This window comes from Vicia villosa, linkage group LG5, assembly GCF_029867415.1.
Source record: "Vicia villosa cultivar HV-30 ecotype Madison, WI linkage group LG5, Vvil1.0, whole genome shotgun sequence".
NCBI classification, from domain to species: Eukaryota; Viridiplantae; Streptophyta; class Magnoliopsida; order Fabales; family Fabaceae; genus Vicia; species Vicia villosa.
Window position 1 is genome coordinate 24,851,023 of NC_081184.1, and position 65,540 is coordinate 24,916,562.

General features: G+C 36.1%; 2 protein-coding genes across 2 annotated transcripts; both read left to right on the top strand.

Moving 5' to 3' along the window:
- Positions 1–29,497: 29,497 nt before the first annotated feature.
- On the top strand, positions 29,498–34,700 carry LOC131606404 (cytochrome P450 83B1-like). The gene is made up of 2 exons (XM_058878634.1): positions 29,498–30,456; positions 33,932–34,700. The coding sequence occupies exons 1-2, from the start codon at positions 29,572–29,574 to the stop codon at positions 34,538–34,540; spliced, it is 1,494 nt and encodes a 497-aa protein (XP_058734617.1). The 5' UTR covers positions 29,498–29,571; the 3' UTR covers positions 34,541–34,700.
- A 507-nt stretch (positions 34,701–35,207) lies between these two features.
- On the top strand, positions 35,208–38,502 carry LOC131604388 (uncharacterized). Its single transcript, XM_058876832.1, has 5 exons — positions 35,208–35,339; positions 35,443–36,527; positions 36,588–36,885; positions 36,976–37,920; positions 38,005–38,502. Exons 1-5 carry the CDS (start codon positions 35,208–35,210, stop codon positions 38,500–38,502), a joined length of 2,958 nt encoding a protein of 985 aa, XP_058732815.1.
- The last annotated feature ends 27,038 nt before the right edge of the window (positions 38,503–65,540 follow it).

Below are 65,540 nucleotides of genomic sequence, written 5' to 3' on the forward strand. Positions count from 1 at the left end.
ATCCACTAATCGCACGGATTACAATGGTTCTCCACTTAGTCAGCAACTAAGTCTTCCAGAGTCTTCTGATCACACACTGATCACTCCAGGAACAACTGCTTAGATACCCTCTAAGACTTTCTAGAGTATTCTGATCCACACGATCACTCTAGTTACAACCTGCTTAGATAACCTCTAAGACTTCCTAGAGTATTCTGATCCACACGATCACTCTAGTTCCTTACAACTTAATGTAATCAATTCTAAGAGTATTACAATTTGCTTCTTAAAAGCTATAATCACAAACTGTGATATTTCTCTTAACGTTTAAGCTTAATCTCACTAATATATTACAACAGCAATGTAGTGAGCTTTGATGAAGATGAAGATTCTGAGCTTTGAATAGAACAGAGTTTCAGCAAGTTAATATGAGTTGTTTTGTTCAGAATCGTTAACCTTGCTTCTCATCAGAACTTCATATTTATAGGCGTTGGAGAAGATGACCGTTGAGTGCATTTAATGCTTTGCGTGTTCCGTACATCATCGCATTTAATGTTATACGCTTTTGTCAACTACCTCGAGCCTTGTTCACGCTGTGTCTACTGACGTTGCCTTTAATAGCTTCTAACGTTCCTTTTGTCAGTCAGCGTAGCCTGCCACATGTACTTCCTTCTGATCTGATGTTTGTGAATACAACGTTTGAATATCATCAGAGTCAAACAGCTTGGTGCAAAGCATCTTCTGATCTTCTGACCTTGAAGTGCTTCTGTGCGTGATACCATCAGAACTTCATTGCTTCTGATCTCATGTTCTTCTGATGCTTCCATAGACCCATGTTCTGATTCTGCTTCGACCATCTTCTGATGTCTTGCCAGACCATGTTCTGATGTTGCATGCTGAACCCTTTGAGACAAAGCTTCTGAGCGCTGAATTATGCATACTCTTTATATATTTCCTGAAAAGGAAATTGCATTGGATTAGAGTACCATATTATCTTAAGCAAAATTCATATTATTGTTATCATCAAAACTAAGATAATTGATCAGAACAAATCTTGTTCTAACATAAGGAACCCCCAATCCACCCTGTCATATGCTTTACTGATATCAATTTTAAGTGCCAAATGAGCTCTCCTGCCTTTCATCTTTCTCTTAAGGGTGTGAATGATTTCGGTTGCAATCATAGCATTGTGCAAGATAGAACGACCCTCCACAAAAGCTGATTGTTCCTCAGAGACACACTTATCCAACAAAGGCTTCAGCCTATTTGCCAAAGCTTTTGAAACCACCTTATAAATAACGTTACATAGCGATATGGGCCGAAAATCTTGCATCCTACTGGGCTTCACACATTTAGGAATCAAACATATATTCGTATCGTTGAGGGATTTAGGAAAATAGCCTCTTTCTAACCACACAGAAGCTGCCTCAAAGATATCCTCACCACAAACCTCCCAAAAATGCTGATAGAAACCAGGATTGAAACCGTCAGGCCCCGGGGATTTATCTGGGTGCATATCCATCAGGGCTGCATATAGTTCAGCTCTTGACATGGGAGAGCTCAACCTATTATTGTCTTCCTCCGAAATCCTTTGAGGAATAAAATTCAGAACAGGTTCATAGTCAACACTGTTACTACTCGTAAAGATATCTTCAAAGTATTTCTTAGCAACATCACATAAGCCTTGCTGTTCCTTCACTACTCTATCACCTTCATCGGATAAACTCAGAATTTGCTTAACTTTCTTCCTAGCTGTCGCCGATTGGTGAAAGAATCTCGTATTCATATCTCCGTCTTTTAACCAATGCATCTTTGCTCTTTGTCTCCAGTAAACATCCTCACATAACAGAGCTTTATTAAACTCCTGGGACGCTTCGAGATACCGCTCCGCCGAAAGCGAATCTTGGCCCCCTCTGTACATATCCATTGCAAGCTTATGTCTCTCAATGTCACCCTTTTTGCTCCGCCTAATATCTTTACTCCACCTCTCAAGATTTTCTGCACATGAGGAGATTTTCTTCACCACCTCCGCATGCTCCTCAACGTTCCAGCCAATACACACAGCTTCTTTTATGCCCTCTTCATTTAACCAATTGTTTTCAAAGCGAAAATGGTGTCTTCTAACATTATTCTGAACAGTGTTACAATCTAACAGTATGGGGCTATAATCGGAGTGCGATGCTATGAGATTCGTAAGTCTAGCATTAGGAAATGTCGACATCCAATCGGAGTTAGCAAGAGCACGATCCAATCTCTCCTCTATCATGTGATCCGTTCCCCTACTCTTCACCCACGTAAACTGATAGCCTTCAATAGGAATATCCGATAGGTCGCAATCACTCACCGCTTGACGAAAACCAGAGCATAACTAATTAGGGTGAGGGTGTCTGCCGTTTTTATCCTGTTGAGATAGGAGATCGTTAAAATCTCCAATAATACACCACGGTAAAGTCGACATATCCCGAATCTCCCGAAGCATGTCCCAAGCAAGTCTCCTTCTACTTCTTTCAAGGAATCCATAGTAACAAGTGAGCCTCCAAACCCCTTTCTCTTCATCAGTAACCAAAATATTCACAAAGTTTCTAGTGTAGTTTGTAACGCCCCGAATTTAATTAATTATTTAATTAAATTGATCGAGGATTTATTCGTTGGAATTAATTGAAGTTGGGATTTATCGGTATTATTCTAAAGGCGTAATTTGGATTAATATGTTGATTTGAGCAGTTAAGTTGTGGTCGAATTTATTAGTCGGATTAGTCGGAGGATTATGAATTTGCGAGTCGGTAAATGTAAGTTATGGATCGATGGTAGATGCGTAATATTATTGGAAATAATATTTGGGTATGTTGTGTGGTTAATTATTTATGTGTGTTATTTGGCTTAGTTGAGTAATTAAAGAGATGTTATGAATTGGGCCTAAGTTGAAAGAATATAACACAATGGATGGGTTATGGGTTAAGCCCATAAGTGAGAAAAGATAGTAAGAGTTAGGGTTTTAGATATTAAACCTCATAACTCATTTTGTGGAGAAAGAAGAGAAAGAAGAAGGGAGGAAGAGAAGAAAGCTATGGCATGAAGAGAGGGATGACTCCATTGAAGATGAGGATTTTGCTAAGGTAAGGGTGGGGTTCTTACTCTCTAAGGGTTCGCATGATGGTGTTTATGGTGGGTTAGATTGTATGTTATTCTCAATGGATGTGTGAGTTTGAAATTGTTAGGGTTTATGATTGAATCTATGGAATTGTGCCATTAATCATGTTGTTGATGTTTGTGTATGAACCCATGATTAGAAACATGTTTAGGAACCTTATATGTGTGCTAAATTTGCTTTTAAATGATGTATGGATTTGGTTTGGGTTAATGGGTGTTGTATGAGGGGAATGGGGAAGAAAATGGTGATTTTCTGAGTTTTACGCAGCATAGGTCGACCTACACAGAGGTTTGCGTCGACCTGTGCAGCCTAAAAAGGCAAAAATCTGGGTTTCTGATGAATGCGTCGACCTATTGAGTCAACGTGCGCATACCCGAGGGGGACAGAAACATTTTTGCGTCGACCTATGCATTCCTTTGCGTCGACCTGCTGATGTCCATTTTTGACAGATTTTGTAAGGACCATAACTTTTGATCCGTAACTCCGTTTTAGGCGCCGTTTGAAGCTTTGGAAAGCTAACGCAATGAACTATACCATTATGCAATAAAATGATTCATAGGATATATTCTCCTATTATGTTTATTGGGATTAAGTGATGAACTGTGTTGTGTTAACATGTGAAGTATGTTCCTTGCTATGAATCAATGTAACCATGATGCGGTATAACTTGACGTATGTTTTCCTTATAACGATACAATTTTATTAAAATGATAATATGTGCCTTCCTTATAATGAGATAATGAGATATGTGATGATATGCATAATTGATAAAGATGTTGTATGCTATATGTGCTTAATTGTGCGTATTTGATATGTATGAGTTGACGATGATGCCATGTGATGAATTAAGAATATATATGTCTTTATTAGGAAGTTGAATATAACGTGTTATGATGATTACTTGAATTAAGGAATATGAAGAATTTGTTGATGTTTGTTGTTGTTGTGTAATATAATAAATTGTTGTTGTTGTAACATGATGAATCGTTGTTATTGTTGTATTATGTTGATAAGAATGAAGTTGAATAGAGGTTGTATGTCAATATGATGTGATGATATGATTGAGATGTGGTAAATTACTATGATGCGGTTATTGCAATAGAACCTTGGCATTGAGTTGATGTTGTTCAAGTTGATTATGTCGTTTAAGTTGATTAAGTGGTTTAAGTTGTGTTTGCGGATGTGCATCATTTGAGTCGCATCCATTGCATTGTTTGAGACGGCCCTTGTGGAAAATGTTTGAGACGGCCCTTGTGGCAAATGTTTGAGACGGCCCAATGACAAACTGTTTGAGACGGGAGTTTTACTCCACTGGTACCACATGCATATGCATAAGTTTGAGTCACATTTGAGTCGCATTTGAATTGCATTTGAATTGTGTTTGGATTGTTGAGATGACAAGGTGTTTGTTGTGACGTGATAATGATATGTTTGTGGTGACGTATTTGATATCATACTTTTATATTTGAATATGTGATTAATGACCTCGTTGCCGTTTTGAGAGTTGTATTATATTGATAAGTTGTTTTGCGGTGAAACTTGTTGTAATATGTTATGTGATGCGAAGTGGTGAAATTATGTATGATCTATATCTCCTATATTATTTATCATGCATTCCTTTATATTGTAAGATATCTCACCCCTTTGCTGATATTTCCCCTACCATGGGAAATGGGCAGGTACTCAAGATTAGCCGTGGTTGTTCGAGTTCGTTTATGTGAAGTCTTGATGTTGCTTTATGGCAAGTCGAGTCGGTGTCCATTGCTCTGATACGTAGCACTCGGGGGGATTAGTCGTTATTATATGATTATTGTATTCCATGATGACATTTGTGTTAAGTTGAATATAAAGATGTTTATAAGTTGTAAGTGGTGAATGAAGTTTTGTTCCGAATGCTATGTATCTTTATTAAATGAAATATAAGTATGTTTGTTTGGTTAAGTCGAATTGTGACATCCCATCGTTTGATGAATAATTTTAAATGCACTCTGATTTTCGCTTATAATTGCGGGGTAGATTTGGGGTGTTACTATAGTGGTATCAGAGCAGGTCGGTCCGTCTGGCCAATGTTGTCTAATGTTGTTTATTCCCGTGTACGCGACGAGTGTGTGAAACATTGTCGGTACTTGTTGTTCTTCTGATCGTTTGTCTGCAGGAGTTGGTTTGAAGCTAAGTGGGGGAGAAGCTATGCTTCTCGGTTCTGTTTCAGTCGTAGGATGTAGTATGCTGCTGATGGACTGTGAAGTTGTTGGTTGAGCAAACTTGCGTAAGATGTCGATGTTGGATCAGTGATTAAAAGGAGTATTGTTGTAAGATTGATGCAAGTGATTGAGGTAGTAGTAGAAGCCGTTGAAGTTGTTGAAACTTTCTGAAGGGCGAGTAAGAGCTAGAAGTGCGCAGAGATGAGTATGATTTCAATAATAAAAAGTGTTAATAATGGCGTACAGGAATTTTGTTCTGATGTATCGTCAGAGGTGTTTTAGTAGGAAGCTGCAAGACGTCGGTGTTAGCTTATTCAGATGATATTGGAAGATTAGTGAATTATGGAATTGTACTGCTTTTGGTGATATGAGTACAAGCTAGAAAAGAACATTATTAATGTTGGTGATGATGGCTTATGCTCCATTATGGTTGTCGGCTATCTATTGACAAATTGAGGACTTGATCACCCTTAATCTCTTGTTGATAGTAGACAAAATCGTGATTGGATGGCATGGACGTATCTTGCTAGCTTGATAGTGCGTAAAGAGATGAATGTTATGTCGTGAAGATAGTTGTTCTCTGGTTGGTGTGAATTAATGGAAAAGTATCCATGAATGGTGGAGAAGTAATGAACAAGTCGGAGAAGCTAATTTATAGGCGAGATAACATCGTAAAGTGAAGGATTGAGAACGTCGAGCGAGCCACGATTTTGTGATGGATGTTTAAGGAAGTCCGAACTAGATTAAGACTTGTGAACCGTGTAATTGACGGAAAGATTTTACGTGGACGGTGACTTAAGAAGGATTATCAGAGTTGCGCAGCGGATGTGTAAGGTGGCACAATTGCTATGTGCGTGTGTTTGTTAGAGGTGAAGAACTAGGTATCGGAAGCTTAGAAGAATGATATGTTTTGATCTGCATGTTTGATTTGGTGAGTGTTGAGATAAGAACGATGTATCGGAGATATGGTATTCTCTTGTGAATACTTGCCGAGTTTATAAGGATGATATAAGGGATGTTGGTTGATGGTCGAGTTGAGTGTATTCGTCGAGTAATCTTGGTAAGTTGACGTTATAGTGATTTGGTTTCTGTTGTCATTATATTGTTGTTGGACTTTGTAAGTAAGAAGTGATATTTCGCACTATGACTGAGTTGAGTATGCTGGCTATGTTGATGTCACTATAAGAGTGATACAACGAGGCGAAGAGAAAGTTGTTGGCGTTTGTTGAAGATTGGCATGTATAATTATGGGAATGAAAGTTAGAATGTGTTCTGGTGTTGAGAATGTTGTTAATACAATAATGGTATGGCGTTGAAAACCTAAGTATATGAAGGTTATGATTGTTACTACCTTAAGGATCGATAGTCAAGGTATTGTTGAGCAGTGATGACTCTGTTGCTAAGTTAATGAAGTAAGATTGTATCTCCACATTTGAGCGTGTTATTGTCATTTCTACCTTAAGCATTGATAAGCTGAGAGATTCCTGAGGTGGTTAGTAAGTTGTTAACAAGTGTGTCGTAGAGATGTCGGATAATTGACGTTGGATTTAAATCGGATTGAGTTGTTCGGGTAGTCGAAGTGTATTCAAGCGCAATTGAGAATTGGAGAGTTGGAAGCGAAGATGAGGATGGTTATGTCAGATGGATTTTCGAGGACGAAAATATTCTAAGTGGGGGAGAGTTGTAACGCCCCGAATTTAATTAATTATTTAATTAAATTGATCGAGGATTTATTCGTTGGAATTAGTTGAAGTTGGGATTTATCGGTATTATTCTAAAGGCGTAATTTGGATTAATATGTTGATTTGAGCAGTTAAGTTATGGTCGGATTTATTAGTCGGATTAGTCAAAGGATTATGAATTTGCGAGTCGGTATATGTAAGTTATGGATCGATGGTAGATGCGTAATATTATTGGAAATAATATTTGGGTATGTTGTGTGGTTAATTATTTATGTGTGTTATTTGGCTTAGTTGAGTAATTTAAGAGATGTTATGAATTGGGCCTAAGTTGAAAGAATATAACACAATAGATGGGTTATGGGTTAAGCCCATTAGTGAGAAAAGATAGTAATAGTTAGGGTTTTAGAGATTAAACCTCATAACTCATTTTGTGGAGAAAGAAGAGAAAGAAGAGAAAGAATAAGAGAGGAAGAGAAGAAAGCTATGGCATGAAGAGAGGGATGACTCCATTGAAGATGAGGATTTTGCTAAGGTAAGGGTGGGGTTCTTACTCTCTAAGGGTTGGCATGATGATGTTTATGGTGGGTTAGATTGTATGTTATTCTCAATGGATGTGTGAGTTTGAAATTGTTAGGGTTTATGATTAAATCTATGGAATTGTGCCATTAATCATGTTGTTGATGTTTGTGTATGAACCCATGATTAGAAACATGTTTAGGAACCTTATACGTGTGCTAAATTTGCTTATAAATGATGTATGGATTTGGTTTGGGTTAATGGGTGTTGTATGAGGGGAATGGGGAAGAAAATGGTGATTTTCTGAGTTTTACGCAGCATAGGTCGACCTACACAGAGGTTTGCGTCGACCTGTGCAGCCTAAAAATGCAAAAATCTGGGTTTCTGATGAATGCGTCGACCTATTGGGTCAGCGTGCGCATACCCGAGGGGGACAGAAACATTTTTGCGTCGACCTATGCATTCCTTTGCGTCGACCTGCTGATGTCCATTTTTGACAGATTTTGTAAGGACCATAACTTTTGATCCGTAACTCCGTTTTAGGCGCCGTTTGAAGCGTTGGAAAGCTAACACAATGAACTATACCATTATGCAATAAAATGATTCATAGGATCTATTCTCCTATTATGTTTATTGGGATTAATTGATGAGCTGTGTTGTGTTAACATGTGAAGTATGTTCCTTGCTATGAATCAATGTAACCATGTTGCGGTATAACTTGATGTATGTTTTCCTTATGACGATACAATGTTATTGAAATGATAATATGTGCCTTCCTTATAATGAGATAATGAGATATGTGATGATATGCATAATTGATAAAGATGGTGTATGCTATATGTGCTTAATTGTGCGTATTTGATATGTATGAGTTGACGAGGATGCCATGTGATGAATTAAGAATATATATGTCTTTATTAGGAAGTTGAATATATCGTGTTATGATGATTACTTGAGTTAAGGAATATGAAGAATTTGTTGATGTTTGTTGTTGTTGTGTAATATAATAAATTGTTGTTGTTGTAACATGATGAATCCTTGTTATTGTTGTATTATGTTGATAAGAATGAAGTTGAATAGAGGTTGTATGTCAATATGATGTGATGATATGATTGAGATGTGGTAAATTACTATGATACGGTTATTGCCATAGAACCTTGGCATTGAGTTAATGTTGTTCAAGTTGATTATGTCGTTTAAGTTGATTAAGTGGTTTAAGTTGTGTTTGCGGATGTGCATCATTTGAGTCGCATCCATTGCATTGTTTGAGACGGCCCTTGTGGAAAATGTTTGAGACGGCCCTTGTGGCAAATGTTTGAGACGGCCCAATGGCAAACTGTTTGAGACGGGAGTTTTACTCCACTGGTACCACATGCATATGCATAAGTTTGAGTCACATTTGAGTCGCATTTGAATTGCATTTGAATTGTGTTTGGATTGTTGAGATGACAAGGTGTTTGTTGTGACGTGATAATGATATGTTTGTGGTGACGTATTTGATATCATACTTGTATATTTGAATATGTGATTAATGACCTCGTTGCCGTTTTGAGAGTTGTATTATATTGATAATTTGTTTTGCGGTGAAACTTGTTGTAATATGTTATGTGATGCGAAGTGGTGAAATTATGTATGATCTATATCTCCTATATTATTTATCATGCATTCCTTTATATTGTAAGATATCTCACCCCTTTGCTGATATTTCCCCTACCATGGGAAATGGGCAGGTACTCAAGATTAGCCGTGGTTGTTCGAGTTCGTTTATGTGAAATCTTGATGTTGCTTTATGGCAAGTCGAGTCGGTGTCCATTGCTCTGATACGTAGCACTCGGGGGGATTAGTCGTTATTATATGATTATTGTATTCCATGATGACATTTGTGTTAAGTTGAATATAAAGATGTTTATAAGTTGTAAGTGGTGAATGAAGTTTTGTTCCGAATGCTATGTATCTTTATTAAATGAAATATAAGTATGTTTGTTTGGTTAAGTCGAATTGTGACATCCCATCGTTTGATGAATAATTTTAAATGCACTCTGATTTTCGCTTATAATTGCGGGGTAGATTTGGGGTGTTACTATAGTGGTATCAGAGCAGGTCGGTCCGTCTGGCCAATGTTGTCTAATGTTGTTTATTCCCTTGTACGCGACGAGTGTGTGAAACACTGTCGATACTTGTTGTTCTTCTGATTGTTTGTCTGCAGGAGTTGGTTTGAAGCTAAGTGGGGGAGAAGCTATGCTTCTCGGTTCTTTTTCAGTTGTAGGATTTAGTATGCTGCTGATGGACTGTGAAGTTGTTGGTTGAGCAAACTTGCGTAAGATGTCGATGTTGGATCAGTGATTAAAAGGAGTATTGTTGTAAGATTGATGCAAGTGATTGAGGTAGTAGTAGAAGCCGTTGAAGTTGTTGAAACTTTCTGAAGGGCGAGTAAGAGCTGGAAGTGCGCAGAGATGAGTATGATTTCAATAATAAGAAGTGTTAATAATGGCGTACAGGAATTTTGTTCTGATGTATCGTCAGAGGTGTTTTAGTAGGAAGCTGCAAGACGTCGGTGTTAGCTTATTCAGATGATATTGGAAGATTAGTGAATTATGGAATTGTACTGCTTTTGGTGATATGAGTACAAGCTAGAAAAGAACATTATTAATGTTGGTGATGATGGCTTATGCTCCATTATGGTTGTCGGCTATCTATTGACAAATTGAGGACTTGATCACCCTTAATCTCTTGTTGATAGTAGACAAAATCGTGATTGGATGGCATGGACGTATCTTGCTAGCTTGATAGTGCGTAAAGAGATGAATGTTATGTCGTGAAGATAGTTGTTCTCTGGTTGGTGTGAATTAATGGAAAAGTATCCATGAATGGCGGAGAAGTAATGAACAAGTCGGAGAAGCTGATTTATAGGCGAGATAACATCGTAAAGTGAAGGATTGAGAACGTCGAGTGAGCCACGATTTTGTGATGGATGTTTAAGGAAGTCCGAACTAGATTAAGACTTGTGAACCGTGTAATTGACGGAAAGATTTTACGTGGACGGTGACTTAAGATGGATTATCAGAGTTGCGCAGCGGATGTGTAAGGTGGCACAATTGCTATGTGCGTGTGTTTGTTAGAGGTGAAGAACTAGGTATCAGAAGCTTAGAAGAATGATATGTTTTGATCTGCATGTTTGATTTGGTGAGTGTTGAGATAAGAACGATGTATCGGAGATATGGTATTCTCTTGTGAATACTTGCCGAGTTTATAAGGATGATATAAGGGATGTTGGTTGATAGTCGAGTTGAGTGTATTCGTCGAGTAATCTTGGTAAGTTGACGTTATAGTGATTTGGTTTCTGTTGTCATTATATTGTTGTTGGACTTTGTAAGTAAGAAGTGATAATTCGCACTATGACTGAGTTGAGTATGCTGGCTATGTTGATGTCACTATAAGAGTGATACAACGAGGCGAAGAGAAAGTTGTTGGCGTTTGTTGAAGATTGGCATGTATAATTATGGGAATGAAAGTTAGTATGTGTTCTGGTGTTGAGAATGTTGTTAATACAATAATGGTATGGCGTTGAAAACCTAAGTATATGAAGGTTATGATTGTTACTACCTTAAGGATCGATAGTCAAGGTATTGTTGAGCAGTGATGACTCTGTTGCTAAGTTAATGAAGTAAGATTGTATCTCCACATTTGAGCGTGTTATTGTCATTTCTACCTTAAGCATTGATAAGCTGAGAGATTCCTGAGGTGGTTAGTAAGTTGTTAACAAGTGTGTCGTAGAGATGTCGGATAATTGACGTTGGATTTAAATCGGATTGAGTTGTTCGGGTAGTCGAAGTGTATTCAAGCGCAATTGAGAATTGGAGAGTTGGAAGCGAAGATGAGGATGGTTATGTCAGATGGATTTTCGAGGACGAAAATATTCTAAGTGGGGGAGAGTTGTAACGCCCCGAATTTAATTAATTATTTAATTAAATTGATCGAGGATTTATTCGTTGGAATTAGTTGAAGTTGGGATTTATCGGTATTATTCTAAAGGCGTAATTTGGATTAATATGTTGATTTGAGCAGTTAAGTTATGGTCGGATTTATTAGTCGGATTAGTCAAAGGATTATGAATTTGCGAGTCGGTATATGTAAGTTATGGATCGATGGTAGATGCGTAATATTATTGGAAATAATATTTGGGTATGTTGTGTGGTTAATTATTTATGTGTGTTATTTGGCTTAGTTGAGTAATTTAAGAGATGTTATGAATTGGGCCTAAGTTGAAAGAATATAACACAATAGATGGGTTATGGGTTAAGCCCATTAGTGAGAAAAGATAGTAATAGTTAGGGTTTTAGAGATTAAACCTCATAACTCATTTTGTGGAGAAAGAAGAGAAAGAAGAGAAAGAATAAGAGAGGAAGAGAAGAAAGCTATGGCATGAAGAGAGGGATGACTCCATTGAAGATGAGGATTTTGCTAAGGTAAGGGTGGGGTTCTTACTCTCTAAGGGTTGGCATGATGATGTTTATGGTGGGTTAGATTGTATGTTATTCTCAATGGATGTGTGAGTTTGAAATTGTTAGGGTTTATGATTAAATCTATGGAATTGTGCCATTAATCATGTTGTTGATGTTTGTGTATGAACCCATGATTAGAAACATGTTTAGGAACCTTATACGTGTGCTAAATTTGCTTATAAATGATGTATGGATTTGGTTTGGGTTAATGGGTGTTGTATGAGGGGAATGGGGAAGAAAATGGTGATTTTCTGAGTTTTACGCAGCATAGGTCGACCTACACAGAGGTTTGCGTCGACCTGTGCAGCCTAAAAATGCAAAAATCTGGGTTTCTGATGAATGCGTCGACCTATTGGGTCAGCGTGCGCATACCCGAGGGGGACAGAAACATTTTTGCGTCGACCTATGCATTCCTTTGCGTCGACCTGCTGATGTCCATTTTTGACAGATTTTGTAAGGACCATAACTTTTGATCCGTAACTCCGTTTTAGGCGCCGTTTGAAGCGTTGGAAAGCTAACACAATGAACTATACCATTATGCAATAAAATGATTCATAGGATCTATTCTCCTATTATGTTTATTGGGATTAATTGATGAGCTGTGTTGTGTTAACATGTGAAGTATGTTCCTTGCTATGAATCAATGTAACCATGTTGCGGTATAACTTGATGTATGTTTTCCTTATGACGATACAATGTTATTGAAATGATAATATGTGCCTTCCTTATAATGAGATAATGAGATATGTGATGATATGCATAATTGATAAAGATGGTGTATGCTATATGTGCTTAATTGTGCGTATTTGATATGTATGAGTTGACGAGGATGCCATGTGATGAATTAAGAATATATATGTCTTTATTAGGAAGTTGAATATATCGTGTTATGATGATTACTTGAGTTAAGGAATATGAAGAATTTGTTGATGTTTGTTGTTGTTGTGTAATATAATAAATTGTTGTTGTTGTAACATGATGAATCCTTGTTATTGTTGTATTATGTTGATAAGAATGAAGTTGAATAGAGGTTGTATGTCAATATGATGTGATGATATGATTGAGATGTGGTAAATTACTATGATACGGTTATTGCCATAGAACCTTGGCATTGAGTTAATGTTGTTCAAGTTGATTATGTCGTTTAAGTTGATTAAGTGGTTTAAGTTGTGTTTGCGGATGTGCATCATTTGAGTCGCATCCATTGCATTGTTTGAGACGGCCCTTGTGGAAAATGTTTGAGACGGCCCTTGTGGCAAATGTTTGAGACGGCCCAATGGCAAACTGTTTGAGACGGGAGTTTTACTCCACTGGTACCACATGCATATGCATAAGTTTGAGTCACATTTGAGTCGCATTTGAATTGCATTTGAATTGTGTTTGGATTGTTGAGATGACAAGGTGTTTGTTGTGACGTGATAATGATATGTTTGTGGTGACGTATTTGATATCATACTTGTATATTTGAATATGTGATTAATGACCTCGTTGCCGTTTTGAGAGTTGTATTATATTGATAATTTGTTTTGCGGTGAAACTTGTTGTAATATGTTATGTGATGCGAAGTGGTGAAATTATGTATGATCTATATCTCCTATATTATTTATCATGCATTCCTTTATATTGTAAGATATCTCACCCCTTTGCTGATATTTCCCCTACCATGGGAAATGGGCAGGTACTCAAGATTAGCCGTGGTTGTTCGAGTTCGTTTATGTGAAATCTTGATGTTGCTTTATGGCAAGTCGAGTCGGTGTCCATTGCTCTGATACGTAGCACTCGGGGGGATTAGTCGTTATTATATGATTATTGTATTCCATGATGACATTTGTGTTAAGTTGAATATAAAGATGTTTATAAGTTGTAAGTGGTGAATGAAGTTTTGTTCCGAATGCTATGTATCTTTATTAAATGAAATATAAGTATGTTTGTTTGGTTAAGTCGAATTGTGACATCCCATCGTTTGATGAATAATTTTAAATGCACTCTGATTTTCGCTTATAATTGCGGGGTAGATTTGGGGTGTTACTATAGTGGTATCAGAGCAGGTCGGTCCGTCTGGCCAATGTTGTCTAATGTTGTTTATTCCCTTGTACGCGACGAGTGTGTGAAACACTGTCGATACTTGTTGTTCTTCTGATTGTTTGTCTGCAGGAGTTGGTTTGAAGCTAAGTGGGGGAGAAGCTATGCTTCTCGGTTCTTTTTCAGTTGTAGGATTTAGTATGCTGCTGATGGACTGTGAAGTTGTTGGTTGAGCAAACTTGCGTAAGATGTCGATGTTGGATCAGTGATTAAAAGGAGTATTGTTGTAAGATTGATGCAAGTGATTGAGGTAGTAGTAGAAGCCGTTGAAGTTGTTGAAACTTTCTGAAGGGCGAGTAAGAGCTGGAAGTGCGCAGAGATGAGTATGATTTCAATAATAAGAAGTGTTAATAATGGCGTACAGGAATTTTGTTCTGATGTATCGTCAGAGGTGTTTTAGTAGGAAGCTGCAAGACGTCGGTGTTAGCTTATTCAGATGATATTGGAAGATTAGTGAATTATGGAATTGTACTGCTTTTGGTGATATGAGTACAAGCTAGAAAAGAACATTATTAATGTTGGTGATGATGGCTTATGCTCCATTATGGTTGTCGGCTATCTATTGACAAATTGAGGACTTGATCACCCTTAATCTCTTGTTGATAGTAGACAAAATCGTGATTGGATGGCATGGACGTATCTTGCTAGCTTGATAGTGCGTAAAGAGATGAATGTTATGTCGTGAAGATAGTTGTTCTCTGGTTGGTGTGAATTAATGGAAAAGTATCCATGAATGGCGGAGAAGTAATGAACAAGTCGGAGAAGCTGATTTATAGGCGAGATAACATCGTAAAGTGAAGGATTGAGAACGTCGAGTGAGCCACGATTTTGTGATGGATGTTTAAGGAAGTCCGAACTAGATTAAGACTTGTGAACCGTGTAATTGACGGAAAGATTTTACGTGGACGGTGACTTAAGATGGATTATCAGAGTTGCGCAGCGGATGTGTAAGGTGGCACAATTGCTATGTGCGTGTGTTTGTTAGAGGTGAAGAACTAGGTATCAGAAGCTTAGAAGAATGATATGTTTTGATCTGCATGTTTGATTTGGTGAGTGTTGAGATAAGAACGATGTATCGGAGATATGGTATTCTCTTGTGAATACTTGCCGAGTTTATAAGGATGATATAAGGGATGTTGGTTGATAGTCGAGTTGAGTGTATTCGTCGAGTAATCTTGGTAAGTTGACGTTATAGTGATTTGGTTTCTGTTGTCATTATATTGTTGTTGGACTTTGTAAGTAAGAAGTGATAATTCGCACTATGACTGAGTTGAGTATGCTGGCTATGTTGATGTCACTATAAGAGTGATACAACGAGGCGAAGAGAAAGTTGTTGGCGTTTGTTGAAGATTGGCATGTATAATTATGGGAATGAAAGTTAGTATGTGTTCTGGTGTTGAGAATGTTGTTAATACAATAATGGTATGGCGTTGAAAACCTAAGTATATGAAGGTTATGATTGTTACTACCTTAAGGATCGATAGTCAAGGTATTGTTGAGCAGTGATGACTCTGTTGCTAAGTTAATGAAGTAAGATTGTATCTCCACATTTGAGCGTGTTATTGTCATTTCTACCTTAAGCATTGATAAGCTGAGAGATTCCTGAGGTGGTTAGTAAGTTGTTAACAAGTGTGTCGTAGAGATGTCGGATAATTGACGTTGGATTTAAATCGGATTGAGTTGTTCGGGTAGTCGAAGTGTTGTCAAGCGCAATTGAGAATTGGAGAGTTGGAAGCGAAGTTGAGGATGGTTATGTCAGATGGATTTTCGAGGACGAAAATATTCTAAGTGGGGGAGAGTTGTAACGCCCCGAATTTAATTAATTATTTAATTAAATTGATCGAGGATTTATTCGTTGGAATTAGTTGAAGTTGGGATTTATCGGTATTATTCTAAAGGCGTAATTTGAATTAATATGTTGATTTGAGCAGTTAAGTTGTGGTCGGATTTATTAGTCGGATTAGTCGGAGGATTATGAATTTGCGAGTCGGTATATGTAAGTTATGGATCGATGGTAGATGCGTAATATTATTGGAAATAATATTTGGGTATGTTGTGTGGTTAATTATTTATGTGTGTTATTTGGCTTAGTTGAGTAATTTAAGAGATGTTATGAATTGGGCCTAAGTTGAAAGAATATAACACAATAGATGGGTTATGGGTTACGCCCATTAGTGAGAAAAGATAGTAAGACTTAGGGTTTTAGAGATTAAACCTCATAACTCATTTTGTGGAGAAAGAAGAGAAAGAAGAGAAAGATGAAGAGAGGAAGAGAAGAAAGCTATGGCATGAAGAGAGGGATGACTCCATTGAAGATAAGGCTTTTGCTAAGGTAAGGGTGGGGTTCTTACTCTCTAAGGGTTGGCATGATGATATTTATGGTGGGTTAGATTGTATGTTATTCTCAATGGATGTGTGAGTTTGAAATTGTTAGGGTTTATGATTGAATCTATGGAATTGTGCCATTAATCATGTTGTTGATGTTTGTGTATGAACCCATGATTAGAAACATGTTTAGGAACCTTATATGTGTGCTAAATTTGCTTTTAAATGATGTATGGATTTGGTTTGGGTTAATGGGTGTTGTATGAGGGGAATGGGGAAGAAAATGGTGAATTTCTGAGTTTTACGCAGCATAGGTCGACCTACGCAGAGGTTTGCGTCGACCTGGGCAGCCTAAAAAGGCAAAAATCTGGGTTTCTGATGAATGTGTTGACCTATTGGGTCAGCGTGCGCATACCCGAGGGGGACAGAAACATTTTTGCGTCGACCTATGCATTCCTTTGCGTCGACCTGCTGATGTCCATTTTTGATAGATTTTGTAAGGACCATAACTTTTGATCCGTAACTCCGTTTTAGGCGCCATTTGAAGCGTTGGAAAGCTAACGCAATGAACTATACCATTATGCAATAAAATGATTCATAGGATCTATTCTCCTATTATGTTTATTGGGATTAATTGATGAACTGTGTTGTGTTAACATGTGAAGTATGTTCCTTGCTATGAATCAATGTAACCATGTTGCGGTATAACTTGATGTATGTTTTCCTTATGACGATACAATGTTATTGAAATGATAATATGTGCCTTCTTTATAATGAGATAATGAGATATGTGATGATATGCATAATTGATAAAGATGTTGTATGCTATATGTGCTTAATTGTGCGTATTTGATATGTATGAGTTGACGATGATGCCATGTGATGAATTAAGAATATATATGTCTTTATTAGGAAGTTGAATATAACGTGTTATGATGATTACTTGAATTAAGGAATATGAAGAATTTGTTGATGTTTATTGTTGTTGTGTAATATAATAAATTGTTGTTGTTGTAACATGATGAATCGTTTTTATTGTTGTATTATGTTGATAAGAATGAAGTTGAATAGAGGTTGTATGTCAATATGATGTGATGATATGATTGAGATGTGGTAAATTACTATGATACGGTTATTGCCATAGAACCTTGGCATTGAGTTGATGTTGTTCAAGTTGATTATGTCGTTTAAGTTGATTAAGTGGTTTAAGTTGTGTTTGCGGATGTGCATCATTTGAGTCGCATCCATTGCATTGTTTGAGACGGCCCTTGTGGAAAATGTTTGAGACGGCCCTTGTGGCAAATGTTTGAGACGGCCCAATGGCAAACTGTTTGAGACGGGAGTTTTACTCCAATGGTACCACATGCATATGCATAAGTTTGAGTCACATTTGAGTCGCATTTGAATTGCATTTGAATTGTGTTTGGATTGTTGAGATGACGAGGTGTTTGTTGTGACGTGATAATGATATGTTTGTGGTGACGTATTTGATATCATACTTGTATATTTGAATATGTGATTAATGACCTCATTGCCGTTTTGAGAGTTGTATTATATTGATAAGTTGTTTTGCGGTGAAACTTGTTGTAATATGTTATGTGATGCGAAGTGGTGAAATTATGTATGATCTATATCTCCTATATTATTTATCATGCATTCCTTTATATTGTAAGATATCTCACCCCTTTACTGATATTTCCCCTACCATGGGAAATGGGCAGGTACTCAAGATTAGCCGTGGTTGTTCGAGTTCGTTTATGTGAAGTCTTGATGTTGCTTTATGGCAAGTCGAGTCGGTGTCCATTGCTCTGATACGTAGCACTCGGGGGGATTAGTCGTTATTATATGATTATTGTATTCCATGATGACATTTGTGTTAAGTTGAATATAAAGATGTTTATAAGTTGTAAGTGGTGAATGAAGTTTTGTTCCGAATGCTATGTATCTTTATTAAATGAAATATAAGTATGTTTGTTTGGTTAAGTCGAATTGTGACATCCCATCGTTTGATGAATAATTTTAAATGCACTCTGATTTTCGCTTATAATTGCGGGGTAGATTTGGGGTGTTACATAGTTTAACACACTACAACTTCCAGTGTTCTTCCATAAAACCGCAAGCCCACACCTCCTACCTTCAACATCCACAACTAAACAAGCGTCGAATTTTAACATAACCCGAATATGTTCCAACTTACGAGAATTAGAGAGAGTCTCGGCGAGAAAGATTATATCGGGCCGTTGTTGTTGAGCCAACTTCTTTAAGTTTGGAATTGCACTCGGGCTGCTCAAACCCCGACAATTCCAGTTAAGGATTTTCATGAGTCCCGACAGTCCTGGCTGCCAGGACGTGCCGTTAAAAAAGACTGATTAGCTGCGAAGTCTTCCTCCTTCTTATTCTCAACAACTTCACCCGACTCCCTTCTGCGTTTTTTTTTCACCTGCTCCTCCTTACTGTGTGGGCCATTGGACTCAAGAAATAAGGGACTATTAATATGCTGCGGAGAGTGTACCATGGACTGGTTCAAAGGGCTGCCAGGCTTGTTAACATTTTTAGCATATTTGTGTTTGGTAGTGGGCTGTTTAGTGTTTGCATTTTGTTTTTTAAAGTGGTTCGGTTTTGGATTAAGCACAGTAGTTGAGGCTGAGACATTTTTAGTGTGTGTTGGATTGGTGTGTAGAGGGGTAGCATTAAAATTTATATCCTTGGTTATGGGATGTGGGGTAGTATCAAAAGGTTTCTCATGCAGAAGGAAAGTCGATGGTTGCATGGGATTTTCGGTCAAAAGGTTGCTATTGGTTGCCTTGCTATTGGGGTCCACCATGGTGTAGCTAGGATTAGGCATAGGAAATTGGAAAGAACTATTATGGCTGGGGAAAAAAGATTGGCTATTTACGGCAAGTGTGATTTTCTGGTCAGGAATTTTTTGAACTTTTGTGAGGGTAGGTGGGCCCGACGAAAATACTTGGGTGTATTGGGTAGGTGGAACAAGTTTGTTAATATTATTTAAGTCTCCATGATTGCCCTTAAAAGCACCTTGATTCTCCACTAAAGCCACTTGATACTTTAGGCCGTTAGAATTAATTGCAGAAGATTATTCAACTTCCACTCTATTGTAAACCTCACGCGCCTTAGAATTCACGTGTGCAACACTCGCCGGAACCTCATCATCATTATGCACTGGATTGCCTGCAAAACCATCACCACTGTTGTATTCTTCTTTCAACCATTTGGACGTCGTTATACTACCTCCTCCCTCCTGGTTTCTGCCATAATTTCATTGGACCATCCCTTTCTCCCATCATCTTCAGCCATAGCGAAACGCACCTCACACCGTTGTTCCGAGTGCCCTAGGATTCCACAAACAAAACAAAACATAGTCAACTTCTCATATTTGAAATTCACCATGCACCACTCCCCTCCCTTGTTCTTCACTCTTGTGTTTTGTTTCAGAGGTTTTCAGACATCGATTCTAACTCTCAGTCTCATATATTGCCTCCAGAAGCTCGAATTGTTGTTCTTATCGTACTCCAAAAACTCTCCTATGAAATTCGCCAACGTCTTCCCCACCTTTTCCATCATAAGACCTGTTGGTAAGTTATGAACCTGGATCCAGAAGTCAACGTGAAATAACGGGATATTCTCGATTTGCACTCCTATTCGTACTTTCTCCAATATCAGTAACTGACTATCAAAGGTCCATGGGCAACCTTTCAACGCTGCTTCCATATCAAGGCTGTGAGAGAATTGAAATAAAAACAAACCTTCATTCGAAGCTTCCTTGATTTTAACTCCCTTCACCGGACGCCACATATCCGCCACTCTAGCCTTCATAGATCTAACGTGTATCGGCCGATTAGTGAGAAAACGGCCCACCAAGCACCATCGTAGATCTGCCAAAGCTTCATCTTCCTCCCCCAATTCAAAACAAAAACCTTCCGCTCCTTCCTCTTCATGCAGCGAGAGATTTTCAATACTAGGGCTAGCTATTTTGCACTGCTAACTACAGACCAAGGACCAAAACCAGAAAAAGGACAAAGGACAAAAGAATAGAAACTGAAGGAAAACCAACGAAGCTTCTCAAAAGAGAAGAAAATCCAAAACCCTAGCAGAGCCTAGGGAAATCCAACTTCAAGTGGTGAAGGCTTCACTCATTTTTCGTATAATTTTTAATTTTAAATACTTTTTGATTTCATTTTTTAAGAACTAAGTTTATAAAATAATTCAAACTAGAGATAACGATAATGATTTCTTTTAAAGAATTTTATCCAAACAGATAATGCAAATACCTGAATATTATGATGGGGCTAATGGGCCGGTTTCTAGTATGGGCCTAGATGCAGGTATTGGACCTTTTGACAAAGCATGCCAGGATCTTATTCTGGGTTCCAAAAACATTCCTAATTCGCAGAAAAAGAAAAAGCATCGTAAGCTGAAGAAGGTAGCTGATTTGGGAGATAGAGTTGAACCTTCATACTTTGCTTGCATAGCACCAAGGAAGTCATCGTCAAAGGAGTTGGTGATTGGCGGTTCTCCATCATTGACGGAAGATCCTATTTCCTCCGGTGAGTTCGTTTCTTCTTCTCTTGCCGATTCAGGGATTAACCGATGCAATAGCCGTTTAGTAGGTAATTCAGATATTGGGAGAAGGGTTTGGAATTCTATTGCAGATTTGGGGGTAGTCAGTTCAAAGAAAAATTCGGAGATTGTGAAGTTAATTGAAGATATGGAGCTGAGGGATAGGGAGGGTGTCAGTGGGAGGAAGGTGAATAACTACTCTGGTCCATGAATCTTTTATCTTATAATATAAGGGGAGGAGGTTTGTCTTCTAAAAGGAAGAGATTCAGTTTTATCATTAATTCAAATAATATAGATGTCTGTTTTCTCCAAGAAACAAAAATTCCGGTTTTCACTGATGTTTTTGCTCGAGAATTCTGGGGCTCCTCAGATGTTGAGTGGACGGCGAGCAACTCCGTTGGAGCGGCGGGGGGTATGGTGATATTGTGGAGGAAAGGTTTCTTATCTCTAAACTATAGCTTTGTGGGGAAAGGTTATGTAGGTATTAATATAAATTGGGAAGGAGTGGCCTATAACCTCATTAATGTGTATGCGGCGTGCAATAGAGCGGAGAGGAGTATAACTTGGAGTTCTCTCTTATCGAAGAAATATAGTAGAGGGGGTGAGGAATGGTGTGTCGTTGGAGATTTCAATGAAGTTTTGAGGAAGGAAGAACGTAGAGGGGAGGGGAAACCGCTTTTCTCAAAAGGTATGGAGGAATTTAGGAATTTTGTAGGCAATATGGAACTTATTGATTTAAACTGTGTTGGAGGGAAATTCACTTGGTTTAAGGACAATGGCAAAGCTTTTAGTAGAATCGACCGTTTTCTTCTATCCAAAAAGCTCATAGAGGTGTGGGAGGTTTGCGACCAAAGGATAGAGAAGAGAGACTTTTCGGATCATGCTCCTATCCGGATAGGAAAAGGAAAACTTAATTGGGGGCCTAAACCTTTTAGGTTTATAAATGCGTGGTTCAAACATGATGGTTTCAAGGAGTTTGTGGAGTTAGAGTGGAAGAAGATGATTGTTAAAGGAAGGGGCGACTTTGTGCTATATGAGAAATTGAAAAGTTTCAAGGAGAAGCTTAAAGGGTGGAATAAGGAGGTCTTCGGTTGGATTGATTTAAAGATGGAGGAGGATAGGGATGCGATTAATTTGAAAGATATAGAGTTAGTGGATGGTTTGGGAGGTCATATTGACGAAGTGGTGAACGATAGAAGGTTGGCTTACCGTGATCTTCGGAACAACATGGAAATAAAAGAATGCATGCTAAGACTAAAATCCCGTAATCTTTGGTTGAAAGAGGGAGATAGAAATTCTAGATTCTATCATAATTCCCTAAGGAAAGGCAAAGGCGCAATGGGATAACTTCTATTGAAGGAGGCCATGGGCGGGTAGAAGGTGTGGAAGAGGTGAAAGAAGAAATTGTTAATTACTTTCAAAACTTTTTCAAGGAAGAAGATGTTAGTAGGCCGGTTCCGGAGGGTCTTCCTTTTAATTCTTTGACTGAGAGAGATGTGTTATGGTTGGAAAGAGATTTTACGGAAGAAGAAATTAAGGAGGCCGTTTGGTCTTGTGACGGCAACAAAAGTCCCGGCCCAGATGGTTATTCTTTGGACTTCTTTAAGTTAAATTGGAAGGTGGTGAAGGAGGACGTCATGAGGTGTTGCAAGGATTTCCATGATAAAGGAGTTCTAACTAAAGCTTGCACTTCTTCATTTATAACTCTTGTTCCAAAAGTGAAGAATCCTCAATCCTTAAAGGAGTTTCGCCCCATTTGCTTGGTAGGAAGCTTGTACAAAATTGTATCCAAGTTATTGTCGGCTAGACTTAGAAGTGTGGTGGGTAAATTAGTTTCGAAGAATCAAACGGCGTTCATTCCGGGTAGAAACATCACGGACGGAGTCCTTATAGCTAATGAGGTTCTTGATTTAGATAAAAGGAAACGGAGGAGTTGCATGGTGTTAAAGGTTGACTTTGAGAAAGCCTACGATAGAGTGAGTTGGAACTTTGCTAGATATGTTTTCAAACGTATGGGGTTCGGTAAGCGATGGTTGAAATGGATGGATAGTAGCATCTTTACGAATTCGCTTTCGGTGCTTGTCAATGGAAGTGTGACAAAAGATTTTGTTGTGGAGAAAGGGCTCCGTCAAGGGGATCCTTTGTCCCCATTTGTGTTTGTTCTTGTGATGGAAGTCCTCACGGCATTGATGTTAAGAAGCAAGGTCTTGGGAGAGTTCCGTGGCTTTAAAATTAGTGAGAAATCGGAGGTGGATTTGTTATAATTTGCGGATGATACTTTGATTTTTGCGGAGTGTGATTTGGCAAATTTGTGGAGTTTAAAGGCTATTTTTCGAGGCTTTGAGATGATGTCCGGTTTACGGATTAATTTTCATAAGAGTAATTTGTTCGGTGTTAATGTGGGAAATTGGTTCATGGAAGCCGCGGCTTGTTTTCTTTCTTGTAAGATCGGGTCCTTACCTTTTAAGTTTCTAGGTGTGAGGATTGGAGATAACCCTAGGAAACTTTCTATGTGGAAGGATTTCTTGTTGATTTTTAAGAAGAGATTATCGTCTTGGAAAGGTATGAACCTTAGTATGGCGGGGAGGGTGGTTCTCATCAATTCGGTCATCAATGCTTTACCGATCTATACTCTTTCTTTTTACAAGGCTCCTAAAAAGATTTTAAATGAGGTGTGCTCAATTCAACGTAGATTCCTTTGGGGAGGAGGTGAGTTAAAGCGAAGTGTTAATTGGATAAGTTGGGATATGGTTTGTAAAAGTCGAGAAGAGGGAGGTTTGGGAGTCAAAAATATGGAAATTTTAAATGTGGCCTTACTTAGCAAATGGAAATGGCGTATCCTTATGGATAAAGAAGCCGTTTGGCGAGATCTTTTAGAAGAAAGGTATGGTAATGTGAAATTCAAGGTTTTGGTAGGAGATGTCTCGGTGGTGGACAACAAGGATTCAATATGGTGGAGAGATCTAATCTTGTCAGATAATTATGAAAACCTTCTAAAGGATAATTTCTCTAGTGTCATCCGAGTCAAAGTGGGAAGCGGGGAATCTACTCCGATGTGGTATGCGGATTGGACGGGAAAGCAATCTTTAATGAAAACTTTTCCTTCTCTGTTTTATTTGGCTGCTAATCACTTGCAACAGGTGTCCACGGCTGGTTCTTTCATAAATGGCGGCTGGCAGTGGAACACTCGCTCTTTGATCACGGTTGAGGGTGTTGTTCCGGCATTGTTTAGGGAAGACACGGTTCAGCAGGCGGCGGCTGCTGACAGCGATGCAGCGGATGCTACTGCCAGTGGGGCAGCTGCTGCTGTTTTCTCGTCGCAGGCAGTTTCTGCAGCTACCGGTTCAGCAGGGGCTGTTCACAACGTCACGCAGCAGCAGCAGAATCCTACTTTGTCAAATTCAGGCCCGACTAATGACTCTCTTCTTCATGAGATTCATGTGTTAAGTACTCTATTGGTTAGTCACAGTTTAAAGAAGGATGAAGTTGACACGTTCAGTTGGAGGCTTAATTCGGAAGGAGTTTTCACGGTTAAAACTTGTTACGATTTTTTCAAAGGGAAGCTCTCGGGTCCTCCGTTGGCCGAAGAGAAGGTGAGGGCCCTAGTTCATCTATGGAAGTTAAAAGTGCCTTCAAGAATTCAATTTTTTTGTTGGCGTTTTATCCATAATAGAATTGCTACAAAAGACAACTTAGTGAACCATGGAATTTTGAATGAAGGAGGAGATTCCTTGTGTGTTTTATGCTCGAAGGAGGAGGAAAGCATTAAGCATCTCTTTTCTAAATGTGAAGTGACACTCGGAATTTGGCGTAGAGTCTTTATGTGGCTAGGAGTCGGGGATTTTTTGTCATTGGAAGATTTCATAGAATTCTTTTATAATTGCTCAAAGATTAAGTGCACAACTAAAAGAGTTATTATGGCGGTGGTTTGGATAGCAACAATTTGGACATTATGGTTAAAGCGTAATGCAATTGTTTTTAGTGATGAGTCCTTTAGTTTCATAGAGAGCATGTCGGAGATAGTTAGGGTCTCTTGGTGGTGGTTAATTTCTTTTTATAAGAAATTGCCTTGTTGTAATTTTTATGGTTGGAACATCCAACCTCTTTTGTGTTTTGTTGAGTAACTCTCTTTGTATTGGGGTGGAGCATCCCTTTTGCTCCCTTTAATTCCATTGCTTATTGAAAAAAAAAAAAAAAAAAATACCATGGAGCAAATTGTCAACTCATTCTAATCTAAAAAATTCCTTTGACGAATTTGAAAGTGATACATGAAAGTAACGAATTAGTTTAATCTTTGTTAAAATATTATATATTTCATATCTTCAACAATTTTTTCTTATTTTTTTAAAGTTTTCAAACAATAATTGAAGACAAATACAAATAATTGAAGATATGAAATATATAATATTGTTTCTTATAATATTACTTTAATTTAATATTACTCTAAAAAAACAAATAAATGTGATACAAATACAATAATAACGACTAAAATAAAAACTATAAGTTAAGAATAAATAAAAAAATATTTGAACAATAAAACATAATTTACGGATAGTTATTCACGGCTAGTTGACGTGGGTAATTTTGCAAGCACAGACTACCAAGTCAATAATTTATTATAAAATTTTGTAGATTTTATTTTATGGTAATTTAGTGTTAATTGATTTTAAATTTTAAATTTTTTAAAGATAAAATAATATTAAAAAAATGATGTGGTATTGAATATTCTTGTATTTAGAGGTAGGAATAGGTCAAACTTTTTCTTAAATAAAAAAGGCCTAGATTTTTTTTAAAACCTATTTAACTAAAAAGTTAAGCCACTTGCCATGAAAAAAACCTTTAAAGCCTATCAAACCGACCTATTTAAACAAATATGATTAATTTAATTATTTTATTATATTGTATTTTTCACTTTTAATTAGAATACTAACATAAACCTTAGTTATCTTAAACAACTTATGAAAATAAATTGAAAAAACCTTATGAACAATGTTGTAAGTTGTTTTCATAAGTTCTTTCAAACAAATAGTATCACAAAACTTATGCTACTATATAAAATCCAATAAGTTAGTGAAAACAAAAATTGATCTTTTAATTTTTTTTAGTATATTTATACATTAATTGAATTGCTTATTTACTAATGTTTAAATAAAATGAGCTTTTAAGTAGGCTAGTAGGCTAATCAGACCTTAGAAAATGCTAGACTCAGGCCCTAAGTGAAAGGAATAAAGGATTTAAAAATATGAGGAGAATGAGATTAATCAATTTTCCCTTTACAAGTCCCCGTGCTTGAGCAAAACTGTAATGACATATTTGTAACTACCTAGATAGGGCGAAATGAGGTAAAGCCTCATTAGGGGCCCGCCCCTGAATATACCGCCCAGACTAACTCCCACTAAGTATGTGGCTCGCCCTGTTGAGAATAGGCTACGATCTAGAGGGGTTGAATAGATTGAGGATTTGTTTCGGCATTTCTCTAATCGGCCTCGCTATTGGTACGTTTGTCCCCCAATTCCAAAGGATTTGAGATAATGAAAATTAACATTTGCAAATGTTGTTTACAAAATAAAAAGTACTAATCCGACCCTTCCTACTGTAACACCCCTTTTTTAAACCCAAATTAATACAAATATTTAGAGTATAATAAAATGCATAAACAAAAGAGTTGCACATGTTATTTTCACCACAATGAAAACCTAAAACAAACATACAAAACATGCACTAATCATCTTGTAATACAATTTGATACTTCATGCTTTCTTACATTATGCATATCGCACGTGGAATAATAAATCTCAAGTAATTTGAATGAATATATCTCATACTATATTCATCTACCAATTCAAAATAACATAATCAACTATGCTATATAAAATTCACTATCTAGGCAACATAGCCTTCAACCACATATCCAGATTATCATGTCAAATACAAACAAGATAATAATATTCAAAGAATAAACATTAGTTCAAATAAAACCCCCAAGTGTTACATGATCAGATCATATGACTCGCTATCTAATAAAAATGATAAACTCAAAATCTCCTTGGCTAAATCCTCGAACAAGCTCACTACTCGTCTGCACCTGCACGATGTCACAATGAACATCATTCAAACAGAAGGGTGAGAATTCACATCATAATGAATAAATATTATATGAACAATGAATATAGTATACATTAGCATTATCATTCGTCACACTTCATAATTGATAAAGTTCCACAAGTATTGTGCACACTACAATTCTCAATTACCACACAAAACAATCACTTAGCACACAATGTGACTCGAATGTAATAAATGTGGCTCTATGCATGTGGTACCATTGTGAGTATCAAGCTCACTGATCCCGATTAAAAACCAGAGTCACGCTTCCGATTCGGAAAAAATCAAAGCCCTCAAAATATGAACAATAGGTCACCGCTTTCGAATCCGCAAGAGGGAGCAAAGCCGCTCATGTTTTCACACAAGGATCAAAGCTAACTGGAGTTCTAACTCCTCATGAATGCATGTACAATTATCACACACATATGCAATTAAGATTCAGCATACAATCTTAACATACTGCATATCACAATAATTCCACAAAAAATTATCCATAAATTGTACATTACAATTATCATATAACAATCATAACAATACACCACAATTAGCATATATTCATTTCACACTCATCATAAATATTATACCACATATATATTATGCAAACAATTGTTGTTATTCACGTCTTATCAAGTCATAACGCACAAACACATAATTACATGTAACTCACACAACAATATCATAATTAATCCATCAAATGCTACCCAATCCCATCCTATCATATAGATAATTACGTTAACTTTCTAATGCTTCGAATGACTCATAAAAAGGAGTTATGGATCAAAAGTTATGATGTTTAGAAGTTAGGCAAAACATGACACTTTCGCCCGGCGCAAGAATTGTCTCGCCCGTACCTTCAAGGATGAAATTGGCCACCCTCTCGCCCGCTGGTCTCGCCCGGCGAAGGTCACAAAACGCGGACTCGCCCAACGAAAGGATCGGCTCGCCCGGCGAAGCACATCAGAAACAAAAAAAAATGCTGATGCGAATTCAGCATCCCAACACCAAACCAAATCCGATTTTTAACCAACCAAACTCATTTCAAACAACAATTTATCACATGTTATGGGTTCTTATTCATGCATGTTTCTAGTTATGGATCATCCATATAACAAATTAAACATGAACAAATCACAAAATCTCATTGATTTAACATAAACCCTAACATTTTCCAAATCTATGAAATTGAGAGATGATTATCTAGTATACTATCATATATTGCATACATATACAAACAAGATAATGGAATTCTCCCCCTTACCTTAGATTAATCTCCTTCTATCTTCAAGAATCCCCCAAATCCTCTTTTATTCTCTTCTTTCTCTACTCTCCTCTTCTCTTACCAAAGTTATGTTATGAAAATGACCTAACCCCTCTTACTACTCTTTTCTTTTTAACTTGGGCTTAACCCATTAACTCTCTTAGTATTATATTTCTACCACTTAGGCCCAATTAGATATATCTCCCTAATAACTCAATTAACCCAAATAGTACAAATACACACATAATTAAATATTTAAATACTCATTATACCACATAGTAATTAATTAAAACAAATAATTAATAAAAATACCAAAATAACTAATTAATAAAAATAGCTATTAAAATTGGGATGTTACACCAACCGCATGTTTGATGTTGATCCTAGCTTCTTCTCTTCCCTTGATCTTGAGCTCGATAAAGTTACTCAATACTTTCAATTTAATCCTCTAGTTACCGCTACTCCTTCGAAAAAAACTCTTTTCTTCGAAGCTTTCACTCGGCTAAATCCAAATTGTGAAATACGGCGACCCAAGATTTCCAAAATCATTCTCTAGTTACCTTACTCCTTTGATAGAAACGTCTTTCTTCAAAGCTTTCACTCGACTGAATTCAAATTGTGAAAAATCCACAAATCAATGCGTGATCTTGAAGAAAAATCTCAATTAAATTTATCTTGAAACCCCCAAATAATTTTCAACTCAATTGATTACAACAAACCTAATTGAACCATATCAATAGATATCTTTAACCTAATGAATTATATGTCGCTCTCTGACAATATACATTGAATAAAAATTATACAAAATAACGGTCAATATAAACCCTAATAAAATTCTTCTAAAAAGTGTAACAGGCAAGGAAATCAGATTAAGGCAAACAACTCCTTAATTTGTATTAATTTGTATGACAAATTGAAAGAGAATTTACATTTGTTTTTGTATGAGCCAAACTTTAATTTTCCAAATAATTTGATTTACCATGTTTATTTATTTATAATTTAGTATAAACAACTAGCAAAGATAATACCGTTCTTCACATGGGTGGGGTACACAAAAGATTATGAATATATTCATAATCATCATATGACAATTAATAAATAGTGACAAAGTTCGAATTTTTCATACAAACCAAACTATATGTCAAAGCATTCTCTTCTTCTTCATAGTCTATCATAGGTTGCATTTCAAACAATGTTTTCACTTCTATTTCTAATTCTTCTATGTTTAATTCTTCCTTTGTTAATGTTCTTCTACAAACATAGAACCACTAAAAATCTTCCACCTGGCCCTAAAGGCCTTCCCATAATAGGGAATCTACATCAACTAGACATTTCTAAACTTTATCTTCAATTATCACAATTCTCAAAAATATATGGTCCTATATTTTCACTTCAACTTGGTTTTAGACAAGCTATTGTTGTTTCTTCAGCTGAAATTGCAAAAGAAGTATTGAAAAACAATGGTCATGTGTTTTCTAATAGACCTATCTTATATGGTCAACAAAAGTTAACTTATAGTGGATCAGAAATGGTGTTTTCTCCTTATGGTGAAGTTTGGAGAGAGCTAAGAAAAATTTCTGCTGTTCATATTTTTAGTTCCAAACGTGTCTCATATTATTCTTCTATAAGAAAATTTGAGGTGAAGAAAATGATCAAGAAAATTTCTGAGCATGCTAGTTCTTCAAGTAATATAAATTTGAGTGAGTTATTGATTTCACTCTCAAGTACGATAATATGTAGAATTGCTTTTGGGAAAAGCTATGAGGATGAAGGACATGAGAGAAGTAGGTTTCATGGATTGTTGCATGAGTTTCAAGCTTTGTTAATGGAAATCTTTGTTGCTGATTATATTCCATTTACGGGTTGGATTGATAAAGTGAGAGGATTGCATGGTCGAGTTGATAGAAATTTCAAGGAGTTTGATGAGTTTTATCAAGAGATTATTGATGAACATTTGGATCCAAATAGAGAACAAATTAAAGATGAAGAGGATATTGTTGATGTCTTACTCAAATTGAAGAAACAAAATTTGTCTTCAATTGATCTCACTTTTGATCACATCAAAGGAGTTCTTGTGGTATGATATTTTAATTAGTTCTCCCTTTTAACTTTTGTGTTTTTTTTTTTTAATTTCTTCTTTTTAAATTGAGAATTTCCTAATCGAGTAAAATGGCATGATTAACTCCTATCTAAACTAAATAAATATCTTATACCGCAATTAGAAAGGAAAAGTCAAGGTAACAAAAATAGCATGATGACTCTAGAAATTGTCGCAAAAACACAGAGCTTAAGATTTACATCTTGAGTCAATCCTTTATTGGTATAGTGGTGATTCACGCAAATTTAGATAAGGAAGACCACGATTCGACCCCTTAAAAAAAATTTACATCTTGAATATTAAAGGATGAAAAATATGAAAATTTCTTCACCCACCTCCTAACCTTCTTGCCCACCCCCGGTGAATTTACCACACTACCCCTTGTTTCGGAAGTTCATTTCCGAAAAGGTACTTTTTTTTGGTAAAAAAGGTGTTTTCGGAAATGTATCTCCGAAAACGTATTTTTTTTTAATATAAAATATTGATTTCGGAGATGCATCTCCGAAATAAAGTTACTTTTCAGAAAATATGGTGTTTTCGGAAGTTCATCTCCGAACGCACCCCCTTGGAGGAATTCAGAAATGAACTTCCGAAATATTCCAAAACCAAATTGGTCTTGGAATGTTTCGGATATACACTTCCGAAATAATTAATAATTATTAAAAAATTAAAATCAAGGTGAATCAATACAATTAATAGGTATAAAATCAAGGTGAATCAATAAAATGAAGGTGAATCAATAAAATCAAGGTGAATCAAAACATCCTAAACTATTTGAAAGTTAAAAATTATTTTACTAACTTATATAAATCAAAAACATTTTAATTCCATAAGTAAATTTTGAATTATATAGAATTAAATAAAAAATTTATTCATCAAAATTTTTTTTTTAATTTTTTTAAACTAAATAAAAAATTATCTCATTTTTAATTATGAATCAGAATAGAAATATATAAATATATAATAATAATTATTAATTTTGTAAGTGAAATATATAAATATATAATATATAAATATATAATAATTAATATATAAATATATAAATATATAATAATTATTATAAATTAAAACACTCATTTTTTTAATTTTTATAATTATTATATAAATATATAAATATATTTACAATTAATATATAATAATTATTATATAAATATATAAATATATAATAATTTTTATAAATATATAATAATTATTATAATTATTATATAAATATATAAATTAAAACACTCATTTTTTTAATTTTTTTTGTAAATACATAATGATTATTATAAATATATAAATATATAAATAAAAAATTATAACTCATTTTGTAAGTGAAATTATTTTAATTTTTTTAATTAAAATTATTTTAAATTTTAAAATATGAATCAGAATAGAAATATATAATAATTATTATTCATAACTAATAAATTATATTAAAATATATAATTATTATTATTTATTACTCATAAATTATATCAAATTTATAATATATAAATTAATTCATATCCTAAAATTAATTTTTAGAATTTTTTTGTTTTTTCGGAGATGCATCTCCGAATTAATCAAAATCCCAATTTTTGGGATTTTTTCGGAAATGCACTTCCGAAGTCTGAAAAGATTTAGAAAAAAAATATTTCGGAAATGCATTTCCGAAGCAGGGGTAAAATGGGATTTTCGCTGGGGGTGACCCCCATAAGGAGGTGGGTAAAAAAAAACCAAAAATATTTGTCGAGAGAAAAAAATTATATACCTTCAAAAGGAATGAGATTCCCTGCAATCACCCCTTTCTTACCTCTATCAATCTCTCTACAAGTTTTATTTTTATTTTGAATAAAGTTATCCAAGAATGAAGAATGGATACAAAACGGATTCAATGGTGGTTGAACTTTGATTATAGTGACTGCACCAATTTTTTTACTGCAAAAAAACATGATCCGTTTCAAAGATGCCGCACTATTCTTTAGATCTAAGCTATAAAATTTTAAGGAGAAAACTTACATACAATTTCTTAGATGTGGTTTATGTTATTTATCAATAAAAATATGACAAATATACTTTAACATCTTTTAAGGAGTAAAAATAGGAGGAAATTGCATATGTGTAAGAGAAAATTATACACTTATCATATTTTCATTGAAAAATAGCATAAACCACACATAAGGAATTGTATTTAAATTTTCTCCAAATTTTAAATTTTAATAACATTTTGAAAATTTAAAGGGAGCAAGTGATAATTATTTAAAATATTGTAAAGGTCAATTCAAGATTTTCAAGAATATAATATAAGAATTTTTAAGTTTAAATTCTATAATTTTATATGTGATTGAAGATATTTTAAATTTAAATTATATAAATTATTGTATATATAAACTAGTAACAAATCCGTGCATACGCACGGGTTTACACGCATTTGGATATATCATTTATTTTAAATAAAATGTTAAAAAAGAAAAAAAATATTTGGATAAATAATTGATTATTTCGAATATAAAAATTTTTAAATCAATAATAAATTTTTTCCCGAATACCATTTTTGGATAAAATATATTTGATCATAAATATCAATATTTACATCAATAATATATTTTTTTCCGTATACAGACTTTATTTTTGTTTAGGTATTATTTACAAAAATATTTGAATCAATATTAAATTTTCGTATATAAAAATATTTAGATCAATAATAGATTTATTGAATAAATTTTTCCCATATACCATTTTTAATAAAAAGTATTTGGATAATAAGTACCATTTTTCGTATATAAAAATATATAGATCAAGAATAAAAATGTTTTGTGGAAGAAAGAAGTGAGAAACTCATAAAAGAGAAAAAAAATAGAGAATGTAGAGAGATTTGGTAAATTTGATAAAATATGAGGGTTGTATTATTTTATAATAAAATTAAATAATTTATTGTACAAAGACCAAATAAAGGCAATTTTAATGTGGTGGCAAATAATCAAATAAGGGTATTTTAGACTTTTCCACAGAATTAATTTTCTTATATTATAGATCTGAAAGGAAAATTATACTCATCTCTCCTTACGTCTGTTAAAATGACACTGACATCTCCTCTAATTTTAAAATATGCACTAATGCACAGACTTTCCTTGGATCTACTTAAATGATATTGATATCTTCTTTAACTTTTAGAGATAGCTAAATACCGTAAGTATAAATGACATTTACCTACAAGTTTTTGTCTATCATTAAAAACTTTTATTAATATAAATTTAGGAGAGATTAATGTATATTTTTAAATTATAGATATGCCAGTGTTATATTAACTGATTTTATGGGAGATTAATGAAATTTTCCCTTAATTTTAATATTTATAAAATTTTTTCTACAATTTTCATCCAGACCCTTTTTGTAGCTATAAAAAACATTCTACTTAGATTAATGTAAGATTTTTTTTATGTATGATGTAATAAATTTTAAAAAATTATTTGCATATTATATGTCTTTGTAGGACATGCTTGTAGCTGCAACAGATACTACATCTGCCACATTAGTTTGGACTCTAACTGCCCTAATACGAAATCCAAGAGTAATGAATAAAGTACAAGAGGAAATTAGGAACGTTGGAGGTAAACAAGAATTCTTAGATGAAAATGATATTCAAAATTTTCCTTTTCTGAAGGCAGTGATAAAAGAAACACTAAGATTGTACCTACCAGCTCCACTTCTTGTTCCACGAGAATCAAGAGAAAAATGCGTTATTAGTGGATATAATATTCCGGCCAACACAATATTGTATGTGAATGCTTGGGCTATTCAGAGAGATCCTAATGTTTGGAAAAATCCTGAGGAATTTTACCCGGAAAGATTCTTAGAAAGTTCTATAAATTTTCTTGGACAAAATTTTGAACTAATTCCCTTTGGAGCTGGTCATAGAATTTGTCCCGGAATGCCTATGGCTGTTGCATCAATAGAACTTATCCTTGCCAATCTTCTTTATTCATTTGATTGGAAATTGCCACATGGATTGATAAAAGAAGATATTGATACTGAAATGTTGCCAGGAATCACTCAACACAAGAAGAATCCCCTTTACCTAGTCGCCGAGAGTCCAATATAGACGCATCTATTTAAAGTAACTCTTTGTTAATTTTTTGTTTACTATTGTATGTTTAATATATTTTTTATGTTTTTCTACTCGAATTTGAAAAATAGACTAGTTACTTTTATTGCTTCTACCAATTTGTATTTTGAAATAATGTTGTCAAATTATGTAAGTGTGTGACTTTGTAAAGTAATATAAAATATTTTTGTGTTTAAAATTTGTTTTTTAAAGCAAGTTACCATTGATAAATAGTAATAGGGGTATTTCAATCCGCTTACAAAAATCCGAAATCGAGAAACATGAAAATATAAAATACTCACAAACTGAAACTTAAGATAAAAAATAGGGTTAAATACCTTTTACCCCCTGCCAAACAAGCGAGATTTGGTTTGGCCCCCTTTTAAAAAAAATTTGTTGCGCAGACCTCACCAAATTGAATTTCCAACCATTTAAACCTTCTACCATGTTTTTACCTAGAGTAACAGGTTTCCATCCTACGTGTCTGTTACCAATGCCACGTAAGCCATATTATATAATTGTTATTGTTTTACCCCCCTGAAAAAAATTAGGTCAAATCATTCTGAAAAAAGGACAGGCGAAAACGAAAGCTAGGGCAATGGCGAAATCGAAGAACACGAAGACGAGCAAGACGAGCAAGACGAAGACGAGTCAGCCAAAGAAGATGGCGCGGTCAAGCAAGACGACACAGTCAAGCCAGAGTGAGAAGACGACTCAGTCAAGCCATTCAACCAAGAAAACCAATGTTGTGAACAGGGACGAACTTGTAGAAGAAGAAGTTATTGAAGATGGCAAGGTACGAATTTTAGGGTTTGTCATTATTTTAGGGTCTAACAAATTTTAGGTTTTGTCATCATTTTAGGGTTTAACAAATTTTTCATTTCCTTAAAAATTTTCAGAATATGCATTTAATCAGTGTTGTTTTCAATCATGGAGGGGAATTTGTGAGCATGGGTGACGGGGATATGATATACAGGGGTGGGGTAACGACACATGTAACTGACATTCACATTGACAACTTTACCATGAGTTGCGTTAACAAGTTGTTGAATGAGTGGGGTTACAGTGAAGGCACATTTAGGGTATGGACAAAGGTTCCTGAAATTGATCCCAACTTTTTCCAAATTAGGAAAGATGATGACTGCTATGATGTAGCTGCATTTTCTTATGCCAATGAAGTAGATGGTGTCATGTATGTAGAGCACGATGTAGTAGATGTCTCATTTTCAGTTGTTAGTCCTAGATGTGTTAATGAGATAGCAGTTCAGGAGCATAGTGATGAAGAAGGAGTGGAAGGATTAGGAGATAGTGAGGATGAACGTGTCACTGGGTTGGATGATGGGTTTGAAGGTGTAGATGTGTCTGTACCTAGGAAGGAAGCTCCTTCCCTATCAGATGTTATGAGGGGTTCAGAAAAGAAAGAAATGGAAGATGGAGATGAATATGTTACTGATGAGTTGGACAGCTCAGACCCTGATTTATCAGATGAGGACAAAGGTCACAAGTTTGAAAAGTTCAAAAAGGAGCATTTTAATAAGAATTTTAAATTTGAGTGGGGTATGGAATTTAATTCCCTTGATGAGTTTAGAGAAGCTATACGTGAGTGGTCAGTATTAAATGGTAGGGAAATAAAGTTTGTGAAAAACGAGAGCTACAGGGTTAGGGTGGAATGTAGGGCCAAATGTGGGTTTTTAATACTTTGTTCAAAGGTGGGCCACAAACATACTTTTGCTATAAAAACAATAGTTGATAAGCACACATGTGCTAGGGTTCTAGACATTAGATCTGCAAGCTCAAGGTGGGTGGCCAAAGCTGTTGTAAAAAAGATGCAAACATCACAAAGTGTTAGGATTACTGACATTATTCAAGACTTGAGGCATAATTTTTCTGTGGGCATCACTGTTGCAAGGGCATGGAAGGCAAAGCTCATAGCCAAGAGGATACTTGAGGGAGATGCAGATAGGCAATATGCTGATTTAAGGAGGTATGCATCTGAGCCACATAGAGTTAACTCTTGAAATACTGTGAGTATCACTGTCAACAGACCTAGTCCAACCATACAACCAAGATTTGGATCCTTTTACTTTTGTTTTGATGGTTGCAAAAAGGGGTTCAGTAATGGCTGCAGACCCTTCATTGGGGTAGATGGGTGTCACTTGAAAACAAAATATGGTGGTCAGTTGCTAATTGCTGTGGGTAGGGACCCCAATGACCAGTATTTCCCTCTAGCATTTGGAGTTGTTGAAATAGAGAACAAGGAAACTTGGAAATGGTTTATTGATTTGCTGATGGGTGACATTGGGCAGGACAACAGATATGTGTTTATATCTGACCAACAAAAGGTTAGTGCAACAATAATTATGTGTCTTTGTGTTTATTGTGTTTTTTGATGATTGTGAAGAATAATATGTCTTTGATTTTGTTGATTTTAGGGGCTGGTTTCAGTTTTTGAAGACATGGGTGAAAGGGTGGAACACAGACTGTGTTTGAGACATTTATATGCTAACTTCAAAAAGAAATTTGGTGGAGGAGCATTGATAAGGGACTTGATGATGGGGGCAGCAAAATCAACATACTACCAAGGATGGCTGACAAAGATGAATGAGTTAAAAGAACTTGATCCAAAAGCATGGAGTTGGCTTATGGGAGTTCAACCAAAAAGCTGGTGTAAGCATGCCTTTAATTTTTTCCCAAAATGTGATGTTCTAATGAACAACATTTCTGAATCTTTCAATGCAACAATATTAGATGCTAGGGATAAGCCAATTCTGACCATGTGTGAATGGATCAGAAAGTATTTAATGAATAGGTGCTCAACATCTGCTTTGAAGTTAGAAAAATGGCCACATAAGGTCATGCCCATACCTAGGAAAAGATTAGACAAGGAGGTTGCATTGAGTGCTCATTGGCTGCCTACTTGGGCAATGAATGAACAGTTTCAGGTCACACATTCTTTCAATACCCAAGAGTTTATAGTGGATATTTCAAAAAAGTCATGCAGTTGTAACTTTTGGGAGCTGGTGGGCATTCCCTGTAGGCATGCTGTAGCAGCATTGGGATTTAGACAACAAAATCCTGAGGATTTTGTGGATGAGTGTTACTCTAGAGAGAGGTATAAGTTGTGTTATAATTATGCTATTAGTCCCATTAATGGCCGGGATATGTGGCCTGAAGTAGAATCGGATGAATTGTTGCCACCAATCTTTAAAAAGGGTCCAGGGAGGCCTAGAAAGCTCAGGATTAGAGAGACTGGTGAGGATGGGGCTAGAAGAAGGTTGCCAGGAGTCTCTTACAGATGTACAACATGTGATAAGTTTGGGCATAATGCACAGACTTGTAAAAGCTCAGTTCAGGATGAAAATGCTCTTAAGAGAAAGGTATGATGTAGAAACCAAATTTGTTGTTAATGTCTGAATATTGATACTGGTAATTCTATAACTGATAACTTTGTTTTTTGATAGAAAAAGGTGAAGACAACTGAATCAACTGAAACAACTCAGCATGCAGATGGTGAAGGTTCTACTCAAAATGCTGTAAACCATGATGCAACACAGGCAAGTGTAGTTTTCCCTACTGATGCAACACAGGCAAGTGGAGGTGACCCTACTGATGCAACACAGGCAAGTGGAGTTGAACATACTGATGCAACACAGGCAAGTGAAGTTATCCCAACTGATCCAGCTCAGACTGATTATTTTGATGGGATTTCTGATGATATCATAACAAGCCTACCAAACATCACCACTGCACAGAATTACAAAGAGGCCACCAAGAAAAAGAAAGCAGTGAAAGAGCTCAAGCCAATGAGAAAGAGGTCAAGTGAAAGAATCAAGATAAATTGGTTTAAAAAACCAAAACCATTTACAGGGCCAGGATCCAATAGTGACCAACCAATGTCATTGACAGATGAAGAGGAGGGTAGTGGATCAAAGAAGTCAAACAAGAAAGCAAAGAAATAGAATCATGTCTCTTTATGTTTTGTCACATGTTTTATGTTAACTTTAAGACAATGTTATGTTTTTTGTAAGTTTATGGTGTTTGAACAAGTGAATCTTGACTGATCTTTGAGTGTTGTAAGTTATGGGCACGTTTTGAACAAGTTAATGGTGTTTTGTGTAAGTCAATGAACTGACAGTTTAAGACTTAATGTCTTGATTAATATGAAGAACATTTTATGCTCATAACCTGTTTGCAATTTATTTTCTGGTGCACATTAAACTCATTACCCCTTATAAACAAAACAATGAGATAGTTTAATACATCTAAAGCCATCAATTGTAAACAAAATTTTCCATTAATTCATTTGAAGTTTACATAATTTTCCCATCACAAGACTACAGCAAATTAAATAAAGCATACTATAACATACTACAAGCATACTACAAGAATACTACAAGCATACTACAACAATCTTGTTATTATAGAACTCTAATGCCTAAATCTTGATCTTCAAAATCACTGCAAACATGATCAAGCACAACATGAGTCCCATTTTCATCTGAAACATCTTCTTCTGCATTATGGTAACTTTCAACTTTGTTTTTTCAAGCTTCTTCATTGTTATTTCCAACTTCACCAACGCAACGTTACATTTCTTGCATTCACGATTTTCACTCTTTGAACTTCCACCCATAGCTGTGGCAAATTCATCATCCCATAAAAACAGGTCACAAGAATTAAGACCCTGCAAACATCAACAAAAATTGGACATATAAAACACATATATATATATGTTCACTCAAATTAACCCAGTCAGATATATAAATCATACAACATATTACCCCGGCCAAACGACACTTCCAAAACTTCCGGTTTCTATTTTGCATTGTATTTGCTACCCACATCTTCATTGGCAAACGACAACCACACTGGGGAACACTCGTAATCTCATGCGAGTTGCTGCTTCCATTGCTGTAGCTTTGTTCCATGCCTATTAGTGATGATGACGACGAAGAAGATGATGAAGAACAACACTGCGCAGCCGTTGATGATGGTCACGGTTTGCCAAACCCTAGGGCTCACAGTTTTTGATTTGGGGATTTTCTGATTCGTGAGGAAGAAAGCATGAAAAAGATGATGATGTGCCAACGTGGCAATTGGTAAAAATAAAAAAAAACATTGGTAACAGACACGTAGGATGGAAACCTGTTACTCTAGGTAAAAACATGGTAGAAGGTTTAAATGGTTGGAAATTCAATTTGGTGAGGTCTGCGCAACAAATTTTTTTTTAAAGGGGGCAAAACCAAATCTCGCTTGTTTGGCAGGGGGGTAAAAGGTATTTAACCCTAAAAAATACAATGGATCTCGACAAATCTTGTAAAAGTTACATTTGATATAATAATTTTCTCCAATAAAAGACCACTTCCAAGCTTTCATTTTGATATCCCAAATTAGATTAAAAATGTTGACTGAACCAAACAGTCCCCTCCTTATTGATCTTCACTCTCTTCTTCCTGCTACCTACATTTCAATTGAGAAAAAACTTCCAAGCTACCTCCCCTATATCCAAATGAATACATGTACAAATCTCCATCTCTTTCCAAGCATACTTAGATAAAAAATAGTTAAAGAAAGGATGTTCCGCCGTTTCCTCCCGAGCAGAACAAAACACACACAAAAGATCACTAGGGGGTAATGAAATACCTCTAAGGAAAAAAAGATTCTGTAAGTATCAGATATGCCTAAGAGGGGGGGGGGGGGTGAATTAGGTACTTTATAATTTTTTTCGGTTTTATGGTGTAAAGGTGATTATTTTTCTGGTTTATGGTGATGTTACTAAAATATGTAAAGTGCAGAAAAATAAATGACACAAGGATATATCCTGGTTCCCCTCACAAACCGAGAGTACTCCAGTCCCCTTACGCAGTAAGAGATTTCAATATAGTTGGTATCTTGTACAAGCCTAACCAAACACCAAGAACAATCCTCTTGGACCAAGAACAATCCTCTTGGATTTTTCACTAAGACCACTTATGAGAACAATCCTCTCAAAGTGTCTAACTTGTTTCCAACAATCCTGGATAACAAGAATACAACAAGTATTTTGATTTTGTATAAGAGTTTGAATAGAAGAACAATGTATCAATCACTTGATTGATCTTCTCTATCAATCATGCAATTTATAAGAATAACAAGTGCTCAAATGTTAATGGATATGATATGAATTTTCTGTTTATGATTTATGAGACGATGCAGAAAATTCTTTTGAAAGTTTGGTAATCACAACACTTGAATGAAAATTTTATGATATAGAATGATGTTAAATTGCAATAGGAAGAGGTAATTTGAATTCTGAAAATATAGGATATATATAGTGTCTTAACACCCCTAGGAATGAGTATGATATAATGAAAAGGTGCAAAGTTTGATGATATAGAAAAAGTTCACGTTCAAATTGTAAACATACTGGTTTTTGATTCTGGAACGATGGAAATCGATTTACCATTATGGGAAATCGATTTCCCTGAAACGTTGTGCCTTAAAATTTAAAAACTGATACTGGAAATCGATTTACCACCACAGGAAATCGATTTCCACAAGCAAAAAACAAATTTCCAGAAACTGATTTGGCTGGGCACGCATAGGAAATCGATTTCCACTTATAGGAAAGCGATTTCCAGACTAAAAAAGTTAGAAAAACAGAATTTTCAATAAGCCAAAATGCACATGATTTAAGGATGATTTTGAGCACTAAATTTATTCTTATAAGAACATGTTTGTACCTATTTGAAAGATGAACTTCATAAAGTCTTCAAGTGATCTTGTATGTTGACAATCTTCTTTGACTTTAATAATTTGAGTAGTACAATCTTTGATACATCCTTTCTTGATATTTATGAGTGCACATATGTTGTCTTCATCAAAACACATAACATTTGGAGAAGCTCGCAATCATGTGTTTGAGATACTTCATGATCCTTTTAACCGCCATAAGATGTGATTCCTTTGGATTTTCTTGAAAGCGAGCACAAAGACAAACACTAAACATTATGTCAGGACGGCTTGCCGTCAAATACAATAATGAACCAATCATACCTCGATACTTAGTAATATCAATTGGAGTACCGGATTAATCTTGATCAACATATGTACCGGAGCCCATTGGAGTATTCATTACTTTACAATTGTCCATATCAAACTTCTTCAATAGTTCTTTACAATATTTGGATTGTTTGATAAAGATTCCATCTTTGAGTTGCTTAATTTGTAGTCCAAGAAAGTAGTTCATCTTTCCCATCATCGACATCTCGAATTCTCCTTGCATCATCAATGAGAATTCCTCACACATTTCTTTGTTAGTTGATCCAAAAATGATATCATCAACATAGACTTGAACCAATAAAGTGTTACTTTTGATTTTCTTAATGAACAAAGTTTTATCAACCTTACCCTTTTCGAAACCCTTTTCACACAAAAAATTGCTAAGTCTATCATACCATGCTCTAGGTGCTTGCTTTAAGCCATAAAGAGCCTTTCTCAACTTAAAGACATGTGTAGGATTCTTGAAGTCTTCAAATCCCGGGGGTTGTTTGACATAGACTTCTTCGTTGATGTAGCCATTCAAGAATGCGCTCTTGATGTCCATTTGATAAAGCTGAAAATTTAATGAACATGCATAAGCAAGTAAAAGACGAATAGCTTCTAACCTTGCAACCGGAGCAAATGTTTCTTCAAAGTCAATTCCTTCTTCTTGATTGTAACCTTGAGCCACCAATCTTGCTTTGTTTCGAACAATTATACCATTCTCATCAAGTTTGTTCTTAAACACCCATCGAGTACCTATGATGTGTTTATTACTTGGTCTAGGAACAAGTTCCCAAACTTGATTTCTCTCGAATTGATTTAATTCTTCTTGCATTGCATTTATCCATTGATCATCTCCTAAGGCTTCATCAACTTTGGAAGGTTCAATTTGAGAAACAAAGGCCATGTGTAAGCAAGCATCTTTGAGATTTAATCTTGTTGCAACTCCTTGGCTAATATCACCAATAACTTTATCAATAGGATGATCTCTATGAGTTCTCCATTCTTTTGGTAGATCATTGGTGTTTGATTCTTGTTGTACACTTTCTTGTTGAACACTTTCTTGTTGAACACTTTCTTGTTGAACTTTCGGTGCCTTCACAATTATATCATTTGAAAGTTCTTCCGGGGGTAAATCTAAAGGATCATCATCACAAACAACTATTTCCTCTCTGGAAGTGTTAGTCTCATCAAAACATACATGCATGGATTCTTCAATAGTTAAAGTTCTTTTATTATAAATTCTATATGCTTTACTAGAGAGAGAGTAACCAAGAAATATACCTTCGTCGGATTTCTCATCAAACTTACCAAGGTTGTCTTTGTCATTGTTGAGAACAAAGCACTTGCATCCAAAAATGTGAAAGTGAGCAATATTTGGCTTTCTTCCTTTGAAGAGTTCATATGGAGTCTTCTTTAAGATAGGTCTAATGATTACTCGATTTCCAACGTAACATGCCGTACTAACCGCATCCGCCCAAAAGTATTTAGGAAGATTTGCATCACTAAGCATTGTTCTTGCAAGTTCCACTAGAAACCTATTTTTCCTTTCAACTCTTCCATTTTGTTGTGGAGTTCTTGGTGCTGAAAAATTATGAGAGATACCATGTTCTTCACAAAATTCTTCAAATGATGCATTTTGAAACTCTCCACCATGATCACTTCTTATGGATACAATCTTTAATGATTTTTCATTTTGGATTTGTTTTGCGTACTTCTTAAAGGCTCTAAAAGCATCACTTTTCTGCACAAGAAACAAAGTCCAAGAATATCTAGAATAATCATCAACAATAACTAAAGCGTATACATTACCTCTGAAGCTTCTTGTCCTTGATGGACCAAATAGATCCATATGCAATAATTGAAGTGGTCTTGTTGTAGTCACCACATTCATTGGTTTGAAAGATGATTTGGTTTGCTTTCCTTTTTGACATGCATCACATAGTTTATCTTTGACAAACTTTATCTTAGGTAAGCCAATAACAAGATCATGTTTGGTTAACTTATTTAAATGATCCATATGAATATGGGCTGCTCTTTTATGCCATAACCATGATTCATTATTGTTTACCAAAAGACATTTTACTTTCAAAGATAAATCATTTAAAGAAATCATAAAAATGTTATTAATTCTTGTACCTTTGAGTTTTACCTCATTGGTGACTTCATCAATGATCAAGCATTCTTCCTTAGTGAATTTAATCTTGAAGCCTTTGTCACAAAGTTGGCTAATGCTTAGAAGATTATGCTTTAGTCCTTCAACATAGAGAACATCTTCAATGGATGTGAAAGGTGGTGCACCAACTTTGCCTTTGCCAAGAATTCTTCCCTTATTGTTGTCTCCATAAGTGAAAAAACCCTTGGCCTTTAACCTTAGATCTGAAAATTGGTTTAGGTCTCCCGTCATATGCTTTGAACAACCACTATCTAGATACCATAAGTTTGAAGTGGTCTTCAAGCATGCCTACAAAACAAATTAAGTTTTGTTAGGTACCCAAGTGGCTTTGGGTCCATCATAGTTAGTTCCTTTCTTTACCCATATATAATGTCCACTAGGTACACTAAAGTTTCTTACATAACAAGCATTGGGTGTGTGACCAATAATACCACAATAAAAACAAGTAGGTTCAAAGTTACTTCTATATCTAGGAGGATAAGATTTCTTCTTAACAAAGTTCTTCCTTTTAGGATAATGTTGCATTACTTTAGGCTTTTTCACTTTCTCTTGAATTGGTTGGTTACTAGCTTTGACAAAGATAGTCTTGTTAGAACTTGGTTTATCAAATTTAGAAAAGCCAAGTCCGCTTTTATCATTGGAGTATCTTTGTGTGCTAAGAACATTTTCCAATCCAATTTGCCCTTTTTCATATCTTTCTAAAACACGTTTTAATTGGACAATTTGGAAGGAAAGTGATTCACAATTCTTGCATACAACATTATCTTCTTGAACACTAATAATTTTCTCTTTTTCATCTTTATGTCCTTCTTCAATTATTTTAACCTTCTCTTCTAAAGATGATATTATCTTCTTTTGAGATGAAATAGTTTTATAGAGAATTTTGCATTCTTTTAATAATTCATCTATTGCACCTTGTGCACCATTATCAAAAAGAGAATCATCATAACTAACCTCGCCTTCTTCATCGTCGGAGTGGTGTGATGCCATTAGTGCTAGGTTTGCATTTTCGTCACTATCGGAGTCCGATGAGGAACTTAATTCATTATCTTCCCATGCTATGTAGGCTTTTTTATTTTTGAACTCCTTTTTGCCTTTGAATCCATTCTTCTTCGAAAGCTTTGGACATTCCGGCTTTATGTGTCCTTGTTTCCCACATTCATAGCATGTAACTTCTTGTGATGAAGTGGATGCTTCTTTATCTTTATGCTTTGAGAATTTCTTTCTTTTGACATAGTTAGTATTATCAATATTATTTTTATTACCAAAAAATTTGCCTAACCTTTTTACAAGAAGCAAGAAGTTTTCATCTTCATCCGATGCATCTTTCATTTTGCTTTCTTTTGAATCTACCTTTAATGCAATGCCTTTGGATTTCTTCTCTAAGTTCTCATGCTTTTCCAATCTTCAAAGTTCCGTCTCATATTCTTGAAGTTTTCCAAATAGTGTTGCGGAAGTAAATTTTGATAAATTTTTCTTTTCGGATATCGCCGTCACTTTTGGTTGCCACTCCCTTGTCAAAGATTTGAGCACTTTAAGATTAAGTTCTTCGGTAGTAAGAGTCTTACCAAGTGCCTTCAAGTGATTTGTCAAATATACGAATCGTTTTTGCAAATCGAGAATAGTTTCTCCGGGCTTCATTCTAAACAGTTCGTACTCTTGGCTTAAAGTATTCAATCTTGATCTTTTAACTTCAGTGGTACCTTCATGAGTTTCTACAAGAGTATCCCATATTTCCTTTGATGTTGTACATGCCGATACTCGGAAAAATTCATCCATACTAAGAGCACCTTGAAGAAGATTGACCGCCTTTTTGTCAGCAAGAACCCTTTTTCTATCATTATCATCCCATGACGCTTTAGGTTTCTCCGATCCAACACCATTAACGACCGTTATAGGGACATGAGGACCTTGTAGGACAGCCTCCCAAACTTCTTCTCCTTGTGCTTCTAGATGAGCCTTCATTCGGATTTTCCAAAAGTCAAAATATTCACCACAAAACAATGGAGGCTTGTTGTTAGAACCACCATCTTTGAAAATCGGATTTTGATTTGCGGAAGCCATTCTGGATCTTTAGGAACAAGTTACCTATAACTTGCTCTGATGCCAAATGTAAGTATCAGATATGCCTAAGAGGGGGGGGGGGGGGGGGGTGAATTAGGTACTTTATAATTTTTTTCGGTTTTATGGTGTAAAGGTGATTATTTTTCTGGTTTATGGTGATGTTACTAAAATATGTAAAGTGCAGAAAAATAAATGACACAAGGATATATCCTGGTTCCCCTCACAAACCGAGAGTACTCCAGTCCCCTTACGCAGTAAGAGATTTCAATATAGTTGGTATCTTGTACAAGCCTAACCAAACACCAAGAACAATCCTCTTGGACCAAGAACAATCCTCTTGGATTTTTCACTAAGACCACTTATGAGAACAATCCTCTCAAAGTGTCTAACTTGTTTCCAACAATCCTGGATAACAAGAATACAACAAGTATTTTGATTTTGTATAAGAGTTTGAATAGAAGAACAATGTATCAATCACTTGATTGATCTTCTCTACCAATCATGCAATTTATAAGAATAACAAGTGCTCAAATGTTGATGGATATGATATGAATTTTCTGTTTATGATTTATGAGACAATGCAGAAAATTCTTTTGAAAGTTTGGTAATCACAACACTTGAATGAAAATTTTATGATATAGAATGATGTTAAATTGCAATAGGAAGAGGTAATTTGAATTCTGAAAATATAGGATATATATAGTGTCTTAACACTCCTAGGAATGAGTATGATATAATGAAAAGGTGCAAAGTTTGATGATATAGAAAAGGTTCACGTTCAAATTGTAAACATACTGGTTTTTGATTCTGGAAAGATGGAAATCGATTTACCATTATGGGAAATCGATTTCCCTGAAACGTTGTGCCTTAAAATTCAAAAACTGATACTGGAAATCGATTTACCACCACAAGAAATCGATTTCCACAAGCAAAAAACAAATTTCCAGAAACTGATTTGGCTGGGCACGCATAGGAAATCGATTTCCACTTATAGGAAAGCGATTTCCAGACTAAAAAAGTTAGAAAAACAGAATTTTCAATAAGCCAAAATGCACATGATTTGAGGATGATTTTGAGCACTAAATTTGTTCTTATAAGAACATGTTTGTACCTATTTGAAAGATGAACTTCATAAAGTCTTCAAGTGATCTTGTATGTTGACAATCTTCTTTGACTTTAATAATTTGAGTAGTACAATCTTTGATACATCCTTTCTTGATATTTATGAGTGCACATATGTTGTATTCATCAAAACACATAACATTTGGAGAAGCTTGCAATCACAGATTCCTCGTTGGTAACCTATTCAAAAAAATACCTCCAGGAAAAAGATTTTATCATATAAGGAACAAAAGATTTCCAAAGAAAGCCAAGAGAAGAAACGTGATATTCGTCGATGCTAGAGACCTTGTGAATACTAGATAAAAGGTCGTAACCCGATTTGGTAGTGTGTTCCAACTGTATTTCTGGCTTCCAACGCACCTTATCTTGAACTTCTTTCACCGGAGCAAACTCTGTTATATCATTGAGAGAAGAGAAAGCAAGTTGTTTTGGTCATCTATGTTGAGCACCAAAACCATTCCCAAATCTCCCAACTGCAAATGTTTCCTGTCCAATGCATCATGTGCTCCACTGTTGCCTCATTCAAATTACTCAACTGATACAATTCTAGAAATAAAGCCTTCAGGCTAACCTCCCTTATCCAATTTGCCTTCCAGAAGAGAATAGAAGAACCGTCTCCTAAAGAAAAAACGCAATTGTTAGAAAATATCGGTTAGTTTCTGAACTCTAGAGATAGATTTAGAGCTAACAATCACTGTGGGTATCCGTTCTTAATGCTTTCGTGTTTGAGCGGTGCGCGAGAGATCGTCGACGCGAGAACCCAAATGTTCTCGTGACTTCGTGTTAGAGATAACCTTGGTTGTGAGATGATCTCGTTTGTGCTCCAGAGATGGACGCTTATGTGAGAGATACGTGATGACATAGACGAGTATCGTAGGTTGAGTATAACTGGTCGACAAGTTTAAGTTTGTAAGAAGTAGATCATATGCAAAGCTTGATAAGTCTTATCTTTCCGAAGAATGAATTCTTTTTATGTTCATATTTACTTTTCTGTTTTTATAGTTTTGTTCATTCAAACCCGAGCTCGAAACCATAAAAACCGTTGAATGGCATTCTCACCATTTCTGTGGACACGATAATTCCCGGATAAATATTTCCAAATCTTCTGTTGCTTGCCCTATGTTGCATTCAACAAAATGGTGCCGTTGCCGGGGATAGTGTGGTGTCGTTTTCTTTACCTCCCCGTTTCACTTGGGAGGACGGCACGCTAAACCCTTCACGCGAAATTTGGAAGGAGAATGCGCCCGTGGTGGGATGAATTTTGTTTCAGTTCTTCCTACGATATCACATGAACTTTCTTATTGGTCCTACGAGTAGGAAAGGGAAAAAAAGATCTCAACTAAACCCTAGGAGTTTGCTAAGTGTGGGGATTTCACCTAGACTAGAAATTCTGGAGTCCGGGGGGTCGGTTATACATAGGGAAGTGTTTAAACACCCTACATATCTGTAGTACTCTACAGGAACCTTCTCTGTGTCATTGTGATTGTGTTTGCTGCTAATGATTGGGAAAGTTTCTCCTTTGTGTTAGGAGAGAGAATTGAATTGAATAAAAAAAGACAGACAGATAGACAGACTGACTATTTTTGGTACTTTATTAGCTCGCTGAGATTCCTTGTGAACCTCATGCCTACATATCCCTAGTGGAAGTCAGAGCTTAATGTAGTTCGGGGAACTAACTAGGGAAATTACTTGTTTTTGGTGCCTTGTTTGAAGCTCAAGGTTGAAGCTTGGAATTAAATCTCTGTTTACAGTAAAGAGACATGAAATCATCTTTACAGAGAGGTATTTGTACTATTCTACCACAAACATTTAAAAGTGACAGAAAAGCTAAAAAATGATGTTTCATTAAGAGGGGAGTCTACTTGGTTGATCAAGTATGACAGCCATCGTGCCTCTTAAATGAAAGAAAGATGCTCATCCAAATTAGGGAAAGTGTACAAGTCTGGGGATGTGCCAGAGCATGTCTTTCAGAGTCCTAAATGGGAGACTTTGAATGAAATTGAAATTGAAATGTTTGTTTGTTTGAATGTGGTAGAGTAGTAAAAATATCTCTCTATAGAGATAAGCTATGTCTATCTGCTGTATAAAAGATTTGACTTTAGCTGGCTTGAATGAGGCCCAAGCTTGAGGCTTTTTGATTGATTTTATTGATTTATTGAAATGATAACTCTACTGGGGAGTATTTAAACTAAGGAGTTTTTGGTGTTCTGTACGAAGCCCAGAATTGAGGCTGACTCTACTTAGGGAGACTCTATTTGGGGAGATCATCTCCTAAGAGAATGAATCTTTGATTTTTTGAAAGACTGATTTTGGAGGCTAACCCTTTCCAGGGGTTTTGACTCAGCTGGAGAAATTGTCTGTTAAAAGACTGACTTTATCATGTTTTTTGGAGGCTGACCCTTTCCAGGGGTCGTGACTCTTTTTGATTAATTGACTTTGGAGGCTAACCCTTTCTAGGGGTTTTGACTCAGCTGGAGAAATTGTCTGTTAAAAGACTGACTTTATCATGTTTTTTGGAGGCTGACCCTTTCCAGGGGTCGTGACTCTTTTTGATTAATTGATTTTGGAGGCTAACCCTTTCCAGGGGTTGTGACTCTTTTTGATTAATTGACTTTGGAGGCTAACCCTTTCCAGGGGTTGTGACTCTTTTTGATTAATTGATTTTGGAGGCTAACCCTTTCCAGGGGTTGTGACTCTTTTTGATTAATTGACTTTGGAGGCTAACCCTTTCCAGGGGTTTTTATTGAAATGATGGATTGATTTGGAAGCTAACCCTTTCCAGGGGTTTTGACTCTTTTGGTGAATGGCAGAAAGATTATCTAGTAGAGACTTCTTGTTTAAAGCCCAAGATGAAGGCTGACTCATGCTGAGGATAAGCAAATATGGATCCTAGACTCTGCTAAGGAAGATTGATGAAGATAAGGGTGACAGAGACTGTCCATGTCTCTCATTCCAAAAGGTGTACTCAATGCAAAATTGAGACAAACTTGGCTTGTTAAAAGTCTGGTTTAAATTGGAAGAAAACTCACCAGGGTAGGCTAAAAGGTGACTAAAGACCTGTTCCTATGTTTATAAGAAACCTGATGGGTCCTTGTATACAAGCTCAAGAGGAAGCTGGAAATGCTTTTAAGAAGCCTGTGGGTCCTTGTACAAAGCCCAAGAGGAGGCTAATCGAGGGTCCTTGTTATAGCACAAGAGAAAGCTATGTAGTTTTGAACTTATTTTGGCTCTAAGCAAATGGGTAAGAGGTTTCACCGGGAATAATTCCTCTTTGGGTGGATGTGTCCTATATTTTTGGATTCTAAGGTTTTTGCCAAGATGTTTCACCGGGAATAATTCATCTTGGGGGTTTGAACTACAGATCTCTAATTAGGAAAGAGCCTTCACCGGGAAGACATTCTCAATCCTAGGTCATATTCCTATAATATATATATATAGTTTAACTGTCCTAAGGTTTATACTCAAACGTAGTTCTAAACTAATATATATGCACAATTTATATTTGACAGTAATTTAAATAAAGACTGTAAATTGAAAGCTTGTAAAGCCTAACCTGGATGGAGTGGAGGCCTTTGAAGAAGTATGTACAAAGCTTTACCAGCAATTGATGGATAACAGTTGAATATATATATGATAAACAGTTAATGGTTTTTGAAAACAGAAGAAGTGAAGATGGACAAAGGTCACATAGGTATCTGAAGAGTTTCACCGGGAATAATGCCCTTCAAATACCAGAAGAATGTTTTGAAAACAGAAAGAAGATTTTGAAAATACAGTTTTGAAAACAAGCTAAGAAGAGAAGGTGTTTGGGACTTACACTCTATTAGAGGCCCAGTACTTTATAGTACTGGTGTAAAATTAGTTTTGAAAATGATTTGAAATAATATAAGGTTTTGTTGTTTGAAAACCTTAATTGTTCGATTTATTCGGAGATTGAAAACAGTTTTGAAAATTGACAGAAAGTCAACTTAATTAAGGTAAAGAAAAAAAGATCTATGCCTAATTAAGACCTAAATAATTTGGGTTTTATCATAAACTTTATTCACAAAAATAATTAGGTTAAAACAAAATGAATATATGCATTTAAAGTATTTAAGAAAACATTTAAAACATACTATTTTAAACCTAATAAAAATATATGAAATAAATAATATTTTTATGATTTTTTTGATTATTCATAAAATAGATATATTAAATAACAAGTGTGTGAAAAATGAAGTGAAAATGATTTAATTTGATAGGTTAATTAATTGTGTAAAGTTGTGAAGAAATCAAATGGGAAAAGTGATAAAAAATAAAGTTTTGTCACCTAGAGGGATTGAACTCACGCCCTCCAAGTCACACACCCAAAACCAAACCACTGGGCCAGCGCGCGCATGGTGATAGTAAACTGACTCCTTTGCAACTCATATGTTATTCAAGTGTATAGAAGCAAAAAGAAAATAAAATCAAAAGGTCTGGGGCGAAGGGGATTCGAACCCCAGACCTTGGGCACGCGCAACACACAAACACTCTTTACCACTGGGCTATCACGTTTTAGTCGTTTATGAAACAGGTATCATTCAAAATAAAATAAACTCAACCCTGAATTTGAAATTTGCGCGCCACCACCATTGTCATCTTCAACCTCAAGTTCTCAGATTTTGAATTTATGAACTTGCTCATTTCTCAACCATTTGCAAAGATGTAAAGATGAAACTTATTCTAAATTCACTCACGATTCTAAATATGTAACTAACATAAATTTATATCAACTATATCTAACTAATTTACCAGAAATCGTGAAGAACCCTAAATTTTGAAAATCAAATTAAATGACTATACTGAAAGATAAATGAATGATGATAGAGGGTTTTCAATCCTCTGATGATGCTTAACAAGATAGAATCGAGCTTTATCACAAAGAGTGCTTAAATTAAAGAGGTAGAGTTCAGAAACTTACCTCTGAAAATGGAGGTCGTGAGGATGATAGAGAGCACCTGGGCTTGTATGAATGATCCCAAAAGCTTCCTTGTGGTTCAGTGATGCTAACTGAATGCTTGTTGTAACCTCAATCCTCCTGAATTGTTCTATGGACCTCCCTCGATTTGAGCTTCAAGTGAACATGGAGGGTGATGATTCTTGAGTTACAGATGAGCTGCAGCCATCTGAACAGCTTCACTACCTCCTATGGAACATGCCTGGATGCTTAGCTTGATTGGAAACCCTCTGAATTGCACTATGGACCTCCAACTGCAACTGCTCCAAAGTGAGAGCAACAATGGTGTTCCTCCACTTACAGAAGTGATCCAGGTGCTTGGATCACCTCAAATGACCTCCCTTGAGATGTTAGAATGCTTACTTTCCAAAGATGAGCCCTGGTTTGAAGAAAACGATTCTTCTTGCCAAAGAACTTTGAAAAACAATAAGCATGAGAAGAGAAAGAGAAAGCAAGGAATTGAGTTGCTTTGGTGTGTTTTTCTACTGAAGTATGCTCCCCTATTTATAGGTAAATGGTTCAGTACTGATTGAGAGAGTGAGCTTGCTTAATGAGAGAGTTTTGGTTTCTTAGCCAAGAAGAAAATTTGAAAAGATCCTAAATGCAATGATGCATTTTCGGGCTAGCTTCCCCAACCATTGATCTTGTATGATCCAAGGGAACATTTCTGATTCAGAGGAGAGTTCTAATTGGCTTAGAACAAGATTCCTTGATGATTCATCATTTGCCATAAATTCAAAAATGCAATCATTACATAATCACATGCCTTTGTTTTTGGGAATTTTCTCTAATCCTTATGCAATGATGAATTTGGATGTGTGGTATGGTTTCAGATGTATTAGAGGTCGTGTAGCATCACTTAGTGAAGCAAAATGCACAAAATTGCAAAGTTTCAAATTGTACATGACCTATAATTTCACTTCATGAGGCCAACTTTGAACAAGCATAACTCTTAGCTCAAAATGAATTTGGAGAAGGTTGAACACAATTTGGAAAGCCCTAAACATCTACTTCAAATCATTAGTTTGGAGTTTCTTCAGAATCCTTTGGCAAATTTGTGAAAAATGAGGCCAAAGTTGGAAGAAAACTAGGTTAAAACACTTAGAAAAATTTCTAAGTGTTAATGACCTAAAACTCCAAAATTTCCAAAACTCTTAAATGATTGATCTTTTGAAAAAAGTTCCTTTGTAAGATGTTGTTTTATTTTGCAAGATCTACAACTTTCATGTTGGAAGTTTTTTGAGTTGTGTAGGTGAAATTTTGAGTTCTCACCATGCCTTAAAAAACCCTAATTCCCAACTTTTTGCTCCTTGATGAATTTCTTTGAATTTCTTTGGTCAAATGACTTTAATATCCATATATTGATGATATTGATCCTTGAAAGTCATGGTTTGACCAAAAATCTCAAAAGTCAATGGTGATCCCATACAGTTGACTTTTTCCAAATAAGGTGAGATTTTGGACTTTTGTGTAGAAACAAGATCTTCTCCTTAAATGAATGATGTAAAGGGATTATATTGATGTAATAGAGACTCTTGGATCATGTCTTGAGTTTTAGATCCATTCCCTGATTAAAAGTCAACTATCTTGGGGAATTAGGTCAAAAACCCTAATTGTCGACCAGAGGACAATGATGACTGTAGACTTTGAATTGAGGTGTAATGTCCAGTGGATCTTGTCATATGAGTTATTTGAAGATGATTGATGTCTTTGAATGGTCCCCTAGGGCTTTTTAGGGTTTCCCAAAAGTGTTCCCTGATTTTAGTCCTTGATAAGGCTCCAAACCCTGGTCTGTTGATCTGAGTAATTCTGTACTTAGATGACTGGGTGTCTAATCAATCATAGGTGAAATAATGAAGCTCTTGAGTCTCATGATTGTGTTAGAGACTAATCCTCCTATTGATTGATCCTTTGCCTGAGTTTTCTTGTCTTTGAACACCCTCGATTGAATGTCAGACTGCTCTGGGTACTTACTTTGACTTGATGAAAATCCTGAAGATATGTCATCTCAGGGGGGTCAAAAATTAGGGTATGACAGATGCCCCTGTTTAAGTTTCTTTTATCTGGAGGGAGAGAGATTGAGATCTCGATCTCTCCTGCGTAAAAGAGACTTAAATATCAAAGAATGCCCGAATTTTGGGCGCTCCTGAGATGATAAAATCTTTGCATGATTTGATCCCGTTGTCGTACTTGGCGGGGGATGAGGAGACAAACTCCTGTAGAAACACTTGATGTGGACTCTGGCGAATGGATGGCAGTGTAGGATGCGCAATCCATCTTCTTTAACTAAGTGTTGATACTTAGAAAAAGGTAAACAACCTCCTCTCGTTCCGGATGTCCAAATCTCGAAACCGGTCTCAGTTGCGTTTGGACAATATCACAGATAAAGAGAAAATCTCCAAAGGTCTGTTTCCTCATCAAACTTCTTACCAGCGCTTGGAGGTAAGATGCCATTTGACGGCTGTAGAGAAACTTCAAAGGTTTGTTTCCTCGTCAAACTTCTTACCAGCGCTTGGAGGTAAGATGCTATTTGACGGCTGTAGAGAAACTTCAAAGGTTTGTTTCCTCGTCAAACTTCTTATCAGCGCTTGGAGATAAGATGCCATTTGACGGCTGTAAAGAAACTTCAAAGGTTTGTTTCCTCGTCAAACTTCTTATCAGCGCTTGGAGATAAGATGCCATTTGACGGTTGTAAAGAAACTTCACCATCTTCCCTTTTGACTTGACGTCTTTGAAAGAATGTCATATGGCCTCATGATCTTTTGAGGGGCTAATGACTTTGTTTGAAGGCGGACGAACTGTTTTCGGGGTGAAAACTGCCATTCGTCAACTGATGCCTGGGGAATCAACGAACTGTTTTCCTAAGAGGAAAACTGCCATTCATCGACTCTGTGGGGAGTTAAACATCCCAGAAACAGACAAACTGTTCGAAGAAACTGCCATTTGTCGATCTCTTGAGTGTTTAACAGACAAACTGTCTTTTCTTGGGAAAAGACTGCCATTTGCCAATTGCTAGGGGAGCAAACTGTCTTCTACTGGGAGAGACTGCCATTTGTCGACCCTGTCATGAAAGAAAGTGAGCAAACTGTCTTCTGCTGAAAGAGACTGCCATTTGCTGACTTCGTTATGATAGAAAGTGAGCAAATTGTCTTCTGCTGAAAGAGACTGCCATTTGCTGACTCTGTTATGATAGAAAGTGAGCAAACTGTTTTCTGCTGAAAGAGACTACCATTTGCTGACTCTGTTATGATAGAAAGTGAGCAAACTGTCTTCTGCTGAAAGAGACTGCCATTTGCTGACTTTGTTGGGGAATCTGAACTATCTTCTGGACGAAGACTATCATTCGCTGACTCCGCTGGGGAATCATTTGTCGATCTGCTGGGAGATTCTGAATTTTTCTTTGACAAGAAGTGGCACCTCTTGACCCTGCTGGGGAAATACCAAACCTGTAGGGAATTCCAAAATGTGAAGCAGACTATCTTATCTGAAGAAGACTGTCGAATGTCGCTCTGCAGGAGATTCTCGGCTGAGGAATTCCAAAAGTGAACAAACTATCTCTTTGAGGGAGACTACCATCTGTTGACTTGCTTGGTGAGATCCTTGTGTATGAACTGTTGTTTCGAAGGAAAAAGTTTCTCCGGAACTTGCAGGGGAAACTTGAGTTCATGCCTAAATGACTTAGGCATTCACAGGATCAAAGCCTGATTCGGCTATGCAATTATGATGTAATGTATGCATGAATATTATGATAAAATGATAAAATGTAAAGTGAATGTGAATAGAATTGTCGCGGATGGAAAATCCTAAGATACGACTTGAATTCTTGTTGATCAGAAGATGTCCTCTTCTTGTAGTTCGAACTCTGTTGGGAATATCTGGTTATCAGTTGTCCGCTGTCCGAAATGAGTAATATGAATTGAAGTAAAGATCCGTCATCGGGAGATGTTCGCAAAGCGACCTCATGGGGAAAACTTGATTCCCGGAATCTCAACCGTTCTCGGAGCAACTGTTTGCATTCTTCCTATTGTTTGTAAACCTTAGAAAGAAATTTCACCTTTATTTTTGCAAGTAAATTCATTTTTATTTTATGAAAACATTTGTTTCAAGAAATTGACTGTTTAAACTTAAAATGCATTCCAAGAAACTGAATAAGACTAGATTGCAAAGGAAAAGCACAAGGCTCAAATTATTATATATGGAATGGTAATCAGCCAAATGCTTGATTCCATGGAGTATTTACAAAGTTGGAAATTGGTAATTTTCGGGAAAAGGGCTACGATGAAACGTGACGACCGTTATCTTTCCCTTCCACTCCGAGTTGCGCTGTATTCGTGCTTCGTAGAAGATGACCTACTGCTGATGAATACTCCGCTATGGATTTTGAATGATCAAGTTTGTCCTGGACACAGTTACTTGCCATATATCCCTAACTTTTGCGTAAACTACCCCTTTCGGGTTTTAAGTCTACCGGGATTGAATAATTTTTTTTTATGTCTCTAACTTTTGCCTGAATCGCCCTTTCGGGTTTTCGATTCACCGAGACGCTCTTTTTTGCCTAAGTCGCTCTTTGCGAGTTTTCAACTTAGCGAGCTGTTCTTTTGTTTATTTAGGCGAAGTATTTCTTGACTGCGTCGACATTCACAGGACGGGTGAATTCTTCTCCATCCATAGTCGTGAGTATTAAGGCTCCTTCTGAGAAAGCTCTCTTGACCACGTAGGGGCCGTCATAATTGGGAGTCCATTTCCCTCTCGAATCTGTGAGAAAAGATTGAATCTTTTTGAGTACAAGGTCGCCTTCTTTGATTGTGCGAGGTCGAACCTTTTTGTCGAAAGCTTTCTTCATTCTTTGTTGATATAGCTGTCCGTGGCATAAAGCTGTCATGCGCTTTTCTTCGACTAAGTTCAATTCATCGAATCTGCTTTGACACCACTCGGCTTCTGTTAATTTTGCCTCCATCAAGACTCTCATTGATGGGATTTCAACCTCTATAGGTAGGACTGCCTCCATGCCATATACAAGGGAGAAAGGAGTTGCTCCGGTCGAAGTACGTACTAATGTACGGTAACCATGAAGAGCATACGGGAGCATTTCATGCCAATCTTTGTAAGTGATGACCATCTTCTGAACGATTTTCTTGATGTTTTTGTTAGCTGCTTCTACAGCTCCATTCATCTTTGGTCTGTAAGGAGATGAGTTGTGATGCTCAATCCTGAATTCTTCACAAAGCTCCTTCATCATTTTGTTATTCAAATTTGACCCATTGTCAGTGATTATCTTGCTAGGAACGCCGTAGCGACAGATGATGTGATTCTTGATAAACCCGACGACAACTTGTCTTGTAACGTTTGCATATGAAGCTGCTTCAACCCATTTGGTGAAATAGTCTATGGCATCCAAGATGAAGCGATGTCCGTTGGACGCTTTTGGTTCGATCATTCCAATCATGTCGATTCCCCACATGGAGAAAGGCCAAGGGGAAGAGAGTATGTTGAGAAGAGATGGTGGCACATGAATTCTATCAGCGTAGATCTGGCATTTGTGACACCTCTTTGCGTACTGGTAGCAATCTGACTCCATCGTCAGCCAATAATATCCTGCTCTCAGTATTTTCCTTGTCATGGTATGTCCATTGGTGTGAGTACCAAAGGAACCTTCATGTATTTGTCTCATGAGTATTTCTGCTTCTTTTCTGTCAACGCATCTGAGCAGAACCATGTCGAAGTTTCTCTTGTACAGAACATCTTCATTCAAGAAGAATCTACAAGCTAACTTTCTCAAAGTCTTTCTATCTTTCTTTGACGCCCCGAGAGGGTACTCTTGCTTTTGAAGATAGTTCTTGATGTCGTGATACCACGGTTTGTCGTCGATGATTGCTTCTACTGTGAACACATGAGCGGGCCTATCCAGGCGCATAACATCGATCCGAGGAATGTCATTCCAATGATTTATCCTAATCATGGAAGAGAGTGTGGCTAATGCATCAGCCAAATTGTTTTCTTCACGAGGAATGTGATGAAAATCTACCCTGTCGAAGAATGGTAACAATCTTCTCGCGTAGTCTTTGTAAGGAATTAGCCCTGGTTGGCGTGTTTCCCATTCTCCTTTGATTTGATTGATGACCAAAGCAGAATCTCTGTATACATCCAAGTGTTTGATTCTTAGATCCACGGCTTCTTCGAGACCCATGATGCAAGCTTCATATTCGGCCTCATTGTTTGTGCATTTGAAAGTTAATCTGGCAGTAAATGGAATATGGGTACCCTGAGGTGTAACAATGATTGCCCCAATTCCTCGTCCATAAGCATTGACAGCTCCGTCAAAGATTAAGCCCCACTGGGATCCTATCTCAGGTCCTTTGTCTGGTAGTGGCTCGTCGTAATCTTTCATCTTGAGGTACATGACGTCCTCGTCCGGAAAGTCGAAACTGGTTGATTCATGACCATTGAGTGGGTGGTGAGCCAGGTGCTCAGCTAGAATGCTTCCTTTCACGGCTTTCTGTGCGTGATACTCAATGTCATATTCTGATAACAACATCTGCCAACGGGCAATTCTCCCGGTTAAGGCAGGCTTCTCAAAGATGTACTTGATTGGATCCATATGAGAGATCAAACAAGTAGTATGTCGAATCATGTACTGGCGGAGACGCTTGGCAGCCCAGGCCAAAGCACAACACGTCTTCTCGAGCATGGAGTAGCGGGATTCACAGTCAGTGAATTTCTTGCTCAGGTAGTAGATGGCATGCTCTTTTCTCTTTGTCTCGTCTTGCTGTCCAAGGACACAACCCATGGAGTCTTCTAAGACGGTTAAGTACATTATCAAAGGTCTTCCTTCCACTGGAGGAGACAAGATGGGTGGTTCGAGCAGATATTCCTTAATGTTGTCGAACGCTTTCTGACAATCGTCTGTCCAGACGCAACTTTGATTTTTCCTGTAGAAGTTTGAAAATAGGAGCGCAAGTTGCAGTCATGAGATATATGAATCTCGAGATGTAATTCAGACGTCCAAGAAATCCTCTAACTTGTTTCTCGGTTCTGGGCGAAGGCATTTCTTGAATTGCCTTGACTTTGTCTGGATCTACTTCAATTCCTCGTTTGCTGACAATGAAACCAAGGAGTTTTCCTGAATAGACACCAAAGGTGCATTTGTTGGGGTTCAGGCGAAGCTGAAACTTCCGTAAGCGTTGAAATAACTTTGTCAGATTCTGTATGTGATCTTCTTCATTTTCTGATTTGGCAATCATGTCGTCCACATAGACTTCCACTTCCTTATGCATCATGTCGTGGAAAAGCGTAGTCATGGCCCTTTGATAAGTTGCCCCTGCGTTCTTTAGTCCAAAAGGCATAACACGGTAGCAGAACGTGCCCTAGGGGGTGATGAAAGCTGTTTTTTCCATGTCTTCAGGTGCCATTTTGATTTGGTTGTATCCTGAAAATCCGTCCATGAATGAGAAAACTTTGGATTTTGCTGTACTGTCTACCAACATATCAATATGTGGTAAAGGAAAATCATCCTTAGGGCTAGCTTTGTTCAAATCTCTGTAGTCGACGCACATGCGGACTTTTCCGTCTTTCTTAGGAACGGGAACAATGTTAGCTAACCACTGAGGGTATTCTGAAGTGACGAGGAAACCTGCGTTGATCTGCTTTTGAACTTCCTCTTTGATTTTCATGGCCATCTCCGGATGAGTTCTTCTTAATTTTTGCTTGACCGGAGGGCATTCTGCTTTTAATGGCAAGTGATGCTCCACTATACTGGTATCCAACCCTGGCATATCTTGATAAGACCAAGCGAAGACATCTGAGAATTCTTTGAGCAGCTGTATCAAACTCTCTCTGATCCCTGAACTGAGCGAAGCTCCAATCTTAACCTCTTTTTTGTTTCCATCGGAACCAAGGTTAATGATCTCTAGAGGCTCATTGTATGGCTGAATGGTGTTATACCCCAAAATTTGCCCACATCTTTTTTCAAGAAAACTCCAATCTGAAAATTAAGAGTCTCATATAATTATGGATTATTTCAACAAATATCCTGACATATGAAATACTTAATTTTTAGAATTTTTCTTATACAGTAATTTGGCTTGCAGTTGAATTTATTCTTACGCAAACGCCAAATACTGTTTATTACTTCACACATGCTATTTATTTATTTACAGATAAATAGTACTGATGCAATTGGTACAGAGTTAAATCTTTTTGCAGGCGCAGAATCAGGAAACTCAGACTGTACTGGTAACAAGTAGATTATTATTATCTTTTGTTTCCCACTAATTTTTGTACTATATTCCATTATTTTCAAAAATCTTTTCAAATCTCTTTTTCAAAATCAAATCTCTCTTTTTCCCAACACTATCTCCACTTTCTTTCAAATCTTACTTCCACTCAAATTTTCCTTTTCTACGGAATCACATCATTCCCCAACGTCTCTTTCCTTCTTTCCATTCTATAAATACCTCTCATTTTCTTCCATAAAATCTCACATCAAATTCCAACTCATCTTTCAAATTCCTATCTCATATCTATTTTCTCTTCTTCCCTGACAAGAATGGCAAAGTGGATAGAGACACTGTTTCTTACAGTCATCACCATTGCTACGGTGATCATGACTTTCTTCTGCCTGCATAATCCTGAAGAGTGTGGACCTGCAATGGTTGCACTCCCAATCATCTACATGTTATTGTTCATAGCATGGGTCATTAATCGTCATTCTTAAAATTTGCAGTATTTCTTATTTCTTAAATGTACCGTTTATTCGTCGTACTGTTCAATATAGTATGTGATATTTGTACTGTCAGTATTAAATGTTGTACTATTTGTCATAATATTGCTTAATTACTAAGATAATATTTTGTGTATTTTCTGCCAGTCAAATATTCCTATTTCTGTGCATTAAATGATTTTCAGGGTTATTATCGGTAATTTTGCCCGCATACAGTAAATAATGGTTATTTATTATGTCTGTGTTTTTTTAACAAGTCATGTAAATAAACTTTCATTTTTCACATAAAACAAAGACAAAAACAACAAAAAAGAAAATTAACTTTGACTGTTGATTTTTCACTCTAACTGCTACGTCAATACCTGAACAGTCAGTCGACAGCCAAACTGCTGGCAGTACGATTCTCAGTGTTTTGTACCATCAATCAAATCAATCTTTCACAATTCAAAATTCCAAGATCTTTTGTGCTAGAAGTCTTCTGAATATCACGCGATTAGCAGAGACTCAACACTGCACAAAAATCAGGTACGCTTAACTGTCTCCTACACAAACAGTCCCTAATCAGGGTTTTTCTTGTTTTTACAGGAGCAACAAGTTTTTGAGAGCTCAAATGGATTTCATACACATCCATATATCTCAAAGTACCATCATACAAATTTTCAAACTTCAATTCACTCAGACGCACCGTCAACAGCTCAAACAGTCAACAGACGACCCGTTTGACCAAAAAAGTCAACAGACAGTCAAAAATGAAATTTTTTGTCAAAGTCCATATTTTGTCAAAGGATTCATCATTTGATCATTGGATGATCATAATTCATCAAGGAAAGATCAAAAATCAACAAAACCCTAAGATTCAAAATTAGGGTTTTTGCCTGAAAAGTCAACTCAACTTTGACTGATCATAACTCTCTCATCCTTCATCCAAAAAATTCAAACCAAAGCTTGTTTTGAAGGAAATTCAATTATCTTTCAAATGCCATTGATCCCATGGTCATTGGATTCACCATTTGAAAAATATGATCAAAGACATTACAGGTCATTTTCAAAGTCAACAAAAAGACACTTTTTTCAAAAGGACACACAAGGAGCTTCAAAAATCATTTTGACATGAGACCAAAGACATTGGTTAGAGGACTCTTTGAGGTTTCTAAAAAGTGCAAGATCTCCTTCATATGACAAAAATTGAAGGATTTACACCTTGTTGAAGTTGGCTAAATTTTGGGAAAATGCATGAAATCAACATTGCTCAAAAATGTATTTTTTCCAAATGGGGCCAAGTTTTCAGCATTCAAACATCATTTCCATGATGATATGGGCCTCCCACGACCAAGACTAAGCCCACACCATTTTTATCCATTTTTGGCATAATTTTATCTTATTTTAAGATTAAAATTAAAAAGAAAATGAAATGGATAAAGAATAGCTTGTATTCCAAGCATGACTCATTCAACTCTGTCCCAAAGCAAAGTACAGCAGAGGAGAAGAAGAAAATCAAGCCATGGTGGCTTAAAGGCAAAGCTACCAATGTTGAAAAAGTCAAGATTCCAAAAAACTCATCAATGCTTTTGGCTTAGTTTCTAAGCACTCTAATGCTTATAAATAGGCTATAGCACTTCAGTAATGAAGGAGACAGAACTTGAGAGCAAAACTCTTGCTTGTAACACACTTGTAATCTCTTAAAATATTCAAAGAATTTTGAAATTCGAATTCCAAATTTAAGTCACTTTCCATTCAAACTAAACACTCAAACACCTTCCTTGAACATCACTGAAACTATCTCAATCAATTACAAGCCTTGAAGCTCACTGAATCGAGCTACACAGGTCAAAATTTGTTCAAACTAAAATCAATTCGTATCTGGTTATTCACACATGTTTAACAAGATGTAGACATACTATTGAGTTTGGTTTGAGGTGTAGATCATTTCTGGAAACTTAATTGAAGTTTGGACACGTACAAACGAAATCACCATTTTAGGGTTCATAGCTTCAAAATTAGGGCTTTCCAAATTAGGCAAAATTAGAGGTTCTAATTAGTACCATTGAATTCGCATGGACCAAACGAATTGAACTGATAGGTCGCGCCAAGTTTATGTGTACGTTTGACCCTATTCGCTATTTTGCAGGTTTAGTAAGTAACCAATTACAGCGCTTTTGGTAAGAAAGCGCTATTAAAAGTCTTGTCTGAAGGTTGAAGACGAAGACGTGTCACCCCCCTATTGGTTCTGACGCGCGCGTTTTTTTTGAATATAACCCTTGGTTTCAGTGTTTTGCAGGCGTGTCATAAGTGATGTTCCCTCACCATCTGGACCATCTGATCTCATTTATGACTCATCCAACGCTCCAGATCACGCGTGCACATCATACTCCCTCATAAATTTCCACACAGGATCAGTATCCTTTTATTTCTATTTTATTTTCTATTTTATTTTGATTTCTTTGTTAAATTAATTAAAAATAGTTTTAAAAATCCAAAAAATACACAAAAAATATTTTTAGACTTCTAAAATAATATATTATTTTCTGAAATAAAAATATTTTATTTTCTTCAAAATTTTAATATTTTGCATAATTAATTAGTATATATTTATATATTTGCTTTTTAATTATTCTAACCAATCAAAAAAATCATAAAAAAAAATTGTTCTTTATGTTAAATATTGTTTATATATTATAAACTAATTTTGTACATATTTTGAATAATTTTATCTTTAAGTTTTAATTATTTGTATAATTATTTACATAATTATGTTTTAATTAACTTAAATCAATTCCAAAAATTCCAAAAAAATTAGTTTTGTTTTAAAATTAATTGACAAATATTTTGTACATATTTTAAACTTAATTTCTAGGTTTAAATCAATTTTCATCTTTTTTTTTTCATTTTAATCTAATTAATCATGCATTAATTATAAGTAAAACCAATCATAAAAAATCCAAAAACATGCCTTTTATTTTTCTTGCAATTTAAAATTCCTAGATAAATGTATAGGATGTCAAATTCATGTAAATAGGCTAGTTTACATTTCCTGCACAATCGATGTAATAGCGTAGATTTACTTTCCGCACTTTACATTTCCGCATTTTAATTTCCCGCATATATAAACTGCGTGTATGTCAAAGATAAAATTGAACCGTTAGATCACTAACTTCAAAGATAAAATATCTGAATACAAACACAATCACACTTGCACCTCTTAAGGTAATCCTTTCTCATTCTTTTCAAAATCAAAGTCAAAATTCTACTGTTTTGAGTACAAAATCGAACCTTGCTTTTATATCCGGTGAAAGGATAGATTTTTAAAGGAAATAGGATAAAGACCTTACAACTCAGGGTAGACCTCCTAGTTTGCTTGCTCAAATCAAAACAGACAAAATTCTCATACACTGTTGTTTTTCAAAACAAAACTTTCAAAAAAAGACAATACTTTGTATACATCCAAACACGGATTATTACAAAGTTAACGTTCTTTTCAAAACATCTTTCGAAAGATAAACAAGCATTTTGTATACATCCACACACGGATCATTACAAAATTCAAATTACAAAGGTATTTGAAACCACATATGAGCAATTTCAGAGCAATTGAAAAGTGATCGAAAAACAAGTGAGCTAAGCAAACTTAAGAGCCCATGGATAACCATGGATACAAAGGGTGCTAACACCTTCCCTTTGTATAACCTACCCCCTTACCCAGAATTTCTTAAAGGTCTTTTTTCTGTTTCTTTTATAAACCTTTCCTTAATTGGATAAAATAAAAGGTCGGTGGCGACTCTGTGAATTTTCAAAAATGCGAAAGCATTAAGCGATAAAAAAGAGTCAGTTCACGTATCTCTACAGAACAGAGGTATGGCCCGGGATTAAAAAATCGGAGGTCCACAAATGGCCTCTTCCTTTTGTTGAAGTAACCGTGAAATTTCCTTTGATATTTCTTCGTCTTCTTCTTCCTCTGCCTCGAATACAGGAAACTCAAAGCTTGGAGAAGTCATACGATCGCACGTTTCAACGGGGTAATTTATGATTAATCTGCATATGTGTGATAAGTTTTATTTAGACAACGAGGGAAGACTCGGTGTATGCAGTTAATGGAATATTTTGATGTTTTTTAAGGGTGTTTTTTAGGATTACCAATTTCCGAAAAAAGAAAAGGGAAAACTAACGAAGGAACAGAATGACATTTTTATTTATTGACAGTCATTTCTTGAAACAAAGACCCTATAAAACAAAACTCTATTGCTTTGGGAGAAGCAAAGAGGGACATTTTCCTAAGAAATAGTAAAATGCAAAGCCCTATGAAACATCTCTTCACCCTGGGCTATGGTGAGAGGACAAAATAACGGTGAAAGTTCCTACTTAGGAGTGCGAACAACAGTTGAAACTTCAACAGCTGTCCAGTAGTGGCGAACCCCATTGTGCACTAAGTAATCTGGAACCTTAGGCTTAAGCTGGCCTGTGGTAGGTCTTGATTTACCAACCACTGTCTTTGCAACACTCAGACGATCTTCTTCTACTTTAGCAGACTGAGCGGTGTGAGCATACCCCTTTCCAAGTGGAGTATGTCGAACTTTCTTTTGAGGAAACTTCCAATCTTCTGAATGGAGAGACTCGTTGTCGGAGACACTTTCGAGATCATCCTCTTCTGTATTTTGGTCTTGCTCTTCTCCCAAGATGGCATTGACTAGATATGTGAACTCTAGATCCGTAGCCTCGGAAGGTGACTTGGGGATATAATCCTCAATGATGATTTCACCAGTAGATGATGATGAATAGCAAGGGTTATACATCTCTTTTGGCTGAGAGAGGTACTCATAATCAATGTTCCATCCAGTTGGAACAATATCTTCAAGAGAGATTCTTGAACTTTCAGGAGCGGAGTATTTCACCATGTAGTCGAATTTTCCGCTTGGTTCTC

Coding starts and splice junctions, on each gene's coding strand:
- LOC131604388 (XM_058876832.1), top strand. CDS start 35,208: ATGGCGCGGTCAAGCAAGACGACACAGTCAAGCCAGAGTGAGAAGACG. Junction 35,340..35,442: donor AAGTTATTGAAGATGGCAAG/GTACGAATTTTA, acceptor AAAAATTTTCAG/AATATGCATTTAATCAGTGT. Junction 36,886..36,975: donor TTATATCTGACCAACAAAAG/GTTAGTGCAACA, acceptor TGTTGATTTTAG/GGGCTGGTTTCAGTTTTTGA.
- LOC131606404 (XM_058878634.1), top strand. CDS start 29,572: ATGTTTTCACTTCTATTTCTAATTCTTCTATGTTTAATTCTTCCTTTG. Junction 30,457..33,931: donor ACATCAAAGGAGTTCTTGTG/GTATGATATTTT, acceptor ATGTCTTTGTAG/GACATGCTTGTAGCTGCAAC.